The sequence below is a fragment of the Sapajus apella genome, unplaced genomic scaffold (assembly GCF_009761245.1).
Source record: "Sapajus apella isolate SASKATOON/1434 unplaced genomic scaffold, GSC_monkey_1.0 scaffold32, whole genome shotgun sequence".
NCBI classification, from domain to species: Eukaryota; Metazoa; Chordata; class Mammalia; order Primates; family Cebidae; genus Sapajus; species Sapajus apella.
In genome coordinates, this window is record NW_022436972.1 from 19,296,214 (window position 1) to 19,368,302 (window position 72,089).

Genomic DNA, 72,089 nt, shown 5'->3' on the forward strand with positions numbered 1-72,089 from the left:
TTTGAAGGGATGATGAAAAAGAAATATAGCTTTTAGGATTTAAGAATATTAAAAAAAAAAAACGTAATTGAGGCCAGATGTGGCTGGGTGCAGTGGCTCATGCCTGTAATCCTAACACTTTGGGAGGCTAAAGTGGGAGGATCACTTGAGCTCCAGAGTTCAAGACCAGCCTGGACAACATGGCAAGACCCCATTCCTACTAAAAATACAAAAATTAGCTGGGCATGCTAGCACATGCCTGTAGTGCCAACTCCTCAGGAGGCTGCGGCAGTAGGATCACCTAAGCCCAGAAGTTTGAGGTTGTAGTAGCTATTATTGCACCATTTCACTCCAGCTTGGGTGACAGAACAAGACCCTGTCTTAAATAAATAAATAAATAAATAAATAAATAAATAAATAAAATTGAAATACCTGAAATTCAGACATTTGCCAATATGAGTGTGAGACTGAAATGTTTATCATACTTTCTGTATTGCACTCCGCAGTTAGAACTAAGATAACAGAGACAAGATGGAACAGTGCCACAGGGCTGTAAGTTTTTGGTGCTTAGTTCAGTTCCCATGATGCAAAGTCTGGTCCTCAGAGTACACATTCAGAAACTCAATCTTATAAGGTGAATATCATGCTCAGAGGTAGTAAGTCTTTGGGAAAATGTATCATCTCAACTAGACTCACCAGAGACTAAAGCATTATTAGCCTAAGTTCTGATTTATTAAATAACAGTGGAGGCTATTCTTTTCCAAAATGTCACTAGATAGGAACAAAATCAGAATAAAGGGAGTTTTGAGAAGTATTTATCTAAGCCAGTGGTTCTTAACTAGGGGCAATTGTGCTGCCCTCCTCTTCCCCAACCACTCTCTCCATGGACACTTGGCAATGTTTAGAGATGTACTGGGTATCTAAGCTTGTTGGGGGTGCTACCAGCATTTAGCTAATGGAGGCTAGGGATATTCCTAAACCTGCTACAATGCATAGGATAGGTCCCCACAACAAAGAATTATCTGGCCCCAACGTCAATAGTGCCAAGGTTGAGAAACCCTATTCTAGTCTGTGGAAAAGCCACAAGGACACTTCTCAAATAGCATATTGGATGCCCAAGAGATTATATAACTTTCATGTATGGTGCCTTTTCTAGACTCTCTATAAAATCATCTCTGCTATAGACTGAATGTTTTTATCCCCCAATATTCAAACAATGAACCCTATATCCTTAACATGATGGTATGCAGAGGTGGAGACTTTGGGAGATAATTACACCATAATGGTAGAGTCCATGTGAATGGGACTAGTGCCTTTATAATAAGATGAAGGAACCAGAGCTCTCCTCACCCCATCTACCAAGTGAGGCTATACAGCAAGAAGGCATTCCTCTGCAAACCAGGAAAAGTACTCTCCGCAGGAACAGAATTCACCAGCACCTTGATCTCGGACTTCCTAGACTTTTAGAATGGTAAGGATTACGTTTCTGTTAAGCTGGAACTGACTAAAACAATCTCTTTTCTTACAGACTTTAAGTATATTTGACTTTTTCTCAGTTTTGTTGCATCCCTTTATTACCTCCTTAAGATTATATTCCAATTTATTTTAGTTTAACCCAAGAGTGCTAAATCCTCTCAGCCACACATTCACACATAATTTTTGGACTATTTCTTTGGGTACTTAATATTGATCCATTTTTATTGATAGTCCCATTATTTAAAATATCAACCTTAATTTCTGATTTCAGCTTACTTTGCTTCCATGTCCAAATAATAATAATTTTTTTTTTTTTTTTGAGACGGAGTTTCACTCATGTTACCCAGGCTGGAGTGCAATGGCGCGATCTCGGCTCACCGCAACCTCCGCCTCCTGGGTTCAGGCAATTCTCCTGCCTCAGCCTCCTGAGTAGCTGGGATTACAGGCACGTGCCACCATGCCCAGCTAATTTTTTGTATTTTTAGTAGAGACGGGGTTTCACCATGTTGACCAGGATGGTCTCGATCTCTTGACCTTGTGATCCACCCGCCTCGGCCTCCCAAAGTGCTGGGATTACAGGCTTGAGCCACCGCGCCCGGCCTCCAAATAATAATTATTATATACATATTCGTAATATTTTAAAGAAATCAACTTTTGTGGATTGATTAACATTTTATTTATGCTGTGTAAAAGAAATTTTAGTTCTAATTATTTTCATACTGTATTAACACAAGAACCCTTTGGTAAAAGAGCTTCACACTTACAGTTCTTCGGCTAGTCTGCACCTCGACGCAGTGAGGTGAATTTATCATTTAATTATTTATCTTTGTTCAAACATCAGTCCTAAAGAACTTGCAAACAGGTATTCATTTATTCTGTTTCAGTTTTGAAGCTGGAGAAAATCCCCTTTTCAATTATTTATATTTAAAAATGGTAAAAATAAAGTTTAAAACAATTTACTTCAATGCTTTCTCAAAATAAAAACATTATTTTGATGAAACATTATTTTCAGTCTGAATTCCTATTGATCCACAGGTTCAGTCCATAGGTCAATTTAGTCCAAAGATCAATATGGCAAAATGGGCCTGAGCCACACAATAGATTCTGGCAGGTAATCTTCTGTGTGGCAGCTCATCCATACTTACGTCAGTTCCTACCACTACACAACTTGCAGGACCCAGTGCTAAACGTAAATGTGGGGCCCGGGTCCAAAACTTACTGAGAGAAAGTGTAGCGTCCTCCTGTTCTGGGGGCCGGGGTAAGAGCACAGGTTCCAGGCCCATGAGGCCAGCCCCAACTAGCAGATAGTGTATTTACAATGTCAGTCTAACCATTTGTGAAAAATACGTAGCTCTGTTGCAATCAGATTTAATTTCTCAAGAGGCAAAGTATACTCACAGTTTACTTAAATCAGAGAGGCCGAAAGGAAAGATTTGCTGTAAATTATCAACCAGCAAATCTTACTTAGTTCGACTTAATTTTTATTGAGGGAAGAAGGAAGGAAACAGGAAAACCGATGGTAGTCCCACTGCATGTCGGTGACCGGAGATTTCAAAGGATTCTTGTTTAACTGCAGCTACCAAGTAGGTGACGTGGATAGACTTAGGACAGAGGAGTTGGGGGAGTTGAAATTGGGCTCTAGGCCGGGCGCGGTGGCTCAAGCCTGTAATCCCAGCACTTTGGGAGGCCGAGGCGGGTGGATCACAAGGTCAAGAGATCGAGACCATCCTGGTCAACATGGTGAAACCCCGTCTCTACTAAAAATACAAAAAATCAGCTGGGCATGGTGGCGTGTGCCTGTAATCCCAGCTACTCAGGAGGCTGAGGCAGGAGAATTGCCTGAACCCAGGAGGCGGAGGTTGCGGTGAGCCGAGATCGTGCCATTGCACTCCAGCCTGGGTAACAAGAGCGAAACTCCGTCTCAAAAAAAAAAAAAAAAAAGAAATTGGGCTCTAATTTCTACATAAGTGACACGGAAACCCTCCCCACGAGTTAAGTGAAGCTAGACCTCAAATTTATTAATGCCTCGGGTTCTTGCTGCCGGCTCTGGGAAGAGTCTGAGCACGCACAGCGGACTGCTCTCAGGCAAGGTAACAGGGATTAACATCAAACGCCCTCCTCGTTGGTCCTAGTAGCCACGAGGAGTGGAAACGCGGGTGAAAGCAAGAGTCGGAGGGGACGCGACGCCCACGCGGAGGCTGCCGGGAAGTGCAATTTGCAAAGGGGGCGGAGCCATGGGAACAGGACTGGAGAACCAGAGTTAAAAGCGACAGTGAGCGGGACCGGAGGGGCGGGGCATCATATGGGGGGGGGGGGGGGGGGGCCCAGGCGAGGCCCCGGCGGCCATCTTGAGCCCCGCCTTTTACTTCCGGCTGCGTCTGCTGGTAACTCTGCCGCCGGAGGTAAGACTGGGTCCCGGTAGAGGTCTGGAAGTTGTAAGCCCTCTTGCGGCTCTTGCGGCTGCGGCTGCGGCGGCTGCACTGGTAGGCCTGGTCCGGGCGGACGCCGAGGCTTGCGGTGCAGATATCCGCAGGCACGATCGCAGAGATGGCGATCGCGGACGCCTAGCGCCACCAGCCATGACAGGAGGCCGAGGACCTTGTCCCGAGACGCGAAGCGTCGCCCTTAATCCGTTTTCCTTCTCTGAGCCTCCAACCTAGTGTAACCCGGGGCGCTCGGGCTTGCATCGCATCCCAGGCGAAGCGCCTGTTTACCTACTGCCCGCTACATTTGTACAGCCTTTTCCAGTTTACAAAGACTTTTCTAGGCCCGCATCCACCGCGGGAAAATGTGAAGTAGATGTGCAGGCATTTTAAGGAGGGAGCCGGCCTCAACGCGTTAGTAGCGCCCACCGGCGCCTGGTTTAGGGGAGTGTGGATCTGCTGCCTTGGGCAGCGTCCACGTCCGGGCACGACCCAATGGCGCGGTCAGCAGCGTTCACCTGGTGATACCGAGGGGAACCCGCGTCTTTGGAGTTTGGCGAAATCCGTTCGGGTCGGAAACCGCTCTCAGAGCGCTGTGGGGGACTGGAAGTCATTTCTGATGAGGGAAATGGGATTTGAGCCCACTTGAAGGAGGTCATTCCAGGTTGCAGGAAAAATGATAGTTCATGTTTGTTAGTGTGGTAGAGGCAGCGTTCTAAGCACTCTGTGAATTAACTCATTTAACTTCCAGAGCAACCCTATCAAACTGATATTACTGTATTCCCATTTTGCAGATGGGCAAATGAGGCACAGATTAAACAGCTTACCCAGTGTCAAGTAGTAACGAGTGGTGAAGTCAGACTTTGAACCCAGAGGGCCTGGCCCCAGAACCTACACTGAAACTATTGTACTGTGGCATTGAGTAAAGTCACCCGATAGCAACATCCAGGCCATCCTAGAATTACGCATAGTTGGGTTTAACTAACATAATAGGAAGTGAGACCAGAAAAATAATGTGGGACCAAATTATAGACCATATTTAGAGCCAAGTGGAAGTGTTGGGCGTTTATACATGTTATATTTTTTTAGTTTTTTCCCCCACAGTGTAGTGGATATTCTGATGGGCAAGCCATGTGAATTTTTATAAAGGAGAAGAGACCCAGCCTAGGCAACATGGCCAAACCTCCTCTACAAACAAATTAGCCAGGCATGGTGGTGCCCCCTGTGGTCCCAGCTACTCCGGAGGCTGAGGCGGGTGGATTGCAGTGAGCCGAAATCACACCACTACACTCCAGCTTGGGCCACAAAGTTAGATGCTGTCTTTAAAAAAAAAAAAAAAAAAGACAATGCTTGTACACAGGTAGAATGTGACTGAAGTCTATATGGAGTTTTATTCATTCTTACCTTTTTTCAGTCATCCTTCATGATTTTAATTTTATGAAACTTTAATGGCATTAAACTTGAAGAAAATTATAAAATTAGCATGGTCTTCCATTTCAGTGACTTTCAGGTTCTCAGCTACTGGCCTAACAGCGAAGGGGATTAGCAGTCTCCACCTGCAGCAGCCAGGGGGTGGTCAAGCAGTTCTCATCTGCTCATTATTGTGAGCTAGTATCTGTGTTTTTAATTATGACTAATGGATACTTAACACTAGTGAAATACACACTTATTTTATGTATTTGTTTTTATCACAGTTTTAAAAATACTGAGTAAAAATGACTAACAATTACATGTAGGCCATATTAGGCCTGCAGATGAGCTGTTTGTAGAGATCCATTAAACAGTAAATTAACTGGATTCAAAGGTCAGGCTTTAATCCCCAAATATATATAATTAGGATGATGGCAGTGGGAATTCAAAAAGAAGGTGACTTTGAGGCATCTCAAATGTAAGTTAGGCAAGACAGGCATTAGTCTGGAAAAGGGAGGCCATGAAGAGAGGAATGGTTTGAAGGTGAGATGTAGAAGCTTAATTTTAGATGTATTAAGTTTTAATAGCTGGTAACATGTCTTGGTAGAAGGGCTCAGCAATAAATTTCATTATGGGCACTAGTGCTTGAGAAAGATTGGTTATAGAGATGCAGATTTAAATTCTTTCACCCAGAAAATGTAGTTGAAATTTGGGGAATGAGGTTTAGGGAAAGAGAGAGTGAAGAAAGAAGAAAAGGGAGGTGGGAGGAGACAGAGTGAAAGAGAAGAAGCCAGATCCTGAGTTTTCACTGAGAAGAGGATTTGAACAACACCATGGTTGTCAACAGCCAGTTATTGGCACTGTAGTCCATTGGTTTTGGGAACACCTGTCTAGGTTGTTAAGAGCCAGTGGAATAGGACATCCTGAAAATGAAGAAACATCAAAATCCAAGAATCTGAGAGAATGGGAACAAAAACCCAAGTGGAGATACATGGAAAACTTGAGAATCAGGGGAAGAAGGATAAAAATAGAACTCAGATTTCTGCAGGTGTATGTCGTTTAGCTTCAATAAGGGCTCTTTCTCTACAAAAAAATATTTTAAAAAATTATTCAGGTGTGGTATGTGCCTGTAGTCCTAGCTGCTTAGGAGGCTGAGGTAGGAGGATCACTTGAAGCTTGGAGTTCTAGGTTACACTGAGTCATGATTGTGTAACTATACTACAACCTGGGCCACAGGGCCAAGACCCTGCCTCCAAATAAATAAATAAATAAATAAAATATAAAGAGAGGAACAGTAAGGATTGGTCTTTAGGGAAATGGATGTATTATGCACTGAGAGACCCTTTCTTCTCCAAAGAATGTTGATGTTCACTAACTTTTGGGAAAAATTGTGTGACTCCCACTGGCACTGTGAAATTGTTTTTCTGGGCTTTATTTTTATTTTTTATTTTTGGAGGAGAAGTAGGAAGGGTGTTGTTTGGTTTTTTGGTATTCCACCTTACTCTGTCACCCTATTTCTCCCAGAAAATCTGGCCTAGAACATACATACATGTTCGTTCTGGAGCCTAAATGAAATCTATCAGACAAGTGACATGATATATACTATGTAAGTTTTTATATATTTTTTTCTTACTGAATATCAGTCACTTCAGCATCATTCATAAGCCCAATTTTCTTACACATCCTTTCTAGTCACCCTAGTAGTAGTCATTCAGGCCTCATCTCTTCCCTCCTTTTTTCTCCCCATGTTACAAGTTCCACTTACAACTCTGAGCCAGATAGAGACATTTTCCTCTACTTAACTAGTCCACACTCGTTTTCTTCCCTCAGCAGTTGAATACATCTCATACTTCCAAATTACACTTGAAATTCTTTTTGATTTAAAAAGATAAAAACTTTCATAATACTTTTACTTCAACAAATGTTTTTGATCAACTACCACCAACAAGCCTTATGGCAAAATAGGTATTAAGGTGGCCTTGTGGCAAATAATTAGATTATGGGCAATTAAGGTAATTAGATTAAGTGGTGATGTGGTATCCCATCAGGGTAGACAGTCACCTAACTCAAAAGAAGAAAATGTCTCTATTGAGAATGCATATGCATATATAAGCTCCGTATAACCTTTGCTGTGAAAGGTATATCCCATTGTAAACCATTTGGTCTTTTTTTCAGCATCGTCTACCCTTTGGTTCAAGCAAAAAGCAATCAACAATTGGATAGGTAAACTTGTTTTTTTGTTCATATATTACTCTGAACATTGAATGAAAAAAACACTAATAGCTTGTTTTAAAACGTGCTATTTTTCACAGAGAAAAATTCTATTGAAAAATAAAGCTACCCTTTATAACATATCGGATATCATAGTGTGTTACAGTATGTCATATCAGGTTCTTAGTTTATGTCATATTTCTTGTTAAGCCTAACATATTTTTTGATTTGTAATTAAAGATAGTTTCTAAAATGGGTGGGTAGAAAAAATACTTTAAAAATTTTGTTTTTTAAAAAATATTCTACCAACTTTTAAAAAGTGTTTTGACTTTGTTCCTTCTGGCCAAATGAAAAGTATTTGCTTTTGAATTTTGAAAGTAGAGAAAACTGACAACTTGAGATTTATTAAAATAGATGAACAGCAAAGTATATAGACTCCTATGTATCAGATCCATGCTCAGTATACCGTCTTTTACAAAATGGATATAGTCCCTGCTACATTTAAGAAAATCTGGTTTCCTTGTGGAATAATGGAGCAAATAAATTTTATTTATTGGTCTCATATCTATGTGTTAATATATTAAAATTAAACAATGTCTATCTCTGTAAGTTCATTATTTAAGATAGGATTGTGAACAATAGCTAAAGTTAATATTCAATAACTAATAACGTCTCATGGGAGTTTGTTTAAGAATTAATCTTTTATAAATTAAAAGCATAAAACTGAGCAGATGTTAGTTTCTCTATGTACAATTGTAATATAATTCTACAGAATCTGTTATCTTAGAGTGCCTTTTAAAAAAAAAAAGTATTTAAAGAACCTCTAGAGAGTCAGGAGAGCATATTAGCTAAGAGTAGGGACTGATGTCAGACTTCCTGGGTTCAAATCCTAGTCTTCCAAAATAAAACTAAGTATTTGGGTTTATTGAAAAAATTAAAGATAAGATTGAAGCTAAATTTTTTAAGTATTTTACAAGACATTTCCAAATTAGCTTTTTAAGATTATTGTTAAATATCTTTGGAAGAGCAATCCTAAAGCTACAGCTGATAGGCACATAGTAGTGCATTTCACTGAGATCACCAGGGTGGTAATACCTGTTCCAGATATCTAAAGGTTTTTCTTTAGTATGTAGGACTTAACTGCCTTATATTCTAATACAGTGCTTCTAAGAATAGGAAGGGAATCTTTCCTTGAGAGGTACACGTCAGAATCAGTGTGGTTTCCCTTTGCTCAAGAGGCATTTATGATAAAATGGTTTTCTTTTTTCCTGTATTGATCAGTAAAGGCAATAAAATATATGTTATTTTACATGTAAGTTTAAAATTATTTTTACATGAAAATTTAAAATATTTATTGGACAGAAAAGAGTTACGCTTATGTTTTGCTTAACTGGTTTGTTTTAAATAGAGAAGTGTTGATCTTGTTTCATATTGCTTTCTCTTAAAAACTCATGAGATGAGTAATTGGATCTGGTTTAGTATCTAGAAAAATCTGTGTTAGTCTGTAAGTGTTCAGTAATGTTATCTGTTATTATTAGCAAAATCATTATCACATCATCTTTCTTCCATTTTGAAATCAACCATAATTAGTCATACCAATTCCTTGTCTACTTTGTTGCAGTTGATAGGCAGATTGTTAACAATTTTTAATCTTCTAAACTAACGTAATTAGTTGGTAACTTACTTACTTTCTGCCTTTTTTAAAAAAGAATTTGGGGCAGTCCACCATGACAAAGAACTTGTTAATAAATTAGTAATGATATACCAAAGTATGAAATATTTTAAAAGTGAGTAACAAATGTAAATGCATGTACGTGAGTTAATCAGTTTCTTAATATTTACTGGAGAAAAATGTGAAAAGCAGATTCTAGGTAAAAAATAGTTGTATGTTCAGATAATTTATCTGAAGGAAATTGGTTTTGTTTCTAGTTTTTCAGGAACTAATTCTCTGGAAATTAATGAGATTACTCTTTGCTAATAGGAGAAGAATGGCATTGAAGCAGATTTCCAGCAACAAGTGCTTTGGGGGATTGCAGAAAGTTTTTGAACATGACAGGTATCTATTAAGAAGATATAATTTTAGATATCTTTCATTCTGTTGGATTGTTTTGTTCTATTTTAAAACAAATCTTTAGATATTATGGTACCTTATTTTACTTTTAAACTTGCTTACTCTTTCTGTGGTTATCTATTTGACAGTTTTACCAGACTTAATTAGCTGTGGATATGATTGTGTGAGGTACAGCCTTAACAGAGAATTATCTTCAACCAAGAAGTGTTAATATTTCTCTTAACAGAGAGGTATTTAACTTGATGCTTTTCTGAAACTTTGTGAAAATGCTTATGTTGCCAGTAAAAATTCTGAAAACATTTTCTTTGAGGATCTCTAAGTGTAGGAAAAACACCTGGACTTTTTGAGAAAGAGCACATTAAACACATGAATTTGCTTCTGCAGCCTCCAAAACGGCATTAAGTAAAGAGATTAAACACACACACACACATACACACACATACACACACACACACACACACACACCCACCCACCCACCCCTGTAAAGGCAAAAAGAAGCAGGAGACAGGAGCTAAGAGTAACATATTAGAAGCAGGAATACAAATGGACACGTAGTGCCTGACTTATTAAAGCCTAGAAAGCTAAATTCTAAACATCAGCAATAAAAAGCTGAGAAATGACACAATTTATAAAAAGCCATAGTAATTGAAGGCACCAGGTACACCTGAAAATCAGGATAAAAGTTGAGCTCAGAAAAAGGAAGATTAATTGAAAGTCTGTTTTTAAAAGGTGATAGATCTGAGAGTGTCCCAGCTTTACGCACTGCCTCTTACTAACTCTGGAGAAAGAGTGGAGGTATGTTCTCTAGAGACAGTAAACAGAGCATTTGTATTAGGGAATACCAGACATAATTAGTAGGAGTTGTAATACTGCAAATAAATTAAGCAAAAGTTTACACACTGAGTTTCTTTTACTAGCTTTCAAAATTTGGGGAGTTAGTCTTGTATCCTTCAGAAGAATTGTCCTGTGGGAATTTTGAGTAGCCCAAAAGAAGAGATTTCAAGATACTGCAATTTGCCAACAGAGTAATCTAACCAGAGCTTACAGTAAAGCAGTGATTGAAAACTCCACTAGTAGGCACAGTGCTTTCAACTAGATTTTTAGTGTTTCACTCTTAAATAGGAGTGGACGGCTAAAGATCACTAGACATTTATGTAAAGCCTTTAATTTAATGTAAACTGTTCATATCAAAGGCATAAAAGATATTGACCTCTGACTTCGTAGGATGCTATTAAAAATATTCAAGTACATGGACAGGCGTGGTAACTCACACCTGTAATTCCAACACTTTGGGAGGCTGAAGCAGGCAGATCACTTGAGGTCAAGAGTTCAAGACAAGTCTGGCCAACACGGTGAAACCCACCCCGCCTCGTCTCTACTAAAAAAAAAAGAAATACAAAAATTAGCCAGGCATAGTGATGCATACATGTAATCCCAGCTACTCAAGAGGCTGAGGCAGGAGAATTGCTGAACCTGGGAGGGAGAGGTTGCAGTGAGCTGAGATGGCACCACTGCACTCCAGTCTGGGCAACAAGAGTGAAACTCTGTCTCGAAAAATATAAAATAAAATAAAATAAACTTCAAGTACAAAAAAGCCCAGACATTTAAGTTTTGATAGTAGAAATAACAAAACTCATTAAAAAAAAAAAGGCTTAGTTGACATTCTAGAAAGTAAAATAAGACAAAAGTGATAAATCAGAAAGGATAAGAACATTAGAGGACTAGTCCAAAAACCCAACATTAAATATTAGAATTTTGGAAAATAAAGCAAATAGAAGTATAGATACAAAGAATAAAGAAATAATTCAAGAATTCCCAGAACTGAAGGGTTTAAGTTGCCAGATGTAAAAAGTTGTCTAGTACAATGGAGGAAAACAGATCTACACCAACAACATTGTAAAGCTTTGGAGCATTGGAAACAGAAGATTCTCAAACATTGAGAAAAACAGAAAGTAGATTAAGAATTTTCAAAGGTTTAGGTTAGCTCAATGGTATTACTAGAACAAAGAATGCAGAGCAGCAGTGCTTTCAGGATTCTGAAGGATGACTTCTATGTCCAATCATATTGTCAGTTAAGTGAGAGTAGAATGAAGACATTTTTATATATGAAAGGCCTGAAAGTGTATTTCCTATGCGCTTTTGGAAGCAACTGAATAATACACTTCACCAAAATGAGGGACTAAAGCAAGCTAGCTGAAGACGTAAGCCCCAAGGAAACAGATCAGAGGAGAAAGAATTTCCAGAGGAGCGGGGTCATATTAAGGCAGCAGCTAGGAAGCAGCAGGTCAAAAGTTGGAGATATGGTAGCCAGAAATTACATGCAGGCATTTATATCAAATTAGTTAAATAATAAAACTGCAGTCCCACTAGCCACATTTCAGTTGCTCAGTAGTCACAGGTTACTAGAAGCTATTGTACTGGGTAATACATATGTAGAACATTTTTTATTAATATCACTGTAGAAAGTTCTGTTTGGCAGTACTGGTCTGAAGAGATTTTTTTAATGTAGATGAAATTGATAGAATTGACTGTATTGGAGAGGAAATTTATGAAACCAATCAGGGTTGAGGGAGTTTGGTATCGAATTTGTGATACATATAAAGTGACCACACAAATCTTTGTGCATGAGATGGTATTCTTTTGGTAACTGAGCAGCATCTTAATGACATGATAGGGACAGAGGTTTCAGAAGATGGCTTGATAATCCTGTTTTTTTTTTGCTTTTACATAAACGTGAATCATACCACTGTTGAACATACTTTAGACCTGATTTGTTCCACAGCTACCTGAGACAGGTCTTCTTTTAAAAATGTTATTGTGATAAGAACACTTAACATGAGATATGCCCTCTTAACAAATTTTTAAATGTGCAAGAAAGGTCTTAAGGCACCAACCACCCTGTAACAAGATTATGTTCTCTTGATTTTACGTATTGATAACAAATATTCCTGCGTTGGATATGGACGTAATATGATATTATAATGAAAGTAAATGTTTCAGCTTCTCTTACAAAAGTTGAAAACCTAAAAACAGCTGTCAGAAATTTTTTATGCCATCAGTCATCAATAGGAAAAGTTGCTTAGAATAATGTGAATAAAGGAAATCACCAATATGCAGAGAATGGAAGGGAGCATACAGAAAACTTCTCATGATGAGGCCTTTGTGGGAGTCTATTCTTAGCAAGGAAGGACAACCAGTAACAAAAAGAGAGAATTCCTAGCTTAATGAAAATGAAAAACTGAAAGAAAAGGGGAAGTAATTCTAATCTACTACATGGCTCATCTCTGAATAGCATTTATAACTTCTTAATATTGATTAACCAAAATTATATATGATAGGAGAGTAGAAGGAGAAATGTGGGGGAGTGCCGAGAGCAAAGACAAGGAGGTGAAAGTTCACTAAAATCCTTCCATAATGGAAGTCAATAGGTAACTAAAACTGAAGGATCTAGAAGCAGTAATAAAGTCATGTTATTTAGATAGGGACATAAATACCAGAAAAATCAGCTAAAAGAAGTAAATTAATTATCTCTGGAATATGCAAATGAAAAGATTGGGCCAGGGAAAACTAGTTTTTCATAACAAAGTTTGTGGAAGTATTTACTGTTTACAGTTACAGTTCACTTTAAACTGTATGTACTTGTATAACTTTAATAAAAAGATAGGTATTTACTCTGAAGTGGTAAGAGCTTACTTCCAGCTATATGATGTTTTAAATTAAACCCATGAGAGATCATTGTTGCATGAATTACTGTTTACTGGAAGATTGCCTGCGGTTTTAATCAAAATTATCTTTTCTAGTTGCATTAATGGTGATTGTGATGAAATATTAGTTATGAAAGAGCAAATTAAGGATGTGTTGCATTTTAGTGCCCTGAGCAAGTATGTAAGATCTCAAGAATTCTTTTTTTTTTTTTTGAGATGGAGTCTCACTCTGTTGCCCAGGCTGGAGAACAATGGTGCGATCTTGGCTCACTGCAACCTCCGGGTCCTGGGTTCCAGCAATTCTCCTGCCTCAGCCTCCCAAGTAACTGGAATTATAGGCACCCACCACCAGCCCAGCTAATTTTTGTATTTTTAGTAGAGACGGGGTTTCAGTATCTTGGCCAGGTTGGTCTTGAACTCCTGACCTTGTGACCCAACCACCTCTGCCTCCCAAAGTGCTGGGATTACAAGCATGAGCCACCGCACCTGGCAAGAATTCATTTTTTTGATAAAAGATGATTTGTGATTGCATACATTTCTTTAGAAACAGAAACAATTTTTTTTAATAAGTACCACAATAAGGATTACATTTTTTTTCACTTACGCTGCCCAAAATAACAGTGCCATGCAAAGTATAGGCTCAGGTTGGTTTAGATCAATATGCCAGATTGGCCACATTCTTTCTTTAAGCGACAAGTATATTCCTTAAATGTTGATGGAACCACTTATTTTAGACATGAAATCGCTTACTTTGGACCTTTACTATATATCTTTTTATATAGTGCATAATTATTTTGTTTCTATCTTGCCTAATGAGGGACATTAATATTTTGTTGCTAAAATTAGTGTTGAACTGAACTGCAAAATGAAATTTGCTGTCTACTTACCACCAAAGGCAGAAACTGTAAAGTGCCCTGCGCTGTATTGGCTCTCAGGTAAGTATTATGCATTTGAGTTTTGTAAAGTGGTTTCCGTTTTCTTTTTGAGCCTAAAGTCCTTAAGGGCCTGTCATAGTCTACTCTGTTTCTTCGTCCTGAGAACAGTTTCAGACCTACTGAATTACACTTATTTCACATCTTTTTCTAATAGATCAAGTAACTTAGCAGAAAATGTAAAGTTCTGTACTCAATAGCAAGGGCTTAGAAAAGTTATTTACCTAATTTGTACCTATTCAAGCATTTCTGGAGTTTATAGAGACTTTACTAGTCCAATAGAACAATATTAGGTGAAATCAGGACATCAGGACACTCTAATAAGAAACCAGCTATTTGTAAGAAGTCAAGTAACTTCTTACAATGTTCTCTAAAATAATTTAATTAGACTCCATAGAGCTTCTCTGACAACAAACTAGAAAGTCACAAAAGAATGCTAATGCTTCAGGCCGGGCGCGGTGGCTTAAGCCTGTAATCCCAGCACTTTGGGAGGCCGAGGCGGGTGGATCACAAGGTCAAGAGATCGAGACCATCCTGGTCAACACGGTGAAACCCCGTCTCTACTAAAAATACAAAAAAAAATTAGCTGGGCATGGTGGCGTGTGCCTGTAATCCCAGCTACTCAGGAGGCTGAGGCAGGAGAATTGCCTGAACCCAGGAGACGGAGGTTGCGGTGAGCCGAGATCGCGCCATTGCACTCCAGCCTGGGTAACAAGAGCGAAACTCCATCTCAAAAAAAAAAAAAAAAAAAAGAATGCTAATGCTTCTTAATCAGAGGTTCGTATTAAAGACTAGATTGTGAAGAGAGTAACATTTTGACACCTGTCTTTTGAAACTTCTATGCTAACTTTTCTTTCACAAGATGTTGGTACTACTTCATCTTTAGAAACAAACATTATAAAGAGAGAATCATAGCAACTAAATTGTGTCATAGAGTACTATTTTAATTTTTTTCTCCAAATTGGTTCCTGTAACTTTGATTTAACAAATCCTCCCTCATGTTTGTTTCATCAATGACAAGTCCCAAATACCTGTCTTTGAAAATGAGAATAAATATTTTGTCTTAAAGGGTAAAGATTAAGTACATATCTGACTTTAACTCAAGAAAACATTTCCGTGATTGAATGAAGAGCGCTGGTTTTGCTAGAAAAGCATAGATATTGCCAAAAGCAAGAGCAACAAAATTAGTTATTTAATTGTTTCAGAAAACATAATATTGTGTAGCTAAAAATGATCTTAGAAGTCATGTAATCCTTAGAAAGAAAATGAAGCCCAGAGAAGCTAAATATTGGTCAGGGTCACACAGTAATGTGGAGTTAAACAAATTTTCTGACTCACAGCCCAGAGCTGTATTTAGTTTTTTCTCCAGTTGTTTTTGCATTTTGTTTCCGGTGAGGGCTATTGTAGTCATATCTCTTGGTTAAACAATAATAACCAGATCAGAAGGACCAAGGCATTGTGTCATAGGTACTGTAATAATAAGGCCCTAAGTTCTAACCAAAATTGAATATAGCAAGACATCTGAGCTTTACAAGTATAAAACACAGAATTTTTGTTTGTTTACATCAAATGACAGGACAGTTTCCTTAGTGAGATGCTGAAGAACAGATAGACCTTGGAAATTAAGGCTTGATTTTCTGAGTAAAGGTAAGATTGCACCAGTGCACATGAGATGATGACAAAAGAATCTCAGAAGCTTTACTTCCCAGTAAGTCTAAGGAAACCAATGACACAGCTATTACATTGCGAAAATAGAGAAATTTGCTGAAATCAAAACATCCAAACTGAAATCTTAAAAGATAGTTCATGTGTAGTGATTTGTATCTTTCTCCAATGAAGGTGACCATTGAAACAGCCCTTTATTAGCTGTGTACCCAATATAATTGAAAACATGTCCACACAAAAACTTGCACATGAATGTTCATAGCACACTATTATAATAGCCAAAAAGTATAAACTAACCAAACGTCTCTCACCTGGTGAAATGATCAATAAAGTCTATTGGTATTTCATTCCTTGTCATTCTCACATCATTATTATAGTATTAGATACCTAAAGTAAAAGAATTAAGTCATCTTCTCTGTTACATGACTGAAAAGCATAGAGCTGGGAAAAATAACAGAAACTTCTAAAAACTGAGGCTAAAACTCGGGGGATGGCATGTGATCACCATTACTCTCTTTTAAGTTTGGTGAAGAATACAAAGGTAAATTTTGTTGCTGAGAACTACCTGTATATAAAAATATTAAGTTATTTGTATTCTGAATACTATAATATTTGCTTATTTACTGTAACTGTTCATGTTTTGATGCAGAAATAGTGTGAAGTTTAATTAGCATACTTGATAACACTTTACTGGAGTTGTTTAATATTGGGCTTATACACCATATTGCCACTCTATAGTTTGAAAATTTCTGAATTCCCAAACACATCTGGTCCAAAGCATTTTAGTAATTGAAACTTTAGTAAGTGATTTTAAAAGGATAGTTATGGAATCACTTAACACAGTTCTTAGGTTAACACTATTATAAATTTTATTTAAAAAGTGAATTTTAGTGTCTTAATTATTTCTAAAGCAAAAAAAAAAATTTTAATAATACCAAGTAAGCTTGTTTTCCTGTATTATAAAAAGTGTAAAGCTTATAAACCATTCACAATATAGCATGAGATAATTTTTTTAATAATTTCAACTTTTACTTTAGATTAAGGGGGTACATGTGCAGGTTTGTTACATGAGCATATTGCGTGATTTGGAGGTTTGGCGTATGAATGATTCCATCACCCAGGAAGTGAGCATTAGAACTGCTAATTGGTGGTTTTTTAGCCCTTGTTCATCTCCCTCTCTCCCTGGTCTAATGGTCCTCAGTGTTAACGGTACACATCTTTTATGTCCTTGTGTGCCCAGTAACAATATTTTTTATCTTCAGGTTTAACTTGCACAGAACAAAATTTTATATCAAAATCTGGTTATCATCAAGCTGCTTCAGAACATGGTCTTGTTGTCATTGCTCCAGACACCAGCCCTCGTAAGTGTTTGTGGTCCAGATATCCTTTATAAACATCTAAATCTTTAGGACTGTTATAAGTGGTATGATATATACATTATACAATTCATTTTATATTTTTGCTGTTATCTCTATTAACCTTTCAATTGTCATCATGACTCCAAAATACTATGCTATACATTTTCCTCATTGAGTTTTACTCATGACATGGCTCTTAAGAAAGAGGATAGTTTTGCTATTCCCATTGTACAGATTAAGATACTTCAAAGCAGAGTTTGAGCAACTCAATTCATATATCATATTGGAACTACTGTCAAAATACTAATATGTAATGCATAGGAAATTATTTTTTCTATTCCAAAGGTAAACTGTCTTGTTACATGATAATTACGTCTTTTTTTCATCTCTGTTAACATCAATCATACAGTTAAACAAGTATTAGTTTTAATGTAGATGATCTGAATATTTACATTAGAGAAATGAAAATATCAAATATGTGAGAACTCAATGTATCAGACAGTTAAAACTTGTTTTATGACTCTAGAAGTGGCAGGAAATGGAATTTAAATGGCAGTAAAACTAGGGAAGGTATATGGCTGGCCTGGGAAGTACTATATTTCCTTTCACAGGCATGTCTGGTTAGAAATATAACAGATTTAATTCAAATAGCATCAAAAATATGAAATATTAAGGAATAAACTTAGGAAGATGTATAAAAAGGAAACTAAAATTTTGCTGAAGATCATAAATGAAGACTTTAACAAATGAGAAAATGCTGTTTTTCTAGATGGATAAAATGGATCTTATGATAAGGGTATGTCTTCAAATTACTCTATGTGTTACTGTCATTCTATTCAAAATCCCAATAGTTGGCTTTTTAACCACATGCAAGTATATAAAATAAAACGTAATAAATTTAAAAGAAATATAAAAAAATTTCAGTGGAGGATGGATAGACAGGGGAATGTGATGGAATAACTCCATTAATAAAGCATATTAGAAAACATTTTCAGTTCAAGATAGCGAGTTGAGCACAAGCATCTGCTGCCCCACTCCTGTGTAAAAGAGAATTAAAGAGGTGCTGGTAGTGAGAGAGGGTCATCAGGGAAGGGATCACAACATATTTCTGAAAGACAAAAAGAAGATTTAAGTCCTTTTGACAGGTAAACCAGAGTAAGGAAGCATATGTTCAGAGTACAAAAGAAACTTCATCAACAAAGGAAGTTAGTGTGCTTTACCCTGGCAGCTGAATACTCCAGCTTGGAAAGTCATTTTTTACCTCACTGGCCAGAACGAGTCACGTGGCCCCATTCAAGGGCAAGAGGAGCAAGAAGCATAATCCTATCATGTGCTCCAGAAGGCAGAGAGCTCACAACATTTGTGAAGAGTTCCCATGCAAGTGGACTTGCAGATTCATTTGAAAGTGTGGTACTAAACATGGGCCATTACTACAGAGCAGATGAAACCACAAGATTGTTTCTTGATAGGTGGCTGCAATATTGAAGGAGAAGATGAGAGCTGGGACTTTGGCACTGGTGCTGGATTTTATGTTGATGCCACCGAAGATCCTTGGAAAACCAACTACAGAATGTACTCTTATGTCACGGAGGAGGTGATTTAATTTGTACTGTAATTATTAACTGGTGACTGCCAACAGTTTGATTTTGGGACACAAAGTCCTTACAATCTTGAGGATTTTAAACTAGGGTACAAAAGTTATGAGTGAAAATTCCAAAGTTTTCTAGTACTATAGTCCTATTTACTGCAATTTAAATTAACACTAAGTACAATTAAAGAATTTAATCATTATAGTGAGACCTGTTTATACTACCCAGAATAACCAAGAAAATGATACATGAAAAAACCTTTACTTTGCCTGGCAGCTGGTTCATTTGGATATAGATTTGTTTTGTTTTGTTTTTAACCATTAAATTTACATAAGCACATTTGGATATATTTTATAGTGATAAGCCAAGGCTTAGTTAGAAAATATAAGTGGTAAAGCATTACTTCTATTAATAATATTTGTATGCTGCTTATGCTTTTCTAAATTTTATATGATCTTCATTATTAATGTGTATATCATAAAACTTAGAAACAATAATGTAGGTTTTTTATCACCCATATTTCTGTTACCCCAGAAAACACTTACGTTTTGGTATATTCCAGACTCCTTCTATGACTAGTTTTCATGTAACTGTAATCTTTTTATTTTGTTCTTTTTTATGTTATATATAAAAATATTTTCCAGTGTTATTCTAATTTTAATAATTGGATAATATTCTGTCATATGCCATAATTTACTTTTACCTCTTGTAGGATATTTATGGTTTTTTATATATTTTTACCCTAATAAATATTACTGCATTGATTATCTTTGTGCATAATGTTTTCTCCTTAAGGACTGACTTCCTTAGAATATATTCCAAAAAGCAATTACTAGGTCAAAATTTAAGAACATTTGAAGGTTCTTTCTGCATCACCTTCCTAAAATGTTTTCAGAGAAGTCTGTACCATATATTTCCAGGGATATATTAATAACCATAGTTTACCTGAGAATTTTCTTTTGTTTTATTTTCATTGTTACTTGTTCAAACCATTTAAAGACTATGATTTGGCAGCATTGATTTTGTAATTATTTTATATAACTTTGAAAAAGTCTAAACTTATTTTCTTTGACATCTTTTGTCACATGATTAAATTTTTTCTAGCTTCCGCAACTCATAAATGCCAATTTTCCAGTGGATCCCCAAAGGACATCTATTTTTGGCCACTCCATGGGAGGCCATGGAGCTCTGATCTGTGCTTTGAAAAATCCTGGAAAATACAAAGTAAGATTATCTGAACTTCTAGTGATAAATATTTCTCTTGAATAACATAATATTAGGAACCTTCAAAGATTAAAATTACAATATTGTTAGTATTGAAACTAAACGTTTCTAGTGTTGAGAACTTTGGGGTGTTTGGCAGGTGGGTATTTAATTTGACCATAGAGTATATGCTACAGAATCAGAAGCATAGGAATTCATTAAGAGTGCTTTCTTATTGGCCTACCAAAAGTATTATAAAATGTAGCTTCTGCTTTAATTGGTTTTATTCTAACTATGGTTTTGAACACGCTTTTTTCCCCTAAAAGTTATTGATTAATGCTATTGTGGCAGAACCTATCATTTATAGTCTTACCAGGAATGTCTTTGTGAAGTTGACTTTGATTTTCTGAGGTAAAAGATATGATTTGTAGAAGCTTAAGTATTCTGTTCTTAATGCCTCTGATGAAAATTGAAATGCAGCTTGATTAACAAACATCGCTCTCAGCCTTTCCTAGAGTCAGATTTGAATAACTACCATATGTAGTGTGTCATATGTGCGGAACAGCATGTTACAAGAGGTGAAAAGGAAAGTGTCAAAGCAACCATCATCTTAAGATTTCTTCTGCCTTTAAACGTACAGGGCTATTCATACCCTTAAGATTGGTGAACTTCATTATTTTAGGTGTGCTACTGAGATATGAAAATATTTTTCATAGCAATTTCTTGCTATAGCATTAAATATTTTGTTTTTGGTAAGCTTTATTATAATTTTACTAGTTCATGACATGATACTGGGTTTTCTGCTAAGTAAGCATTTTTATTTTTTATTTATTTGGAGACAGTGTTTTGCTCTTGTTGGCCAGGCTGGAATGCAATGGCACAATCTTGGCTCACTGTAACCTCCACCTCCTGGGTTCAAGCAATTCTCCTGCCTCAGCCTCCCAAGTAGCTAGGATTACAGGCATGTGCCACCACACCCAGCTAATTTTGTATTTTTAGTAGAGATGGGATTTCACCATGTTGGCCAGGCTGGTCTTTAACTCCCAACCTCAGGTGATCTGCTGCCTCAGCCTCCCAAAGTGCTGGGATTACAGGCGTGAGCCACTGTGCCCGGCCTACTTCCATTTTTTTAAGGCAGTCCAATTATCATGTCTGAGGTAGAAAAGCAAACTTAGTTGAATTTTTCGTCCTTTAAAAAAGCTAATATATACCACTAAACATGTACATTGATGAGTACTCCGAAGTTGAGAGATCCCATCTCTGCACCATATCCAGTGAAAAAGAACATTTTATAGAACACAGAGTTGTATTAAAAATTCTATCATATTGAAATGCATTGCTCACTGCTTTGTTGGTACTGTTTAAGAGAAATAATGTGTCAGGCTTAGTAACGTTCACTAAGATAAGCATGAACTTTTATATTACTATAGACTAATTTTAGTGCTAAAAAGAGCAGAAACGCTGAACATAAACTTCTGTTTGTATCTTAATTAAATTGCAGTGTACTGTTTTGCATTATTTTAGCAATTATATTTATTAGCTTTCTTAATAGAATATACAAAAGACGTGTTATGGAAAGGCCTACAATCTAAGCCAGTAATGTATCAAAAGGAAAATTGTTCACAGGGTTTTAATGTCAAGTCAGAATTTTTAAGTAAGTTGCCAATAACGTCTATATTTTTAAGCAAGTTGCAAGTATCTATTCATATTTAATTTAGCAAAATATAACTCGTTTTTAAATTTATTTTGTTTCTGAAGTCTGTGTCAGCATTTGCTCCAATTTGCAACCCTGTACTCTGTCCCTGGGGCAAAAAAGCCTTTAGTGGATATTTGGGAGCAGATCAAAGTAAATGGAAGGTAGGTACTGAATGGCTATCTTAATACTCAATCCTAAGTTTTCAAGTTTCTTTAAAAGGCTGGACATACCACAGACATTATATTCCTACCCTGCTCAAGTTAGGGCTCAGAGCTGAGATGAATTAGCAAAAGTTATATATATTTATATCAACAAAAAACCCTACTTTCTAACTGTATTGAATAATGACAGATATTCTAGGGCTACATTTTTTTCTACTAAGGGTTAATTTTTATTTTTATTTCTAAATTAACATGACTTCTAAATTAACATAACAGAAAATACCACATATTACAGGTTGAGCATCTCTAATCTAAAAATACCACATATTTTAGGTTGAACATCCCTAATATAAAAATTCAGAATGCTACAATGAGCATTTCCTTTGAACGTGACCTTTAAGCGTCATTTGAGTATTCAAAATGTTTCAGATTATGGAGCATTTCTGATTTTGGATTTTTGGATTAGGGATTTTCAACCTGTGTTATGAAATTTTGACTTGCCTCTTATTACTATATGTTCATTGTGTAATAGAAACAAAGAACCCTACCTTTTTAAATTATTTTATGTATTTGTTTTCAAAATTCAGTATTTCAGATCTTGATTTTAAATTCTAGACCTAAGAGTGGTCTAGAAAATAGATACTCTGTTATATACATTTATGTGAATATTCCCACAGCAAGATTGCTTTCTTAAGCATGCAAAACAGGTGCTTGCAAGTGAAAATAAAAATGACCCTTTCTCTTGAGAGCCATTTTACTCTTGTGCAGAAATGGGCCATTTGCAAACTCCACCAAGAGTCTCAATACTTTGAACTCATCATCGTGCCTTGTTAACAAGCAGAAAATACTTGAATGGATAAAAAACACAACATCTTTGTCTTAAAGCATTTATAGTTCTGTGTTCAGGGGTCATTCTCACAGGAACCCCTACTTTATTTAAGGGTGATTACTGAAATTCCAACAAATTAGAGGGTTCGTCCATTAGTAACTAGATTACAGTTGTGTTTACGCTTGAATTTTTATATTGGAAGAATGCTAGAACTGATTTAGGATTAGGTCCTTTGAGAACTGACATTGCATGTGCATCAGTGTTTTGAGTCTTCATCAGGTGCAAAGTCTATGCTAAGTTCTGAGCTCCTTTGTTATGAAAATGGTGATCTTTCGTATCTACCGAGGGCTTGTGGTCTAATAGAAGAATTGGGTAAATGACCAACTAATTGGAGGGAGAAGGTGAGAGGTAGAGGCACAAGTAACCTAAAAAGGAATCTAGTTATGTACTTTTCTCCAAGTGACAGTAGATTTTACTGTCTTAATTATGATGTATTTAGGGTATTTATGATTGAAATCAGGAAACCATGTAGAATTATGAAATCATAGGATTTAGAACTAGTCAGACTTCATAGGTCCTCTCTCACTCTTTTAAGATGAAAGGAAATAGAGTCTTCAAAAGCAGGATACTTAGAGGACAAATCTTTTGATGGCTGTTTGTCTTGGTCAACTTACAAAAGTTGTGGTTAGTGAATATATGTGAACAATTAAGAATATTTCAAGATGAATGATAAAATATAAAATTGTAACTAGTGGCAGCTCCTCAGATAATAAATTTGAGATGATGTAGATATGATTCAGATTATTCATACCAGATCTTTCTGAAAACTTACATAGATAGCAGAGGTTTGGTGCTTTTCAACAGCAAAAAAGAAGGCTGAATGTATTTATGTCTGGAATTAGAGCCATGAAGAAGAGACCAAAAAAAAAGATTATCTGAAATAGAGACTATGTAGAAAAAGATCATGGAGTTAGAAGAAACTTCTAATTTCTGATTTGTGGAAGGAGTTACAAAGAAAAAAAATCATGTTCTTACTGGAGTCAAGAGGAGATTAAGAATATGAAAGGTTTAGAAGGAAAAGGGACATTTTGTGAAGAATGCCTGAGATACAGGATTCTTGCCACTAGTCTAGGACTGCCTGAAAGCAGGGAAGAGACTATTATTAGAAAATAGAATTCTGAAGACCTTGTAAATAAAAACCTGGCAAGATTTTTAGCCAACTTAAAAGCATATTTCTGATTTAATCAGCCTTAGAACTTAAATAACTTTACATTTCTATTTGGGACTAGTATAGTATATTCTGAAGAATACCTTTGAATTTATTTTTCAATGTAACTTCTCTTTTTACAGGCATATGATGCTACCCATCTTGTGAAATCCTATCCTGGTTCTCAGCTTGACATACTAATCGATCAAGGAAAAGATGACCAGTTTCTTTTAGATGGACAGTTACTCCCTGACAATTTCATCGCTGCCTGTACAGAAAAGAAAATCCCCGTTGTTTTTCGATTACAAGAGGCAAGTACTAGGAAACCTTAGCTTGATATAAATAATGTAACTATGAAGAATAAGGATTTCATGGCATTTTCTTACCTTTATTTTAGAATATAAAATGCTACTCTAGTAAGTTTTTAATTATATTGACACTTCAATTGAAAGCCTGCCTATAAAATTAATTATATCTAACACTAAATTTGATAGAAATAGGAAAGCTTTTGGCAGTAAAAAATATTATTTTCCATCAAACCAGTAAATAACAAGATGTTTGATGCTTGAATGATAATTAATCTTCAATGTTAGCGGATACATCTTTCTTTACACATATGCCTTTGCTACAGTAGAATAAAAAAGACAAACTTCTACCCCAATTACTCCTTATTTTATAAGCATATTTTAGCCTCAGCAGTTAAGTATTATTTATCACATATACGTGCTTTATGTTATTTGACTTACCTACTCAGTTATTTGTTGTGCTACTTGACATTTCTAGTTGTTTAAGAATAATTACTGAGTCCCAGTTGGCTTGCAAGCTGTTTTAATTAAAATACTTTTGACTCTCCACTACTCACCTAACTCTATATATGCTACTGTAGTCATAATTAAAGAAATTTTGCTTTTATTTTTTTAAAAAATTAAAAAGCTTCAGGATATAATTTAAAATATTTCAAAGTGAAAAAAATGAGCACCGAAAATTATACATGATCATGATTTTTGAAAAAATTTTATTCATGTTTAAGGTTAATGTGTCAGGCACATTGATCTAAGATGTAATTATGATGGTAAAAGTTCAAATAAGTCTAGATCAATGTGTAATGTGGTACATTACAGTTTGTAAAATGCTTTCAAGCATTAACTCATTGTTAATTCTTACACCCACAAGTGAGATGTCATTCCTTTCCTGTCCATCTGTTTTACAAATGAGGAGACAGGCTCAGAGAAGTAACCCGCTTATCTAATATCACATAGCTAGTAAGTGATGGAAGCAAGACTGGAAGCAAGGCCATTTGACTGCAAATACTGTCCTCCTGTCATTTATCAAGCCATTCTCAGGCAGCGTGATGTGCTCCTGAGGAGCGAAGGAATGGAATTCGAGCTAGCACAAGGAGAAATTGTGCGTAGCTTGCTGCCTGTCTAACTTACGCAGAAGATCTGAGCAATTTTCCTGTTTGCAGGGGTATTTTGCACATATGAACTATATATGCACATATATATAGTGAGAAAATGTCATTATATATACCTTGTTGTCTCTTAGTGTCCATCCTTGAGTAATAGAATTTTGTTTTAGATTTATTTGAACATTTACCGTCACAGTTAAATTGTAGGTCAACAACCCGTCTTGAGAAATCCAAATGCCGGTTTGGCTATAAATATAATAGTACATTTAACTTCAGTAACTATAGCTATAAGTGACGTACCAAACCATGTTTTTTCCAAATGACCTTAATTTCTTGGCACTACCCATGATGGATGGATGCCTCATCTGCTTCCCCAAAGACTGTGCCCAAAAATTCTGTTTCTACAACGTTTCTGCCTGCCAACAAAGTCTGAAAATCTCTCAAGTTTGTTATAAAAACAACAGAGTTAGAACATGGCTGACATTCTTGGAGGGAAAAATAAGTCAACTTACTTGTTTCTAAAATGCCTGTATCCCAAGCAACTAGAACACGTAGTTGGCTATACTTAATGAGGAGTCAAGACAAACCACTCAATTCTTCTAAAAAAGTAAGGAAGTTATTCAAAGCACAAGAGTTACAATCTTGAGCTCGGACACAACTTTCTATTCACTTTACTTCCAGCATGGTCAGGATAAGAGTGAACTACACAGCTTGAAGCAGATTTCGTTTAGATATGTTGTAATTGAATCAACAACTGAATGAACATGCCTGAGTAGTGGCCCCAGAGAGTCTACCTTCAGATTTTCTTACCAGCTTTGACCCAAGATTACCTTGGGTCTGAGAGTTCTATCACCTGCTTTATCATATCACCTGCTTAATCATTTGATTATAAGCATATTGTAACTGTATTTCTTTGTGGGATAGAAGCTGTGAAAAATAAGCTGAAAATAATAGGGGATATATATAAATAATATGAGAGGGAAGAAAAATGATTACAATCATGCACATGATACACTCAACTTCATTCCTTTACCTCTTTTTAATGGTGTTAAATGCTCACAATTTATATTCTGTCAAATGTCAAAAAAAAAAAAATTAGAGGGAGGGGTTAGTGCATTGGGGATATTTATTTGCTTATTTATATATTTTTCTTTTTCTATTTTGGCTTCAGGGAATCTAAATTGAAAAAAAATACTAGGTAGCAAACTTCTGATATCTAGTGTACAGAGATCAAATCTTATTCTGAAAAAGAAGGGCTTAGTACGTCTTATCTTTACTTACTGGAGTTACACAGTGAGGAAAAAACTTAGTGACCTAATACTCAAGAAGTTTCCAGAAACTGTATTCTCTTTTTGTGGAATAGAAGGAGAGGCTATACTACCTCCTTAAGCCTCAGGACCTTTTTGAAGATTGAGAGGCTCTTACAGCCTCTGGATCTGCCTTTTAGAGAAGAGTAAGAACATGGCAGAGGATCCCAGAAATGTAGAGCTCTCTCGTTCGTCTCTATATTCCACGCTTATTTAGCATAGTTATCTAGCATAAGGACTCTCAATACTTGTTAAATAAATGAGTACAATGCAAAGTCTTCCTTTTTAAACACTGAAGAGATTTAATAACCTTGGAATTCATATCCAAGCTTTTCTAATTGGGTCTGGAAAATATGTAAGAAAACATTGCCTGTTAGGATAAATATCCACCATAGCTGCTAGAGCACTGCTTCCTTTTGAGTGAAAAGAATGAAAGAATGAAATGTGTTCATTTATTTTTATACTCCAGGAGTCAGAGTTTTGTTACCAAGGATTTTCCATTTAAAGTGTGAGGTAGAGGCAAAAAAGCCCCTTGAGGTGTCACTAAACATAGGCATTTGCACCAGCTGCTTAACTTGTCATATCAACTCGTTCATCAAATAATTAAAGAAGCCATCCTCATTTAATAAGACTGATAGGGGCCGGGCGCGGTGGCTCAAGCCTGTAATCCCAGCACTTTGGGAGGCCGAGGCGGGTGGATCACGAGGTCAAGAGATCGAGACCATCCTGGTCAACATGGTGAAACCCCGTCTCTACTAAAACTACAAAAAATTAGCTGGGCATGGTGGTGCGTGCCTGTAATCCCAGCTACTGAGGAGGTTGAGGCAGGAGAATTGCCTGAACCCAGGAGGCGGAGGTTGCGGTGAGCCGAGATCGCGCCATTGCACTCCAGCCTGGGTAACAAGAGTGAAACTCCGTCTCAAAAAAAAAAAAAAAAAAAGACTGATAAACAGAATCCCTAGTTGGAGATGATACAGTTAGCTCGAATTGTATAGCTCAGCAGGATACCAATAGTTCAAATGTGTTCTACTGCGTTTTTGTTGATATTTTTAAAAATTCTTGATCCCTCATGGCAGGCATTTTCTTCCTTCTCATCTAGGTGAATCTTTATGACTATGGAACTTTTGGTCATTTGTTTTGGGTTTTAGATGTCTTGTCTTGTCTTGCAATATATTCCTGGGTTTACCTTGAGACTTCTCTAATAATAATGATGGCTATTCATGTGTGTCTGATGGCTCTTAACATACAAGAAACTAAGGATAAAATATGGCATACTCAGTCACATTGGGACTTGGTCACACAAGTCTTTTGAGGTGTCTGTTTCTCTGCATCTGTACCCATTATTTATCAAATCCATCTTTTGATCTGTGAAAAATGACAGATAATAAATACTTGGGTACATTTTACAGGTTTCGTGACCTTAACAATTCAAGAATTATATGGATGCAAAATGCTTTTCTTTACATTTCTTTCTTTATATAGGAAACTGTAATTTAGCTCTAAATTTAACTAGCCAGCTGGGACTTAGTCTAATCATTGAGAGACATGACATCAAGTAATTTTGAGGCTCAGCTTTAATCTTGACAACATTCCTGTGACATTCACTTCCATAATAGATGACAAATTGCTTTAAAAGACATAAGTTACTCTGACCTTAACCCAGAACTTTTTATTAACTACTGTTCCCAAGATAAACATTTAATACCTCTCTGGAAGGGAGAGATTGAGAACATTTACTGATTCATCAAAACCTTGGGGATTTGTCTTGTTTTCTGAAGCGTCAGTGATATTTTTATTAGCTCTATTTTTATTTCTTAAGTGCTTAGAAAAATTCTCATTTTTTCCCATCAGTGACCATTTACTAGTCCAAAACTGAAAGAAAAAAAAATCTTTCTTAGACTTTTATTTATTTTAGTTTATTCAACCTTGTATTTTACTTGTGGGTAGGGATAAATTATCTGGTGTTTGAAAGTTCTTAGAAAGTTCTTCCCACCTGGAGTGTAAATTAGTTCAACCATTGTAGAAGATAGTGTGGTGATTCCTCAGACCTAGAGGCAGAAATGCCATTTGACCCAGCAATCCTATTACTAGTTATATATAAAAGGAATATAAATAATTCTATTATAAAGATACATGCACATGTATGTTCACTGCAGCACTATTCACAATAGCAAAGACATGGAATCAACCTAAATGACCATCAATGATAGACTGGGTAAAGAAAATGTAGCACATCTACACCATGGAATACTATACAGCCATAATAAGGAATGAGATCATATCCTTTGCAGGGTCATGGATGGAATCGGAAGGCATTATCCTCAGCAAACTAATGCAGGAATACAAAACCAAACGCCACATGCTCTCACTTATAAGTGGGAGCTGAGTGATGAAAACACCAGGATATATAGGGGCAACAACACACACTGGGGCCTGTCAAAAGGTGATGGGGGAGGGAGAGCATCAGGAAGAATAGCTAACGGATGCTGGGCTTAATACCTGGGTGATGGGGTGATCTGAGCAGCACACCACCATGGCACACAGTTACTTATGTAAACTGCATATCCTGCACATGTACCCCTGAACTTAAAAGTTGAAGAAAAGAAAAAAAAAAAAGGAAGAAATTTTTTACCACCCTAATACCTTATTTTTTTTTCTTTCTTTTGGAAGACTATTTTTTATCTTGTACTCGGAAGAGGTGTCAAAGTCACCAGAAAGAGATTATTTCTCCATTTACCTACAACAATGGTTTTAATTGACTGAATAGATAGAAATATCTTTCAACTCAACTGCTTAGCACATCACATTTCTCTCTGTTTCATGGTAGTTTTTTAACGGTTTACTGACTTTTTACCTAATTTGATGTATTGCTATGGGATATCAAGGTTTAATGAATTAGTCCTTTCTCCTCAAATAAAGATATGATATACTTTTACTGTGCAGGATGAATTCTTAACATGATTTATGATGGCTGTATTTGACTTCCCAACAAGGATAGTGCATTTGGGCATTTTTGTGTTCTTTTTCTATATATTTTTTTTGCTTATTTTGTATTTTTTTTAATAGTCACTCTCTTATTGATGTGCTGCATTTGTAAATTGAAATGTCTTGCCCATGTTTCTAAGCTCTCTAAATCCTGATTCTTTTCATCTTGGTTGATACGACAGTGTCTACTCTGCATATTTAATTAATGTGTTACTTCCTCTCTTTACATATTAATGGCAGCATTTAGAAGCTAGACTATGTTTAGAAGCTAGGCAGAATGTTTAGTTTTCCTTCATATTTTCTCTGCCCTTTTATGTACAGTGAAAATGTTAAAGTATGACAACCTTGATTTTATTATAAACCTTCCTCACACTTCTTTAATGTTATGACTATTTGCAAATTAAATGACCTTAGAGATATATTTAATGTTTCTAATATTGATGTTTCTGAATGGAAGATAAATCTCTTATCATCTCTGTATCTTGTCTTCTAGGGTTATGATCATAGCTACTACTTCATTGCAACCTTTATTACTGATCACATCAGACATCATGCCAAATACCTGAATGCATGAAAAACTCCAAATAAGAGAATCTCTTCAGGATTATAAAAGTTGTAAAATACAACTGTATTGCTGAGCAAAAAAAAATTTCAAAACATTGGATTTTATAATGCTAAATTCATTCTACAGTTGAATCACATCTGAATAAAGATATAAAACCTACTTCTGATTTTAAAAGTTATTTTACAAATGTTCACATAGGACATCTTTAATGCTTTATATCTTTTTCAGTGTCATTTAGAAATTCTTATATTAATCCCAGGTCATAGAATATGAATGTAATCCTATTTGAAGTGTAGAATAGTCACTCTGGAACAGAAGACTTAAAAGTAATTTGGCCCAAACACCTCACCTTTCCAGACTTTAAGCCTCTGAAGGCATGGTCTGTCTTTGTCATGGTGTTTGTTGAATCTCTAGTGTCTAGCAAGTGCTTGATTTCTAGTGGATATTTAATAACTGTTAGCTACAGAAGAAGGATGTAGGTTCAGAAAGGTTAAATGAATTCCCCATCATTACACAGCTATTTGTGGGATATCAAAAGACAGATTTTCCAAATTCCAGTCCAGTGATACTTTTTCTTACGTATTGAGCCTAATATATTTATGAACATTGGTTTTGGGGTATATTAAGGCGCTCAAGAATTAAATAAGATTCATTCTGAAAATGGCTAAATAAGGAACTTACTAGTTTCATATGTTACTGTAAACATGAATATTTTCCCTTGGTCGTAAGCAGAGGTTTAACTTGGTGAGCTCACCAAGAAAACGAATGTCTCTGTAAATACCAAATTGTTTTCCTTTAAGAACTTAATAGACAAACTTTTTGAAACATGATAAAAGCCAGTAAAACATGACAGAAGCCAATAAAGACTGGCTGCTTTAAAAATTTTTTTTTCTGTTAAGAAATACATTTTAAGGGACTCCATGTTTGGATCCCCTTCCACAAACACTCCCTTCGTGGAAGCCATCTTTCTCTATCCTAGATTTTCCCTCTGGAGTCCCCTTCCACACTCTGTCGTGGAAGCCTGTCTTCCTGTCCTAAACTCCATCTCTCTCTATTCCCTTCCACTCAGTGTGGAAGCTGCTTTCCTCTCCTGGATTCCATCTTTCTGGATTCTTTCACTCAGTGTGAGAGTTAGCTGTTTCTTTCTCTCTTTCTCCTGTTTCTGTCTTTAAAATAAATCACTTTCTACAAACACTTTTGAGTCCGGCATTTACTGTACACTGTGCCGTGGTCCCCTCTCTCATTCTTGAGAGGGCAGGAGACCAAGAACCTGGAGAAATGTCCTCCCAGGGGAGCTGAGGGCACCCTGAACCCCAATATTGCCTTTTGGTGAGCCAGCCAGGAGAGGGGTACACCAGAAAGAGGGGGTGCAGCCAGGAAAGGGGTACAGCCAGAGAGGAAGACTTCAAAATTGTGTGGGGACATAGCAGTGAACATAAGGGCCCCAGATGAGATTGGAAGTGTGAGAGAAACGTCTTCAACAAGGCCTTAACCTTTGTTCCTGTCCTTCTGGGGCCTGCATTGCCCGGGATTAGTAAAAATCCTTCTTAGGTGAATCATTTCTTTCTGTGTTGTCAGGATCCACTGATGAAAGCTGACTCCTTTCAATAGCCTGTGACAAGTGAGGCATCCCCCCTCCATATGTGGAGAAAATGATACTGTGCACGCAGCTTTCACCAGGCGTGCTGTGAGTGATGAGCTGCTGCACGACATCATCCTAGAGAGCTTCTTTTCCAGAGTGAAAAGTAAAACTCAGAAGGAGGTCTAAAAAACGACATTTGCGACCTATTCTCTCTGAAGCCTGCTACCTGGAGGACTCATCTACACAGCAACAGCTGTGGCTTTCACAAACCCCCTTAACTCATGCATTTTCTTCTGCTAACTTCAAGTCTTTAACTCTTTCAGCCACTGTCAATATGAAAATCTTCGAATGACTTATGACCTATAAATACCACCCGCAACTTCAAAAAAAAATTTTTTTAAACATCCAGTAGGAATACATATTATGGTAATTTAAGAAAATGACATTAGGTTCTTACAGTTGTAAAATTAGTACTATTTAAACATCAGTAGTCAAGGTTGAGCCCTAGCGTGAGCTATACACAAAATGATTGTTGTCTAAACAGTCTTGTGTCTTCTAATAAGATCATTCATGAACGTTTTACATGCTGGTAATTTATTTGTGAAGAAAAACAATTGTATTGTCCCTAAGATCATTGAGGTTGAGGTTTAAACCAGAGAAACAAAACTAGTAGGAGATACATACATTAAGTTAAAAAAAAAAAAAAAGGAATTGGTATATATGATTATGAGGGCTGGCTAAGCAAGTCCAAAATCCAGCAGTCAGGAAGAGACAGTCACAACCAGATGGACTCTGGGCATGGGCTCAAGCTGTTGTCCACAGGAGGAATTCTCTCCTGCTAAGGCCTCAGTCTTGCTTTTAAGGCCTTATCATCAAGTGAGGTGCAACTGATTGTTTCTACCTATTTAAAGTCAGTTGATTAGGGACTTTAATTGTATCTGCAAAATTCCTTCATAACAACACCTAGATTAGTATTGGAATAACGGGACCGTAACTTAGCTAAGGTAGTGTATCATTTTAAGAAAATAGTTTCTTTGCTTTTCTGCAGAGTAAATGCAAAACATTTAAATATTAATTAATTGCTGATGAATAGCTAATATTGATAAAGACAAAACCTTCCGTTAAGACACAGAAATGACTGTTGAGGATATAGAAGAACCCAATTAACTTTGGCTTGCTTTTTTGTGATGCAAATGCTGGCCTGGGGAGGGATGAGTCCTTATCAATGCCTAAATGTAACATGAGTTTTCCCAACTAGAAAGAATTCAATCTCCATGTCTCTCCTATTGTAAAGAGCCATCTCAATGACCTTATAGTTAACAACAAATAACCTACAAATTAACTCCCAATGCTTGTTTAGGGTGTTTCTAAAAGTCACCTGACAATCAGATATAAAAGAAGGTAAAGGAATCTGACATTTCATGGGTTATGTTCAATGTAAAACCCTTGAGAAGATGATGTTCGTGAAGAAACAATACTGTGAAGCCACCACCATTAAAGGGCAAGCTGCAAAGTAGAGGGAGATGCTTGAAATACATACATCTGACAAATAATTTGTGTCTAAAATACATTAACTCTCACAAATTCTTGAAAACATAAAATTTGGCAAAAAAATTTGTACTTAACAGGATAAACATGGCTAGTGAATGCATGAAAATGTGCTTAACTTAAGACTGGGGAAATACAAATAAAAACTACAATGAAATGGAACTACACACCCACCTGAATGACTAAAGTTCAGACAATGGAAAATCCCACATGTTGGCAAGGATATATGGTGACCTGTATTATATTGCTAATAAGTGCAAACTGGGAGGGTCCACTAAGGTCTGGCTAAACCTTAGCAAACTGCTGAGATCTGGTGAGGCCTCAGACCTTAGTTCAAATAGCCTTTAAATGCATGTTTCTGTATTTAGTAGGAACAGTATGGCTATATGAGAATGTTTACAGCAGCGCCATTTATAATAGCCCAAATCTAGAAATAACCTGAATATCCATCTATAACAGAATTAGCAAAATTTGAGTATATTTATACAATGAAATATTCTACATTGATAAAAATAAACTATAACTAGAAGCAGCAACATAGATGGGATCTCAATCATAATCTGGAGTGAAAGAATCCTGACACCAAATTACTTATTATATAAACAACTTGGTACCATTTTATATAAGGTTCTAGACCAGGCAACATTCATGCATAGTATTGAAGTCAGGAGGTGTTACACACAGCAAGGCAATGGAAGGGGTTGGTGGGGGCATTCTGAGGGAGAGGTGATTGGAGCATGGCAGGGGAGAGTACTGGTGATGCTATCTTTCTTCACGCAGGTGCTCGGCACATGAGCGTGTTCACTGAAAATTCATCAGGCCATACACTTAAGATTTATACCCCTTTTTATATGTGTTACACTTCAATAAAGTTTACATTAAAAATATACTAAGTAGTTATGCTGTGAAGATCATAAATATACTACTGCATGAAGAATAAAAAAATCCTGGTGTTATTACAAAGAATTTCTGCGGGATATAATTTCCAGTGGCTGCATCATTTACCAGTTCAAGTAGTATTGTATCACAAACTACTTAGAAGTGAATGTGATGTGAATAGTTGCTGCAAAAATTTGCTGTAGGCTGGGTGCAGCGGCTCACGCCTGTAATCCCAGCACTTTGGGAGGCCGAGGTAGGTGGATCACCTGAGGTGAGGAGTTCAAGACCAGCCTGGCCAACATGGCAAAACCCTGTCTCTACTAAAAATGCAAACATTAGCCAGGCATGGTGGCAGGCGCCTGTAATTCTAGCTACTAGGGAGACTGAAGCAGGAGAATCGTTTGAACCAGGGAGGCAGAGGTTGCAGTGAGCATAGATCACACCACTGTACTCCAGCCTGGGCAACAGAATCTCTGTCCTCCGCCCCGCAAAAAAAGTGGCTGTAGTGATGTTACTGATATTGACGATGCAAATGAGTTTAGATAAAACCATGTCATAAAATCTTACAACAGATTATTTAATATTTCCAAGCTGACATATCTGAAATATTTTTAAAGTATTTAAAAAACTGTGACAAGTAGGCATGAATTTATATCTAAAAATGTATAAATGTATTTGAGTTTGCCAAACATTTGGATGTTATTACTGGAAAAATGTAGATCCCCTCATGTTCAAGGTTGTCTTATATTTAGGCACACTGGGTATATAGAGTAGGTATCAGATTACATTGTTTTATCAATAATTTTTGTGCAGGCTTTATAATATACATAGCATATTGGTATGCTAATGTATGCAATTATAAATTAAAAGTCATCTATTATGGGTGTGTGTGGCAAATGGGCCTCCCAAATGTCTTCTTAAACTTACTTTTTTCTTTTTTTCTTTTTTTTTAATTGTACTTTAGGTTCTGGGGTACATGTGCAGATCATTCAGGATTGTTACACAGGTACACACATGGCAGTGTGGTTTGCTGCCTCCATCCCCTCATCACCTACATCTGGCATTTCTCCCCATGGTATCCCTCCCCAACCTCCCCATCCCCTCACTGTCCCTCCCTTGGCCCCCTCAACAGACCCCAGTGTGTGATGCTCCCCTCCCTGTGTCCCTGTGTTCTCATTGTTCAACACCCGCCTGTGAGTAAGAACACGCAGTGTTTGATTTTCTGTTCTTGTGTCAGTTTGCTGAGAATGATGGTTTCCAGATTCATCCATGTCCCTACAAAGGACACTAACTCATCATTTTTTATGGCTGCATCATATTCCATGGTGTATATATGCCACATTTTCCTTGTCCAGTCTATCGTCAATGGGCATTTGGGTTGGTTCCAGGTCTTTACTATTGTAAAAAGTACCACTATGAACATACATGTGCATGTGTCTTTATAATAGAACGATTTATAATCCTTTGGATATATACCCAGTAATGGGATTGCTAGGTCAAATGGAATTTCTATTTCTAGGTCCTTGAGGAAGCGTCACACTGTCTTCCACAATGGTTGAACTAGTTTACACTCCCACCAACAGTGTAAAGCATTCCTATTTCTCCACATCTTCTCCAGCATCTGTTGTCTCCAGATATTTTAATGACTACCATTCTAACTGGTGTGAGGTGGTATCTCAATGTGGTTTTGATTTGCATTTCTCTAATAATCAGTGATGATGAGCATATTTTCACGTTTGTTGGCCTCATATTTGTCTTCTTTTGAAAAGTGTCTGTTCATATCCTTCACCCACTTTGGGATGGATTTGTTTTTTTCTTGTAAATCTGTTTTATTTCTTTGTAGATTCTGGATATTAGCCCTTTGTCAGATGGGTAGATTGCAAAAATTGTTTTCCATTCTGTTGGTTGCTGGTTCACTCTAATGATTGTTTCTTTTGCTGTACAGAAGCTCTGGAGTTGAATTAGGTCCCATTTGTCTATTTTGGGTTTTGTTGCCATTGCTTTTGGTGTTTTAGTCATAAAGTCCTTGCCTATGCCTATGTCCTGAATGGTTTTGCCTACGTTTTCTTCTGAGGTTTTTATGGTGTTAGGTCTTATGTTTAAATCTTTAATCCAACTGGAGTTAATTTTAGTGTAAGGTGTCAGGAAGGGGTCGAGTTTTTGCTTTCTGCACATGGCTAGCCAGTTTTCCCAACACCATTTATTAAACAGGGAATCCTTTCCCCGTTGCTGTTTTTGTCATGTTTGTCAAAGATCAGATGATTGTAAATATGTCACATTGCCTACAAGGCCTCTGTTCTGTTCCCTTGGTCTATACCTCTGTTTTGGTACCAGTATCATGCTGTTTTGATTACTGTAGCCTTGTAGTATAGTTTGAAATCAGGTAGTGTGATGCCTCCAGCTTTGTTCTTTTTGCTTAGGATTGTCTTGGCTATGCGGGCTCTCTTTTGGTAAAACATACTTTTTAAACCACAATTTTTTGAGTGAGAGGAGACAATATTGTAAGCACCAACACAGAGAATATCTACTGTGCTATTAGTTTCTACTTTGCTTGTACCAAGAATGGTTGGCTATAGAAATAAAATATTTTCCTTGAGGAAAGAACATAGTTTGTAAACGAAATGGCTTGACATAGTTTGAAATAAAGTGGCTTCTGAAATGAAAGCCACTTTAAAATTAAAAGAGCCAGATTTTTTTTAAGCTTTCATTTTTGAAGCCTAACATCTAAGTAATCTGAAGGATTGGGGGTTCAGACAAAGAAAAAGAAAAGTCACTGGTGGTGTTCCAGTGATGGGGATGGCAGCGGCAGTAACTAAGAAGACATTGGCAGAGGATGGGGGTATGGGGCAAGTAAAGATGCAGCAATGGCCACAGCAGCAGAGGGGATCATGACAAAAGAAGCATCTGCTACAGTCGAGATGGAGGACAAAGTGTTAGAACCAGTAAGAGTTTTGTAAAGTGGCTAGAAACAATATAAATGTCTCAAAATTAATAATTTTTCTGTAAGTCTATGTTTAACAAAAAAAATTATTTTAAAAGGATCCTATTCACAGCAGCAACAAAAAAACAAAACTACCTATGAAGAACTCAAACAAGAATTGTTTAAGACCTCTACTAAGGTAAGTCTTAAGCAGATGGAAAGCAATATCATATTCATGGAATAAACCCCTTAATATTGTAAAGCTACTAACGTACCCTAGATTAATCTACAAATATGATATAATCTTAATCAAAATCTGGAAGTTGTTCACAGAACTTGACAAGCTAATTATAAAATTTTTATGGAAGAATATGCCAAGACAGCTTGAGAGAGAACAAATTTCTCTGCCATTTGTCAAGACAGATTATAAAGCTGTGATCATTAAAATGGGTTTGGATTCAGAAGAGTTCAATCCATCAGAAAAGTCCTGACCCAGACCCACACAGAAATTTAGTGTATGCTAATGGCAATGTCTCAAATCAGTGAGGAAAACACGGGCCTTTCTGTAAATGGTGCTGCAAAATTATTTTTCAGCAGCTTTGTGGAGAAAGATATACAAAAAGAGGCCTGTGTAAAGCCATGCATTGCAGCCTTGTTTGTAAAAAATATGAAAACAACCCCAAATATTTAGGAATAAAAGTAAGTTGCTGAACAATGCACATAATTTGACACTGTTTACATTTTCACAAACCATCAGAACAATATATATTTTACTACAGGTACAAATACATTTCATGGGAAAAGGTTTGAATGGAAATAGTGAGTTAATTCTGGGAAAGAGGAGGAGGGCACCAGAGTTGAGGTTAACAGCCAGAAAGACTTTGTTTTTGGTGGATGATGTCATTTTTACCAAAAAAAATAGTTTTTTGTATATATCTTCAGTTATAAAACATTAATTTAAACACTAACGTTTAATAAATGTTGAAAATCAGAAAGAACAGTGCTTACACTCATCTGTGCCAAGGTCCAGAAACACATTTTCATGCTTCTTACTTTGTTTGTATTCCTGAGAACTTAGGTTCTGATTCAAAAACACATTGGATTTTTAAAAAGTAGAATTAGCATAGCATATTGTGTGAAGAATGAAACTTTCAGGAGAAGAAGCCCTTGTAAGGGTTTTGCCTCCCAAAGGTATTTCAGGCAGGTCATTGCATCTTTCAAAGGCCACTTCCTCATTTGAAAGCAGAGTAAAAAAACAAAAACCCCTACACTAACTCCCAGGGCTGTGTAGCAAGACAAGATGCCCATATGAAATCTCTGTCCTCTCCTCCAGATATTAGTGACTAGATAGATGCATTAGGACCACTGAACGTCAAAGTGAGCCGTGCCTTCCTTTGTGGGTGCATAAGACCATGCAATGGACCAGATTAGAACTTCTGCCTATATTTATTTTTATTTCATCCTCTCCTGCTAAAATTTCTATTTCTGTGCATGCCTTATAATATACATAGCATTTGGTATGCTAATGTATACAATTATAAATTTAAAGTCATATATTATGGGTATGTGTGGCAAATATGCCTCCCAAATTTCTTTTTACTTTTTAAACCACAACTTTTTGAGTGAGAGGAGACAACATTGTGAGCACCAACACAGAGAATATCTACTGTGCTATTAGTTTCTACTCTGCCGGTACCAAGAATGGCTAGCTACAGAAATAAAATCTTTTCCTCGAGGAGAGAACCTAGTTTGTAAAGTTCTCATCCCTTTATAGCCCAGCTAGTTCAAGAGAAAATGCCTTTTGGTCTTTTTTTTTTTTTTTTTTTTAAAGGAATGGATGCCCTTGTTGTATTTGGCCCAACTCTGGGACTCCAATCCATGGCCAGCAAATTTTCTATTTTATTTGTGTCTCTTTGGCACTAGGCGGCAGCCTCCGTCTCTAACCACACTTAATGAGCTTCACTTTCTGATGATAGGACATAAAGAAAATGGAGTCCTCGCACTTTCTCTTTTGGATGATCATGGTACACTCAATTGGCCAAATAAAGTAACATTTTCATCTTAATGGGCTTATTGGAAAAATTCAAATACCTCTAAAAATGAGGCATGGGGCTGGGAAGTGGGTGAGGCAAGAGACTTTTTTTTTTTTTTTCCAATTTATCCTAGATACTATTTCTGGCATTCTGGTTTTAGAGTGTGTGTTTGAGAGAGAGGTAGGGGTGTGTGTGTGTGTGTGTGTGCGTGCGTGCATTTAAACCCTGCATTTAGAATTGTAATATTGATCCCAGGCTGTTCAGGTGGTTGATTGAAAGCAGATTGCCTTATTGGTCATTACTGATTCATTGGGATTAATATTCCTGAAAGAGGAAAGCTTTTTCCTTTTAGGTCTCTTCTGAAAACATTTGAGTAAAAACACTGCCACCCAGTGTTTCTGTTAGGAGAAGCACAATAAATACACCATGCACTCTTGAAAAGTTTTCTAGGATGAACAGCAAATAACTCATTTTCTTAGTTATATTTGTATAAGGCCTGACAGACTATAGAACATTCCTGTTTAAATGTAAATAAGCCAGGCGCGGCGCTAACAGCTGCAATCCCAGCACTTCGGGAGGCTAAGGAAGGAGGGTTGCTTAAACAGGAGTTTGAGACCAGCCTGGGTAACAGTGAGACACTGTCTCTACAAAAAATAGAAAAAAAAACTGGGTATGATGGCATGTGCCTATAGTCCCAGCTGCCTAGGAGATTGAGGTGGGAAGATTGCTAAAGCCCAGGAGGTTGACACTACAGTGAGCCATGACCGCACAACTGCACCCCAGCCTGGGCAACAGAAAAGGACCCTGTCTCAAAAATAAACATATAATATTCCAGCCCCTATCATGCTACGTAATGCAAAGAGGCTATATCCCACGTTAGAATGATTGTTTGATTTTCAAGCATGAATTCTAAGACAATTCTGCAAAGATTCCAGCCTTATTTAGTTATTCTGACCTGGATTATGGCAAAAAGTCCAAGCTAAGGGCTTTGTCGCCATTTGAATCCTTCCTCAGCCTCTCTGCTGCAGTCACAGTTGTTTCCATCCACCCTTCAGGAAGTGCTCTCCAGGCCAGGCACGGTGGCTCACGCCTGTAATCCCAGCACTTTGGGAGGCCGAGGCAGGCAGATCACTTGAAGTCAGGAGTTTGAGACCATCCTGGCTAACATGGTAAGACCCCATTCTCTACTAAAAATACAAAAATTAGCCAGGTGTCATGGCATGTGCCTGTAATCCCAGCTACTCAGGAAGCTGAGACAGGAGAATCACTTGAACCCGGGAGGCAGAGGTTGTAGTGAGCGGAGACTGTAGCACTGCATTCCCGCCTTAGTGACAGAGCAAGACTCCATCTCAAGAAAAAAAGAAATGCTATGCAGCACAGTTCACGGCAGCCTTAGGTAGAAGCTCCCTCTGGCAGGGAGAAACATCTGGAGAAACCTGTGTCCCCCTGCTTGGTCTCTGTGCCCTGCCACCCCACAGGCTGTGCATTTGCCCACCTCTCCTCTTCTGCCCCTCCTATTCCAAGGGGAGGGGAAGGAGGGCAAATGCACAGCATTCCAACATCTTTCACTAAAAGCTTTTGGCCTCCTCACCTCTTCCTGTATTCTTCAGAGAGCCTGTGGGACGGAAGTGGGATTTACAACCTCTTTGCGATGACCTCACACCTCGTTTCGGAAGGTGGTGGAACAGAGCGCCCATTGTTTTGGGACCTCTGCTAGAACTGGGATAGGACCCCCACCATAACATCCTTTTACACACATAAGTAAAAGAGAGATCATGAGAATAGGACCTACATCCTAGGATCATAGAGGATCAAATGAAATAACCCAAATAAAGCCTCTAGCTATTTACTTATCTTTTTATGATTATTAGATGTTTGGCCAGTGACTTGGTAAATAGATCAAGAGGTTATAGCATAATGGTTAAAAATGTGGGTTCCCAACCCAAATGCCCATCAGTGATAGACTGGATAAAGAAATTGTGGCACATTTACACAATGGAATACTATGCAACCATAAAAAAGGATGAGTTCATGTCCTTTGCAGGGACATGGATGAAGCTGGAAACCATCATTCTCAGCAAACTAACACAAGAACAGGAAACCAAACACCACATGTTCTCACTCATAGGTGGGAGTTGAACAATGAGAACACATGGACACAGGGAGGGGAAAATCACACACTGGGGCCTATTGGGGGTGGGGGACTGAGGGAGGGATAGCATTAGGAGAAATACCCAATGTAGATGATGCATTGATGGGTGCAGCCAACCACCATGGCACGTGTATACAATTGATGCCCTTGTTGTATTTGGCCCAATTCTGGGACTCCAATCCATGGCCAGCAAATTTTCTATTTTATTTGTGTCTCTTTGGCACGAGGTGGCAGCCTCTGTCTCTAACCACACTTAATGAGCTTCACTTTCTGATGATAGGACATAAAGAAAATGGAGTCCTCGCACTTTCTCTTTTGGATGATCATGGTACACTCAATTGGCCAAATAAAGTAACATTTTCATCTTAATGGGCTTATTGGAAAAATTCAAATACCTCTATGTACCCCAGAACTTAAAGTATAATTTTAAAAAACGTGTGGGTTCCAGACAAACGACAGGAGTTGAATCCCAGCTATGCCACTTAGTATTCATGGGACCTTGCACAACTGCCCTCCCTGTAAGATGGGGATGATAGTAGATGGTGTCTCACAGGGTTGTTGTAAGATTTACAGGCATTGCTACTTGCAGCCTTCCTGAAGTGTGTCAGTTAGGTAGTAGACACTTGTATTTGTCAGTGTTCTCCAGAGAAACAAGATCAATAGTATATATATAAAATATATATTTATATAATATATATTATATATATGTATGTATGTGTGTGTGTGTGTATATATATATATATATATATATATATATATATATATATATGGAGAGAGAGAGAGAGAGAGAGAGAGAGAGATGGATGATGGGATTTGTTGGAGAAAATGGCTCGTGTGATTACGGAGGCTGAGGAGGTCCACACATGCCATCTGTGAGCTGGAGAACCAGAGGGGCTGATGAACCAGAGGAGCTGGTAGTGTGGCTCAGTCCAAGTCTGCAGGCCTGAGAAGCAGGGGAGCCAATGTTGTCACTGTCAGTCTGAGGCCAGAGAATGGGGACCTGGGGGCCTGCAGGAGCAAGTCTTGGGGTCCAATTGTAATGTAGGTTCTATTGTCATTCTCTCTGTTTTACTTATGTGTGTAAAAGGATGTTATGGTGGGGGTCCTTCTCTCCTAGTTCTAGCAGAGGGCTGGAGAAGCTGGAGTTCTGGAGAATAGGACAAGCAGGCACCCCAGCTTCAGGAGAAACAGAGAATTCACCTTCCCTCTGCCATCCTGTTCTGTCTGAGCCCTCGGCCGATTGGGTGGTGCCGAGGGCACCACCAATCTGGTGAGGGCGGATTTTCTTTATTCACTTCACTAACCCAAATGTCAGTCTCCTTCTGGAAACACCCTCACAGATGCACCCAGAAATCATGCTTTACAAATCATCTGGGCCTCCCTTAATCGAGTCAAGCTGACACCTAAAATCAACCATCACATCACTCGATAAGCATTGGATATTGTCGTTTTCTTCATCACTTCTATCTGTGACTTCCCTTATTTAGATTCCATAAGAAAAATGAACTATTGTGGGTCTTTTCATGCTCTTTCCCCATTGAAATTATTATTTGTTAATATGGGCGTGATAAAAGAGGTTTATTGAGAAATGAACATTAAAACGCAGACAAAAAGATTATTTTTTCAGGGGTGCCAGGGTGGAAGAAATAGACTGGAGAGGATGGGAAAGAAACTCTCCAAAAAGGAGACATTGGCCATAAGTCTTGAAGGCTAGGTAGGACTTCACAAAGCCAAGAAGAGGTGAGTGGGTATTCCAAGCAGCAGTTGTAGCACAGGGAACAGACATGACAGCACCTGGCGAGAGGAGACTGGAGTGGCTGCACCACAGGGTGTTAGCAGTAGGACAGTGACAGTCTGGGAAGGGCAAGCATGGCACTGAAATCCATTGTGTAATATGTTTCCAGTAGAGAAGAGACATGATAAGACTTGCTTTTCCCAAACATTATTGTAGCAGTAGAGAAAGAAGAAAGAAGAGGAGGGAGACCTGGTGACAGATGGGCCATTAACGACTTAGCTGGGGTGAGCCGATGAAGGCAGGCACTAAGGTAGCAGGGAGAAAGAGGAGATGCTGGGGCTGAGAGATGTTTCTGAGGGAGGATCTGCGGGGTTTAGTGACGGACTGAAAAGAACAGAAACACATCAGTGATCATCCTACAGTGTCCAGCTTGGGAGGCTGGGAAGATGATGAAATCATTGAACCGGGAAATGTATATAAAGAAGTAGTTTGGGGAGGTACATAAGGAGGTCAATTTTAAACGTATTTGAAGGACCTATAGGACATCCAAGTGAAGATACCCAGAATGACAGCATTCTATATCCCAGAGAAGCAGGACCCAGCATTGTGAAGATATGCAGATTTACGAGTTACCTAGGCTGGTGGACACCGCTAGAGATCTTCAGCCTGGATGGAAAAGTGGCAAGCATTTCTCTTTTAGGAGGACAGGGGTTGGGCACAGAGAAAGAAGCTTATGAAGAAGGTGGAAAAATAAAAACATTAAGAGATAAAAAATGCACCAAGAGAGAACTGGCTTTCAAGAAGCAAGTTTTCAATGATCTCCTATGCTACAGGAAGGCCAAATAGAACAAGGACTCAAAAGAGGCCATTGGATCTGGCAACTGAGATGGGACCCATGACTAAAAAGCATTTTCAATGAAGTGGTATGGACAGAAGAACCAAGGCATTTGTTCATTCATTTATTCAAGAAATATTCATCAAGCACCTATTATACATCAGGCCATGTTCTAGGCCTTGAGGATATGGTAGTAAACAAAACCAAGACCTCCATTCTTATGAAATCTACACTCCAGCACTGTTTATAGAATATTCTTTAAAGAACTTAATAAGGAGAGGAGAAACTAGACAGTATTTTGAGGGAAAAGATGAAGTCAAGAGAAGCATTTTTCTTATAGCCTGGTAATGTTTGGATTTGTGGCTGAATAATTAAGCTATAGGCAGAGAGGAGAGGGTGGAGGAGGAGATCAAGAGAAAAAGAGAGAGAGAGAGAACAAATAACATAAAATCTCCCAAGGCTATGGAGTGGGCGTCTAACCTTGGGAGGGAGAAGGGCCATCTACTCCTCTAAGACAGGAAGTAAGTAGACCCCTCACTTCTGAGGCCCCCATTTTCTTTATAAATTAAGAGGCAAGCTGGGGACAGATTGAATGAGACAACACTTTGGAAGAGCTGAAGCAGGAAGCAGGAAAAGAAGCCAAGTGGCACAGAGTCAATATTCAAGTGGAGTTGTGCCCAGTGAAGCAATAAAAGTATGTGGCAAGGAGTCCTCTTACCTCACCACCTACACATTCAGTCTAACTAGAGCCTGTGTGCAGTGTTTCAAGGCAGTAAGCATGTCTTCTCCTCTTTCCCATCCTCTGGCTTTTGTGACTATAGCAGATATCTATGTGGAAATCAACTTAGAGGACAGCAATTTTTTTTTTTTTTGAGACAGAATCTTGCTCTGTACCCAGGATGGAGTGGAGTGTCACAATCTCAACTCACTGCAGCCTCCACCTACTGGTCACAGGTGATCCTCCCACTTCAGCCTCCCAGGTAGCTGGGACTACAGACATGTGCCACCATGCCCCTGCTAATTTGTTTTTTTTCTGTAGAGGAGGGGTTTTTGCCATGTTGCTCATGCTGGTCTCAAACACCTAGGCTCAAGTGATCCACCACCCTCAGTATCCCAAAGTGCTGGGATCATAAGTGTGAGAAGCTGCCTGGCCTTTTTTTTATTTCTCTGAGAAAAACGATAGTCGTGTCTATCTTAGTGTGTTCACATTGTTATAAAGGAATACCTGAGGCTGGGTGACTTATAAAGAAGAGAGGTTTATTTGGCTCAGGGTTCTACATGAAGCATGATGCCAGCATCTGCTGCTGGTGAGGGCTTCCAGCTGCTTCCACTTGGGTGGAAGGTGAGGGGGAGCCAGTGTGCAGAGATCACATGCCGAGAGTGAAAGCAAGAGAGAGGGGGAAGGTGCCAGCCTCTTTTCAACAACCAGCTGTGACAGGAACTGAGAGTGAGAACTCAATCCTGGAAGAATGGCACCAAGCCACGCCCATGAGCCAAACACCGCCCACTACGCTCCACCTCCGACACTGGGATGACATTTCAGCATGAAATTTAGAGCCAAACAAACCATATCTCAACCATAGAAAGTTAGGAGAGTTTATTGGCCAATTACTCCATTTGATCTACTTTGGCATTGCTAGTCACACTGGAAAGTGGTGGCCTACCTGCTTTTCCTCCCCAGACTCATCCCCACCTTGCCCCATTTTATGACTCACAAGTACCAACATCTTCCTCACTCCCTTCTATAAATGCTCAGTGACTTTTTATCGTGGGTGTTGCCAATCCAATCTATCTTTGCATCCAGCATTCGAAAAGCACAGAGAATGATGGTCAGATGGTCAAAGGCCTGCCATGCCTTTGGTCTCATCACCTCTCTGACCTTGTCAGAAAAAGTCACTTTACCTTCATCCTGAAGACGTCTGTCCTGCATTCTCGATGACACTGTGCTTCAGGCAGCAATCCTCAGCTCCAGACCTGCCTGACAGCATCCTCTGCCCATAAAGACTCATACTTCTGAAAAGAAAGATCTGTAGGTAGAACACAACTGTCTTAGCCCTCGGTTTGTACTGACACAGATTTCCTATTTATTTAGACAGCCCTCCTCAAGTGCTTTGCTGGGCTTTCTTATAATTCATATTGATGGTATATAAAAAGAAATTAGTGTGTGGCATCACTTTATCTTGTTACATCAGTCTATGCCCTTATTTCTAGTTGTGCCTGTAAATAGCACATAGTTGGATTTCCTGGAAATCCAACCTGCCTTTCAGCTATCTAGTTTTTTGTTATTTATTGTGCTTGCTGATCTATTTGAGTTTATTTCTACTCTGTTATTTGGGTCCCTCTCTTTACTCTGTTTCTTCTGCTTCTTCTCCCCAGTACCTCCTTCCTTACTTTTTTGGAAGGGACTTTCTAACTTCTTATTTTTCTCTTTACTGATCTGAAAGTGATAGACTTTCTTGTCTTTCCGTTAAAGTTTTAACATCTACATTTAACATGATTGAAAATGCATCAATATATCCACCTGCCTCCAAGAAACTGAAATATTTTAACCTGGGTCAGGTCTTTTCATCTTATATGTACTACTGGCCAGCATTTTCTACTTTTGTTTTGTTTTGCTTTTTAGCAACCCCTACCCTAAATTTAGCCATTAATATCATTAACATACAGCCAATGTTTGTCTGGAAATGCACACATAGTAACATGTTTATCTTTTGGCTATTGTTTTTGGAGTGGGGTTTAGACCTTCCTTCTCCCTGAAATACATCATTCAGTGAAAGTGTGTTAATAGTGAATTAAGTTTTCATTTGTCTCAAAATATTACACTATTTTGTCTCAGTACTTTTTTTATTTTTATTTTGAGACTGAGTCTGGCTGTATCACCCAGGCTGCAGTGCAGTGGCCTGAATCGGCTCGCTGCAACCTCCACCTCCTGGGTTCGAGCGATTCTCTTTCCTCAGCCTCCCAGTAGCTGGGATTGCAGGTGCACGCCACCATGCTGAAACTGGAGGCTTTGTCAGTAAATTCCTTTTTTCCTGCTCTATTTTTAGTAGAGATGGGGTTTTACCATGTTGGCCAGGCTGATGTCAAACTCCTGACCTCAAGTGATTTACCCGCCTTGGCCTCCCAAGTGTTGAGATTACAGGTGTGAGCCACGGATCTGGCGTCTCTCCGCACTTTAAACAGATTATCATTGATTGGCTTCTGATTGTACTGCTGAGAGGTCTGCTGCAAATCTATTTGGCTTCCCTCCCACCCCAGCCCTGTAGGTAAACTGTCTTTGCTTTTAGAATTGTCTTTATCTGCAGTTTCAGCTCCCTCTTTAGAGACTATAGGGAGTTCCCCAATTTTCTTATGACAACCAAAGCATTACAATAAGTATGTGTTTATTTTATTATGTATTTCTAGGCGTGTCATTGAGGGAGGTTCTCTCTCTCTCTCTCTCTCTCTCTCTCTCTCTGTGTGTGTGTGTGTGTGTGTGTGTATAAATACTTTAGTTCTCTCTTGTGAGCTCGGCTGGGTTACCTCCGCGGTATGAGACGTTCTGTGCCATTTCCCAGAGCTTTCTGCAGGACGGGGCTTCAGTCGATCCCTGTGGAGCTGCTTTAGGAACACACTCCCTATTGGCCACCTTCTCTTTCCTGCAGTACTTCCTCACCCCGCTGCTGGCTCCCAGTGCCCCTCAAGGACCTCAGGGCTCATGTCTTTACTTAAGGTCTGTATACTTGTAGAGGAAGCCTCTAAAACATTCTGTCAGTGCCTGTCCAGGGAACTCCACCTTTCCCTAAACAATACTACCCAGTGGGAGGTTGAGGGGGGTGCAGGGAATGCATATAATCGAATATTAACAAGGAAAAAATTGATATGTAAAGTTGCAGTATGTACAACGTATAAGAATGTCTCAAAGAAATTATCTCAAACTTTTAATCGTTCCCTTTAAGGTGGAGTGCTGGGTAATTGTCCCCAACTTCTACCTGCCAAAGTTTCTATGTTAAACATGTATCACTTTGATAAACAGGGAGAAAAATTCCAGAATAAACCAACAACAACATAGTAATACTTAATTAAATTCAAGGACAGAAATGGCAATGAAACTAGAGGCCTCCTCAGTAAATCCCTTTTTTCCTGCTCTTTGTGGTTTGGCCTCGCTGTGTCTTAGGTTCAAACTAGCCCAGGCAGACTCAGCTGATCAGGTTCTAGTGTGTGAATATGCTTGCTTTTCTATGTTGAAACATTCTAATAATTGCCCAGGATTTTTTTTTTTAACTTTAGAAACTTCAATTGAGTCAACTCTGCTATGAAGCCCTTCTGTACGGTGAGGGTCCACCATCTGACCTGCTCTTTCTTACCTGCTGTGACCTTCAACAACTTACCTGAACAACTGAGTCTCGGCTTCTCCTCATTCGCTTGCATTCTGAATTAGAGACGATAGAAGCCCAGCTGAAATTGATTTTATGCAAAAGTTGTAGCCTCCTGGAAGTCCTTGTGGAAGAGTTACCTACCCGGGCTTCAGAGATATGGGCTTCCTTTCCTACTGGACCCAGTAATGCAAACATCAGCATTTTGTTCGCTGTCTCTTGTCCCTTTGTCTTTCTGTAGGCCAGTTCATCCCTAGGTCTTTTCTAGGTTTTATGTCTTCTGCCTTCAGTCACCAGGAAAATAATTACAATCCCAAGGAAGTTGTGAGGAAGGTGAAGCTCCCGAACGGATGAGCCATAGCCAGGTGGCCAGCGCTATGTAAGAGGCACAAACCCTTGTGGTATATGAGGCAGGTGTAGTTCCTACTCTTTAGGAGTATGTGGTGTGAGGTGGACAGTCCCTTGGTGTCCACTACAAAGCTCTTCGTTACAGGGTTACCTAAGTTTCTGAGCTAATGTAAGTAAAGTTTAATTCGCCTCTTCAGTAGACACTACTGCACTGTTGTAGGCACTGGAGTCAGCAAAGAACAAAACAGACAAGCAGGCTTGTTCTAATGGAGCACACAATTGAGATGTGACACTGGACCCCAGTAACTACTCAATAAATTACACATTTCCAGTTGCTCCAGCAAGTTTAAGATGGAAAGTGTCTGTGAGGAGCTGGAGTTCTGTAATTCACAGAGACAACTAAGGCTTTGGGATTTGGCACAGTTGCAGCACCTCACAAGGAAACACCATGGGCTGTGCATAGAGTGACTTGACTCAGTAAATGACGATCTTAAATGCAGAGGCCCTGACACTGCTCCCTGCAGCCCTGCTCGGGCTAGCGGTATTAGGTCTGTGTGTATTTTATGTGGGGTGGGGTGAGAAGGTGGAAATGATCTGTTACTATTTTCACGTGACTTTCTCAAAGCAGCTGCTCTCCACCAAAGGGAGGCTAGCCATCTGGGAGAAACAAGACTGACCCAGATCCAGTGGTGTCATCGAGGCAACCACTTCGTTCTCTGGGTGTCAGATATCGTAGCTGAGGAGGGAGGCCCAGATCCTGTGGTTTTCACAATATGGGCCAAGGAATCTTAAGTGTTCTCAAAGACGCCCAAAAAACTGGTCGGAGTCCTGAATCCATGCCTCCCCCTGAACCCCAAACCCACCATAGCAAATTTGCTTTTTCTCTTATGTTATGCTACAAGTTTTAGTCTGGGAGAAAAATAAGAGTATCCTGAGGGGTGTGTGTGTGTGTGTCTCGACAGATAAATGGATAGTCATTCTCCTGATAGCTATACGTGAATATACAGTCACGCATCACATAACAACATATCGGTCAATGATGAACTAAATATGCTACAGTGGTCTCCTAGGAATATATACTGTATTTTTACTGTACCTTTCCTATGCTTAACTATGTTTAGATAACACAAATACTTACCATTGTGTTACAACAGCCTACATTATTCAGTATACTATTGTGCTGGGCAGGCTTGTGTCCTGGGAGCAATAGGTCACACAGCCTAGGTGTGTAGTAGGCTATGCTACTAAGTGTATCAGTACACTATATGATGTTTGCACAATGATGAAATCACCTAATGACACATTTCTCAGATATATCTCTGTTGTTATGTGATGTATTACTATATATTCTTTCTACAAATTTTATACACACACATACATATAATATACACATATTATGTGCACATATACATATATACACATTACATGGTTGCTACAATCTGTTTCAGCAATGACACCTTATGATGTGTGTGTGTATGTGAGACCAGAGTCAACCTTTTTGCTGGGTAAGTCAATCACAAGGCGGTTTGTACATCCAAAGTTTTAATGGCTGCAAAATAATAAAATGGATATTTGCACTATATACATTCTGTCCACTTACGGTACTGTCAGCTGGCCATGCATTTTATTGCACATATAAACAGTGTACAAGGATCTTGAAGACATCTTAGCCATACAAGGACTGCATTTAAAGGGAAAAAAAAAAACAATTTTACAAAAGACTGAAGCCATTTACATTACACAGCCAACTTCAAGAAAATAATAAAAATTAATATCAAAAGAAATACTTTAATTTTGAAAAAAACCTCAACAATGATTACAGAGCTTCATGCTTCCATATATACATGTAAAAAAATATTTCAGGACCCCGCATTCTGAATGCCTGTGAAGGCGCAGCAGGCTAAATTCCCACTTATATAGTCAACCTTTGAATGTTGCTTAAATTGTATACACTCTTTGTCCAAAATGTCTTTCTTCTTTACATCATTACGCTATTTGACAAAACAGGTATTTGTGCAGTACAGAAAAATATTAAAATATATTTTAAGTTAGGTTAAAGTGCACAGTACATCTGATAGGAAATAACTGCTAGCTGCCAATCCAAATTTCCATTTTCAGAAAGCCCCCCATCTTCCCAAGAGCGGAGGGCAGCTGTTGCCTTGGTTGATGTTGGTCTGTGCTGAATGCACGCCCAATCTTCCTGGTGTCTTTTCTTTTGCGTCCCCCTCTACATTTGTTTTACAAACTGTGGCTGCTGCTGCTCTAAAAACTTTCTAATGGCTTTTCAAGAGGTAAAAGTGCAGTCAGCATTCACAAGACTTAGAAAGGTTAATTACTGGGACATCTGTGACTGCAGCACGGGTGCACATGCACGGAAGTGCCCGCAGAAGGCTGCCATGTTCCGTGAAGCCCTCTGTGAATCTCTGACTCCAGCACGGCCCCATTCCTTGGCTGGTTCTCCTCTAGCCCCATCTTTTGGCGCTTGCTCACTCCTCAGCCGCTCAGCCTCACAAACTCCACTTACTGCACCCTCCCCTTAGCCTGCCTGGATGGTGCATGTAGCTGCCCACAGGCTCACAATGACTCACTTCTGAGATTTCACACCAGACACCGTGAATCCTGCAGGATTTTATGGATCACTTGGAAAACCACCAACTAAATTAAAATGAGCACATCTCAGAATCATTTCCTCTTTCAAAACTGGCAGTTGTAAGAAGTGCTGGTTTCCTGATTCGGGTCCTACGTGGCTTACGTCATTTCTGATACTCAGTCGAAGCTTCCCTTCAAACCCTTTTTGGTTCAACAATCCACTTTTTATCGTCTTCACTTTCCTATACCACTTCCTCATTATCTTCCTTTGGTGCTAGGCTCTCTTTAACGTAACCCCAGTTACAGTGCAAAAGTATACTTCAAGACACATGATGCTAACACTCATTATTTCTTTGTGTTAAAATGTGAATGTTTTGTGCATAGCAAAAGAAGTATGAATCCAAAAAATAATTGTTCACATTTTATCTTCAAGTTTAATATGTCTTTTTTTTTTCCATCACAGCTATTTACAAAGAACTTTGGGGTGCTCTCTTGATTTTAGTCAGTTCATTATAGTGGGGGACAGAAGGGCTGCTGGAATGTAGGAGACTGGATGGAATGCAGAAATATAAATAAGACCAACGTTCCACAAACCAAAGTGTCAATAATGCCTCCCCAGAAAAGTTGTATCCCAAAAGCACCTGTGTTTTGCTTTTTTTTTTTTTTTTTGGAATCATATACACCAGAAACGTGATGACTGAGACCTAACCTACCGCACACCAAAGAGGATAGAAAATAACTCAATATTTATAATATTAAAATAAAGTGTTTAACCACAAAAAAGCAGTAATAAAATAGTTTCCTAATTTACAATTTGCATCCAAAGGATGAATAACAACTCACTAATAAATAATATTTATATAAATATTTTGTATGTTGAAAATAGTTTTTTTAAAAGGCAATGGTCTCAAGAAACTTCTTGAAAAATTTGGTGGTGAAAAACCTGATTGTGACCCCCCTCCCCGCCCACTAAAACGAGTTTGGTTTTAATCCAATGAACGTGTCTTGCTATGAAACGGTTGTGCTTGGCGTTTGGTAATGGCAGTCGGTGAGTGTGGGAAGGATGAAGGAGGGTGGAAAAGGCATTGATGTGCTGTTCAGTTTTTTTTCTCCAGCTCCCTCTCTGGTTTCAAGATAAATACCTGTCAAGTCTTAATGTCGGAGGTCAGCTCTGAAAGGTAGAAAATCCTCCCTTAGACTGAAAATCATTTCAAGGTAACTGGAGTCAGTGAAGTGACAGGCAGTGAGTGGGAGAGAGGGTTGAACAGGTGCCTGGAGCAGAGTTCAGGATCCTGAATGAGAGCAGAGTCTGAGCCCCCAATGGAGAAGGGGTAGTTTCATGTGAATAGAGCCTTTGTTACGGTGATGTCTAGTAATGCTTGAATGGTAATGCCCACTTTGACCAGGCCTTTCTCTTCAAGGATGTGGTGGGGTAGACATAGCTTTTCCTAAAAGGAAAAAGAATAAAACATCAATTTTTAGATGATCGTACTCTCGAGTAAAATCATGCTGCATCACTGATGAAAATTAAGTTGAACACACTGTAGTATGCCTGTTTGATCACCTCTGCCTGGCTCTTTCCTTTGCTTTCAACCCACTGCAAAGACCTTTTCTGTGTTTGCAGAGAAAATATTGATTTTTCATACATGCAGGTTGTTTCAAAAAGGCTCCTCTTCATCATGAAGTCTGCAGATCTAAATATTTAAGAAAGTATTACATGAAATAACTGAGCTACAGAGAATCAGAGAGCACACACCAAGAATAGAATAGCTTCTAATAAAGCAAAATTGCAAATAGCCCTTCACACATTTAAAGGCACTCAGATATTCATTTGTACCGACCAAACATCATCCTACTGACCATAGACCTTCATTTAGTTCATTTTACTTCCTGTGATCTCTGGAACGTAGGCAAGTTGGTAGACTGGCAGCCTTTCTTCATGGTTTATGAACAGTCTTTATCAATGCGTAATTATAACTACGGTCCTCAATAGCCTCTCTTTTAAGACTCTTTCATAAAACTGTCAAAGACACAAATGCCCTGCTACTCTCTCATGTTGCATTTTTGCTGTTGGAAATGTCCAGGACATACTATTTAAGAAAAACAATAAAGGTGAGTCACTTCTTGTATGTAGAACCTTTCATGGTCCACAAACCAGTTTACAGAATAACACAATGAAATAATTTTCCACCTTTGTTATTTCACCCTGGTCTGATATCATTCAAGGGAATTGGTCTTCTTCCAGGGTGTGTCTCCTTGGCTGGGAAAAGACTCCACAGCAAATATTCTCTTATCTACTTGATGACAGTGTGTTTTCCACAGCCCAGTGTTCACTTTCTCTGTTCTCCAATTGACAGGTTAAAATATATCTATCTATATATATAGATAGATATATATTTATGGTGTCCAACATGATGTTTTGATAAAAGTATACATTGTGGAATGGCTCGGTCAAGTTAATTATCATATCTATTACCTCAGATATTTTTTGGTAGTAAGAACACTTAAAATCTAGTCTTTTATCAATTTCCAAGTATAAAACACATTATGATTAACTATAATCACCACTTTGTATCCTTTGAGCAATATCTTCCTATTCCCCCACCTCCCCACCCAACCCCTGGTCTCCACCATTCTACTCTCTGCTTTTGTGAATTCAACTTTTTTAGATTCCACATATGAGTGGGGTCAGGCAGGAATTGTCCTTCAGTGTCTGGCTTATTTTACTTAGTATAATATCCTCTAGGTGCACCATGTTGCAAATGACAGGATTTCCTTCTTTTTAAGGTTGAATAGCGTTTTTAAGGAGAATTTAAGCAGGATCTGCATCCAGCCCTAGGTGATGGAGTCACTGTTCAACAGGAAGCTATTTGGTGTACCCTGCATGGAAGGGCTTCTTTCCATGTGACCCTTGTTTGAGGAACTAGATCTTCTTGCTGCTTCTCCAAAAGTTACCAGAGACACAGGCGCTCAGCTTAAAAGGCTTTCAAAGGATATGCCATGACATCTCCAATAACTTGCTCCACTGTCTCAAATGTCAGTGGCTCTTACTCTCTCACCATCTTACTGTATCTACTTTTTACCCTTTCCTACCTTGTGGCAAATTCAGAAAACCTCAGACTTTGATGTAGGCCTTAGGAGATGGCCCCATGTCAACAGAAGACAGTTGATTCTTCAAGGAACAATTTTAACCATGACTTCATGTCACTGCTGTGTATCAAACTAGGATTATCTATGTCGTATCAAGTGAGCATGCAAGTTTATGCTGCCTGCCAATTTATTACCCAAGTGCCAACCTAAGAAAGTATGGGGAAGTTCTGTCTGAGTTGTGAATAGTGAGCCAGGCTGTTAATGATGGTGCCTCCTTCTGTGGCATGGTGAGGGATATCTGTGGCCAGATGACAGTGTCCAGTCTTCCCTGGCATCATCTGCCACGGGCTTGTGAAATTATGTGAATCTGGCATTTCATTGTTAAGGCAGGTTCCACAAGGGCGAAGACGTGTGTCATCCCCATTCTGTTGGCTCTGATAGCACCCAAGTGGACATCTGGCTTTGCCGGAAACTGTAAATGGCTGCTCAGTACGGGTAAGTTCCTGGTGCCAGGTATCACTTGGGGAAGATAAGTCTTCACTTCATACCATATGTTAAAATCAATTTGAAATGAAGAGTTGGATGTTTTAAAAAAATCGAATACTCCCCTCTCAATAACATAAAGGTGAATACTTAATACTTTTTTTCTGATAAATGGATGGGGAAGGATTTTCTAAACTAAAAAAGGATTATTAAAAAGTCACAAAGGAAAAGAGCAAAACAATTGATTACCTAAATATTTAAGGTTTCCATATGTTAAAAAAAGAAAAATCTGATTAATGAGAAGATAAACAAGACTGAGCAAAAAAAGCATTTGCATCAAATTACAAAGGGGACAATGTGTGTGACCTGGTCACCATAGTGAGATCCCCATTTCTCCAAAAAAAAAAAAAAATGAAAGAAAATTAGCTGGGCATGGTGGTGTGCATCTGTAGTCCCAGCTACCTGAGAGGCTGAGGTGGGAGGATCACTTGAGCCCAGGAATTTGAGGCTGTAGTGAGCTATGATTGTGCCACTGCACCCCAGCCTGGGCAATAGAGCGATACCCATCTCAAAAAAAAATTACAAAGCGTTTTATAGGATACATAAGCTCAACAATTCAGTAGGAAGAACACTAAGAAATCAATAGAACACTGAGCAAGGAATGTGAATAGAAATTTTTAAATGAGGGATTTGCACAAGGCAGTGCAGCAAGACATTTTGCTTTCAACCTCACTGTTTAGTTATGTGTAGTCTAGAATGTGCCTGAATTCTAGCACTGGTATTTCTATAGAGCCTAATCTCTGTGAACAATGCAGCTTATATGGAGCAAGGGGTCCTATCCTATGTCCTGAAAGGAGAGTGGCATGTGTCCTCCAATGAGGGACTGACCCCAGTGCCTGAAGAGCAGTGGCTCCAGTGACCTGCAGGGTTCTAAGCTGAAAAGCATGCGAGGGAAAGGCTGGGGGCTCCAGAGAAATAGGGAGAGGAAGGTATTGAAGCTTAGCCTCCTGCTAACAGGACATCTGGACACTTCACAGACAGTTAGGTGAAGGGCACCCTCTTTCCCAGGCCTGTTTTTTCAAGCAGCATTTCTTGCCTTCCCAGTCTCCACACTCCAAGCCAGGTACAGAGTCTGAGATCCTCCCTCCTGCTTGTATGGCTAGTGATGAGGAGTAAACAGAAGACATAAAAAGGTATGCCTTGAATTCTTCCTGCCTCTTTTCAGACCCCCAGCGGAAGCCCAGAGGTGCCCTCGGATTATGTTGCTGAGGTTGGAGGGATGTAAGAACACTTGCACAGGAAAACAGAAGACTTACATAAGCGTGGGTTTTCTGGCTATTTGATCACAGGACTGGAATGAAGATTCCGGTAGGAATTACACCTTGAGGTGCTGGTTGGACAGATGGCCAAGGGGAGGCCTCCAAAGAGGAGGCGTCCCAAGAAAGGGGTCTGGGCCATTTGCCATCACACCAGTCAGGACACTGCATCTCCCACAGAGCGGGGGATCCTTGAAGTGTGCATAGAAGCCGGAATTAGGAAGGAATCATGGTAGATTTACAGCCGGATGAGGAATGATCCAGAAGAGAAGGGCCCTCTAAGGATCAGGCAGATAAAGTGGCCCTTCCAGCAGGCCCCTTGTTCATAATGGACTTACGGCAGAGACAGCTGTACCTTTACATGGACTTGAAATGAATTTAAGTTGCACTGTTATAGGATCCCAGAGATTTTTTTTTGAGAAGGTGACAGCAGACTCTTGGTTTGTCCATGGGCTTTTTCTGTTGTTTCTTTTTAAAATACCAAGTGGAGTCATGAAGTAGTCTCCTGCATAAAAACAATGCTTCTGACTCCCTTTGAAGAACTCATGCTTCAAGTTACTTCTCCAATGGTAGAATCTATTAGCTTCAACCACATCCCCTCATCCATCCTTCTGAGCCACAGCAAATGAGGCTGGAAAAGACGGCAAGCCATAAAGACTACATGCTAACTTTGAAAAACTTCTGGGCTACCTTCTGCATGCCGGGCACCCACACTACAGCTTTGCACTAGTGATTTCTTTATGATAACCCTGCAAGACAGACACTAGTATCTCCATTTCACAGATGAGAAAACTGAGACAGAGAGAGAGCTCAAGTAACTTTGTACATTAAACGGCTGGTAAGTCCTGAAACTGAGCTTTGAACCACATGTGTCTTAGAGCCAGGGCTCTTTCCACAACACTATGCCTCTTCCCATAAATCCCTTACTTAATGGGTGAATATGTTAGGTCTGTGGTCATGATATAGGAAGAAGTCCCTTGGCTCCTGGAGTTTTTTGATGGCAAGTCTCATCAATTTCAATGTCAGGTGGGACCAGCAAACCCTCAACTCAGTGTCAGGGTTGGCTCTGCCACTTAGCTCATCTTGTCCTGGCAGAAAACACCTGGTGGGAACAGGATGAGCTGGCACTGCCTGGCTCTCCCTTCTATAGTTTCTTATGCTCCCAAAGAGACACACACTTACTTCCAAGCCATTCACTAGCCTAAAATGGCATCATCCACACCAGCGTGTTTCATTTTATTCAGGTTGCTGCTTATATGACGTCCTGGCACCACATTGTTTGAGCCTTAAAACTATCTGCACATTATTTTAATGTATGAGAGCTTTAATTTCTGCATCAGTTTCTTCAGTGTGAAATGGAGACCATTCAACATTTTACAGAGATTTCTTTTCGCTCCTCCCTGGATTATTCACTTTGCAACCATGCTAACTTCTAGTCCTTCCTCTCTCTAGGACATTTCATTCTCTACACACACATATGCCTCAACCCTATTCCCTCTCCTCCCCACTTCACCTGGTTATTCCTGCACATTTACTGTCTCAGTGGAAACACCACCATCCCAGGGTGTGTTCGTGGTCACTATTCCCCATCAGGGTCAGGCTTCTTTTCCAGAATCCTGTACCCGTTCTACCACAGGTACTTATCAGTTGAATTACTCTGTACTTGTCTAAGGACCCACGAGATCAAGAGTTGGCAAATGATGGCCTGCAGCTGGTTTTGGTAAATAAAGTTTTCCAGGCACACAGCCACACCCATTTTTTATGTATCATCTATGGTTGCATTTATGCTACACAAGCAGAATTGGGTAGTTCCAACAGAATCTGCATAGCCCAAGACGCCTAAAATGTTTACTTTGAGGTCCTTTACAAAAAAAGCTTGCCGACTCCTGGTATAGAGGGTAAACTTTTTGAGGACCAGGCCATGTGTCACACTGATCTTTTTATCCCCAGGGCCTTGCAGAGATTGCTCATTCAATATTTATGGAATGAATGAATGAACACAAAAATGAACAAGTTGCAGTGAAAAGCCAGGAAACTAGACTCTGATCATTTTAAAGAAGAAAGAAAATGGCACATTCTATATACCAAATTGTTTATTGAGAACTAATTTTGAAATCTTAAGCCTAAGTTTTAAAAACCAAGTCTCCTGAAATAAAATCATATTAAAGTATTTTTCACCTAATCCAAAACAACTTTCAGTTTCCTAAAACTGTAAAATGTCATCCCTACTTTTTCCCCATAGGTAAAGGCGAAACACCCTTTTTCCCTGTGACTCAATCAGGGATCTACATGAATTTTCAAGAGAGAACCCAACCCACCACACACTAGTTTTAATTTCATACAAATAGCAGCATGATATCAAGTGTCTTTATTTATCTGCTCTCATTGATGAAATTTCTACTCAGTTGTCATACATTTTAGTTCTGCGGGGCCCTTTCCCACCAGCCCCATTTCGTAAGTGTCTCTCCCTAAAAATTACAAACCAGAAAACCATAAATAGAAAAAGCATTTAGAAATTAGGTGTTGCAAATTTTGGAAATCCTGACACTGAGCGGAGAGTTGACCCCAGTTGGAGAAACTGGAGAAAGAGAATACAAATGGCTATTTCTAAAGGGAAACGTGAATAGATACTTGGCTCCTTTTGTCTGACATTGGAAGGGAGTACTGAAAAAATGGTCTTTCTTGTGAGAAGGAGGAGATTTAGTAAGCACAATAAACCACTCAGTTACATCCCCAACTACTTCTCAGACTCTAAGGAGGTCAGCTAGGTATCCCCAGTCAAGCTGCAAGGGCAGGCACCAGCAGGCATCCAGTTAGCATATGGGCTAGTACACGGGTATCTTAGAGAAAAACCACAGAGAAGCTTAACATTCTGATTAGAAATTAATGGCTTGGCAATGGGCAGAACAGTTCATTCAAACTTTTGTCTAAAGGGCTAAATTAATTGTGTTCTGCTAGTTACCGAACTACTAATGAAAAAATATCATCCAATAAATCCCAAGAAGGGCAGTACATTAGAGTACAGATAAATTAATGACACAAAAAAATCAAAGTGCGTCCAAAGAATACTTTGGATGCCAGAATTAAAATATAAATGTCTTTTGTCTTTAGCATGTTTTAATTGAACACTATGTCAACACTGAAAATTAAATCTATTCTTACATGAGCGTCCTACTCAGTTTTTATTGATATTATTGTCTTTAAGGTGGCAACCCAATACGTTTTCTCTTTTTTTCCCATTTTCTTCCCAGAAAGAAGGGAAAAACCACCAGAGTGGTGATCTCTAATGCAGTGCTCTCAATGCACTGCAGAGCCGGATGGGAATGCTGAGAGCCCATGAATACAGGTATCAATGGGCATATAGAAACTTGGAATAATCACCCAAAATGTGTTTATTAAGTAATTTATGGCTCAGGGTGCTCATCAGACATTGTACAAAGGGATTTTATTGTGTTACAGATTGAAGAGTACAAGATAGCACCAAAAGTAATTCAGTACATCTGTGGGTTATTCATACACAGCTGAGGTTAATTAGATAACTTCCGCATATCCTGTATTTTACCAATCAACACAAAGTCAGGAAGAAAAAGCTCACATAACTCAAGATATTATCATGTGAAGAATGTTTCCCATTAACAAATCTGATCTGACTTAGCAGCAAGGAATCTTTATAAATATATTCTTCTAACTATGTGGTCTTTCATATTTTCAAGTCCCCTGGATTCATGAAAATGTTCAGAAAAATAAGATTTTCTTCTTAGTAGCCATCTTTGGGGGCTGTTTGCATCTTAATAAACTAGAAATTTATCTTGAGGAAACCAGCTCCATCATCTCCCCAAGCTAAGAAACAGGATTTGGCAAACAGCATGTAAAATAAGGAGGCTGTCTTGACTTTGGAACAATGCCTTCTCATATTATACAAAGACACCCCTGAATCCAGGGATGTTTTGGCTAAGATAAAATTCTTTTTTTTCCTTTTCAATGCAAACTGATCACATTGCTCCAAATGCAGATATAGTTACTATATAATCCTTTGAGCTGACTTAAAAATAAAGCAGTTTGCTAGATAATGTCACTGAAAATCAAAGGCTAAATGAACATTTCAAATAATTAGAGAAACTACATTCTTCTAAAATGAGAGTAATCTTCTTATTGATTCCTGCCATTGTAACCCAAGTCCCAGGACCAAGAATGTTCCATGACTCGTGGCTTTATTTGAAAATGAATACAGTCAAATCCATCACATTCTGGACCTGCAGTTATTAGGTGATATGGCAAAAAAGCAACGATCTGTTCCACTGTTCAAAAATAGAAATCCTTCTGGAAAATGCTTTTCTAAGAGCCTCAAGAGTAGACCTAACAAGGAGTTAAGCAGAAAAAAATTGGTGCTTAAGTGATTCCTCCACGTCAGGCTCTAATAGGAATGATACTTCCTTCCCTGGAGCGCTCTTCTGCATAAGGTAGAGCGGTCTTCCGGGGTGGAAGTGGGCAGAAACATTGCCCAGTATCCTTCGTGGCTCCCTTTTCAGGAAACCGGGAGGAATCCAATCAAATGGCCATCAAGGCAGTACAAGTACGTGTACACCTCCAGACAGTATATTCAACTTGGTCCATAGTGGTATTATTAAACCTCTGTATAGATTAAATTGGGCCAAAATGTTGGTTTTCTGTCCCCCCTGCAAGGTGGCCCCTATACAGCTCAATTGCCCAGTCCAGAATCAGAATTCTAGTTCAACACTGACCCAGATGAAAGACGTCCATATGCTAAATCCCTGTGCTGGACACTCCTGTCCTGGAATCCTCCTCCCCTCTGCCCAGGGCAGCAGCTCACCAGGAGGGAGAGGAGGACCTGCGTGGCACTGCTGCTGGCACTATGTGGATGAGGACACATGCGGTGCGCATACACTTTGCAGTTGTTGTTTTTCAGTGAGAGAAATGATACTAAACTGTATCTACAAAGTTTGTGCTTCTGGAAAATCTGATTTGGTAATGTTCAGCTTCAAAACTCGAGAGATTACTGAAGATGTGACAGGGATGGGAGTTTGCAAGGCAAAGGCTTAAAGGGAGGAAGGACCCTGCAAAGGTTGAGGGTGACAGAGAACAGCGTTTGGATGCACGTGCAGACGTTAGGCGGACAGAGCGTTCCAGTGGTAAGTGATATAGACCAGCACTATAAAGAGAATATGGACAAGACAGAAGCCTATAAGGTCCCTGGAGCGGAGGGCAGAAGTTGGTGGTGGGGCTTTCTCCCCGAGTGCCAGCAGAGTGTCAACAGTCTTTCGAATGTGACGAAAATCCAACTGCAGGATGTCATACGGAGAGCAGAGGTCAGCCTATTCCGAGGGCAGCCGTTAGAACAGAAAGAGACAGTGCATACAATTAAAAATACACGGAGGAACAGCTAGAAAGAAGCACACATTTTTGGTTACTAGCAATGGCAGGAGTAACCCCTTATTTCAAGCAGTTAAGACCCTTTCATCATCAAAGATTTTTTTAATCCATCATAACAGCAGAATAGTGGAACACTTATTTTGTGCCAATGGGTCAAAGAAATCCTTCACCCGCAGTCTCACCATGAAGGAATGACGTGATCTGCAATTTATACATCATTCTGCCATTCACACAGTTCGAATACTCAAGGCATCACGTGCTCACCAGCGGCATAAAAAAAAGAGATTTTCACTTGGGACAGCTAGAACTTAACCTTACTAACCGAAAAACTATAAAGTTTAAAATTTAATCCCCACCCCTCCTCTCCATTCTCTTCGTGTATCTTTTACCCTGGTCTTGTAGACTTGGATATAAAGTAGTTCTCTCTGAAAGTTAACACACGCATCTAATATTTTTTCGTTTTAGGCTTGTTGATGAACTCTGGGGAATGCTAGTTCTAAGTATGTACCTACATGTGTCAAAGTATATTACATTTCATATTTTTGCAACATTAACCAAAAGTGTAGAGAAGGTTTCTGGGATGCATGATGAGAGTAGAGAGTAAGGCACACCCCACAGGGAGTTCTTATGTAAATTCCTTCACTACCAAACAGGTATATTGGGGTGGGGGAAAAGACGTCTGTGTTTTATGTACTCAATAGTTGCCATGTAAGGAAGCAGAACACCTGTTTTTCAGCTAAATGCAAACTAAGAGGTTCAGTTTTCTGAGCTGACTTCCAGCAGCCTATTGCTGTCAGAAAGCAAACGACTGTCTCCTATGCTGAATTTCTTAACTGGAAATGGCCACAGTTTAAAATTAACACAGTTTAAAATCATACTTGATATGTTAGCAAGCAAGAAAAGCTGTGGTTTTGCTTCCAGATTAAACAAAGATTGAAAATATTTGTGATCTATTTCATAAATGCAGTTTTATTTCCAAATTAGGTGAGGCGTTCAAGATATATGTTATATATATTTTACATACTTCGCTACAATTTTGTCTTTTATTTTAGCCTCATTGTTAAGCAGATAAATCATGGAGCTACTGGAAGATAATTCCAAGTGAGAAGTTTGCCTCACTTGTGTCCTCTGAAGTTAGCATGACACCCTCAGTTAAGTAGGAATACTACAAAATTAGGTTGGTTGAATAAGATCAAAAACATGCTAATTTTATTAATGCAGTTAGAGATACTCTTAACAACATATTTTTAAGATTGATAAATCATGTTGTATGTATTCAGATGTTGCATCTTTTCCCAGTGGATCTGCAGAAATCAAGCTACCACTGTTAAGAGTTCTCCCAAGAATTAAAACAGCTACACATAAATTGGAATTCACTGGGCGACAGATGCTGCTCATGGATTCATAGATGAGGAAACATCTAAGAAAAGTTTCCATTGCAATAAGAATTTTCTATTGCAATGTTGTGCTTGACCAGTGAAATCTGGGCAAAGTAGCGGTAAGACAGAAGACTGATACGCAAACTGAAATGTGATTTTCACAAAACTGCTATTTTCATGTTAAAAGCAAATGATTCTATCTTCAGCAAGTATTTCAATACATTTCCCAGAACCCTAAGGAACATGACTGGTCTGCTGTCCGGCAGCACCATCAGAGAACTAGAGTCAGATCAGCTTTGCAGTTTTCAGTAGTACACTCCTCACGGGGCAGCCAGCACAGACCGTTCTTCTCATCCAGGAAACAATTTCATGATGCCATGGGCTCTGGGCTTAATTAAAGTGGGTGAGACCTAGAGTCACGGCCTATGGTGGTTAATTTAAATTAAATTGTGATCTCTAACAAAAAAGAAATGGATCTAAGACTGTCTGGTAGCAAAAATCTGGGCCACTGTGATGAATGTGTGGAGTGCGAGCTGCTGTGGCCATCTGAGAACTGCTCTCTGGCTCAACCCGATGTCATACAGCCAGCGGTCACATTCAGCCCTTCAAATGGGGCCATGAAGCAAACGAGGGCTGAGTTCCTAATTTCTGACTAGGATATTCTGCCCTTTGTGGTTTCCAAAATTTATCCTTACTGAGAGGGACATAAAAATTATACTTTATTTCTTTATGAAAATTAAAATTGGAAAATGCTAAAAAGGAAGGAAATTTAAAGAGGCAAAATTTCACCGTGTATTTACAGAGCACTTGTAATCACAGCAAGGTGTTTGTCAACACAGTTAATTCGAGTCCCCAGAGGCAAGTGCAGATGCTGATTCCCATTATAGTGAACACAAATCACAATCACCAGAATTTAAGAGGTTCACTTAGGTTGCACACCGCCAGAGCGTGTAACCGAGATTACTACTGGATCAGCTTCCCCAAATACTATGGAAACAAAGAGAAATGCAGACAGATCAGGCAGTTCAGGGTGTACTACAGTCTAAATTCTAAGGGCTAAACATACCTAGGAAAAAGTTTTATTTAAAACTTTGGAATATATTTACTTTATTAAAATATATAATTTTAATGTAAAAAGTCAATATGCTTACAAAGTATTTTGTAATCTAAAATATCATAACACAAGAATGTTCATGGTCATGCTGCAAAATTTAAAGCCATAATTCAGGGATGAGGTATAATTTGGCAGGGAGAGCAGAGAGGCGGGGAAGGATTTCCAGTCCTCTCCAAATATATGACAGCTCATTGCCAATTTTATGGCCTTAGAGAAAGCTAGAAATAGCTTGGAAATTAGTTGCAACTTTTATAGCTAAAAGAGTTAGATTGGCTCTTTTTAATAAATTATGATTTTAAAAATTGATGTTAATAAAGCAATAAACCTGTCTTTATTCACCCTTAGAATTAACGAATATACATGGAAAATTAAAATAAATCTTGTAACAAGAATCTCATCCTTCCACAAAGTGTTAGTCATGATTTAAGTTAACACTAATGTCATCGACTTGGGGAAGAAAGAGAAGTATAAGGCTCAGAGAAGATAAGAAACTTATTTCTCCTATTCTCAAGATTAAAACAAAAAAAATGTAGCTTCAATTTGTAGATTGTCTTTCAAAAAACAAAAACTTCAATCATCAGTTACATACATATAATTTCCTAAACCCTGACAACAAGTATAAAGTGAAAACACTATTATGACTTTCATATATACAACCTTTAACACAAAAAATGCAAATATGAAATTTATTAAAGTTAAGGAAAACTCAGCCATAATTCCACTTACATTAACACAATTATCATTAACATCTGAATGTACTTTAGGGTTTTATTTGTAACTCCCTTTGGCTGACGCAGAAGCTCAAGGATGCCAAGTGACCTGCCCTTGCGCATGTGGAATGAAAACTTTCTGCCCCCTCCAGCACTCTGAGCTGCCCAGATAGGCAGGAAGGCGCCCTCAGCTTTCAAGGAGTCTACCACTGTCAACTGAGCTGCCACCTTTAACCTTCTCCTCTATCTTTTCTCTGGAAACAGTAAGGAAGATGAAGGACTGAGCATTTAGACAACAGAGTACATTTCTATTCTAATTTCCCTCATCTAAAGAGGGCAGGTCTGCTAAACTAAGGACCTCATGCCTTACAGAAGTTTGAGATCAAAGTTACCTATTTAAAATTCAGTAGAAAAATTTCCCTGGTGAACCAAATGCCTATTTTTTAGTATTTTTGATGCTTTAAAAATTAGATTTCTCTCAACCTGAGAGAATACTAAGAAGAGCCCTAAATTAGCCCTAAAATTGGATCCATTTGAAAACCCCAATAGTCAACCATGAACTGTACCAACTGTGAACATGTAGCCAATCTGCTATGTAGACGTCAGAGGTCAGGAATCTCCAAGAGCACTCAGAAAAGTCAAAGGAAGCCCCAATGTATCCATTAAAAGTCTCATGGGATCAAGGCCTAATTGGAGTCAGACTCTCAGGTGATGGTAAAAATATACCCCAAAGAATTTGGAAGCCCACCAAGGCCTGTCTTCAAGACCAAGTTGATGCTTGCACTAGACGTTGAAGACAGCTGCAGTCTGACCACTAAGCATCAACACCACAAAGGGATGTGGGATAGTACCTTATGCTGCTTATAATTCTGAATGTGGCCAATATGCATTTATGAATAAGCCACACCAGAACTTCTGTCTTTCTTCCCTATTGTAAAAAGTGGGCTTAAAATGCCACCAAGGGCTGGGCACAGTGGCTCATGTCCATAATCCCAACACTTTGGGAGGCCAAGGCGGGAGGGTGTCTTGAGCCTAGGAATTCAAGACCAGCTTGAGTAAGATAGTGAGACCCTGATCTTAAAATATCATAATAAATTTTTTAAATGTCATGGAGGGAAAGCCTTACCCACTAACCTTTACTATTTATTCAGCCAGTTTAGGTAGTATACTGCCACAACCTGCATAGACACATTGCCTGGATATCAGAGAAACCCCTGGTTCTAGATGCTGAAGCACACACAAGCGCGTCATGAACCTTGACCAACCCTGGAGCAAATGCCTGGGACTGCGTTTATGCGGACTTCTAAAGAAAATAATTTATTATTATTATTTCCATCCCATTTTATTACTTTACGTGTAATAATTTAACTAAATCTGCTCAGCTACTGTATCCCATCTATATGAATGTGAAAAAATTATACAAACTGCTGACTCTGACTTTGGTTTGTAGTTTCAAACTGTGTTTCTATTACAAAGGACAATATCTTTTAGGTTTAAGAACACAGCTGTGAGTTTTCAGTATCTACAGGATGTTTTCTCATTGTCCATTAGATATTTAGCTTATAAAATGCAGAACTCAAGATCTCTGTGGCTTGTGTATGTGTGTAGATAAGTTATAGATGAAGAAGTAAAAAAAAGCTTGCAAATTAGGGGGAAGTTACTATGCTGACTACTAGGAAATCGATGACTAATTTGTTACTCAAATATTAAACTTGGTGCAATAAGAAAAGGTAATGATATAGGGTCTCTTTTTTTTTAGGTCTTTAAAAATGCCTTTTAAAATGTCTAATTGTAGACGAATTTCTGCAAGTGGTCTCATGATATGATGATATTTTTAGTGTAAATCATTGATTGCACTGTGCCACATATACACTCAGGCATCAACCCTCCTAGGTAGTGAAGAAGAATAAATATCTAAGGGGGTGTGGGGAAGTCGTCTGGTCCCTCAGCTTAGTGTCATATTCCTAGACAAGAACACTTCCTCATGTACTCTGCGAGATGAAAACATGTTGTTTTGAGTATACAGGAAGATGCCAATTGCCTTCCAATGGGAATTTCTGATTTGTCACTAAATATTCTTTACTTACTTTAACATTCTCATTGAAGAAGTTCAACTGTTAACATACTTTTTTTTTTTTTCTAGCAGCGGTGAATTTAAACTCTAGTCACCAGTAAAATGCTATTGGATTATCCATCAGGATAGATACATATGTGTATACACAGACAAACACACACACATACACACATAAGGGCAAACTTGAAAATCACCTCAGCCAGGCAGGGTGGCTCACGCCTGTAATCCTAGCACTTTGAGAGGCCAAGGTGGACAGATCACCTGAGGTCTGGAGTTTCATGATCAGCCTGGCCAACATGGTGAAACCTGGTCTCTACTAAAAATACAAAAATTAGCTGGACGTGGTAGCCCGCGCCTGGTAATCCCATCTACTTGGGAGGCTGAGGCAGGAGAATTGCTTGAACCTGGGAGGCGGAAGGTTGCAGTGAGCCAAGATTGTGTCATTGCACTCCAGCCTGGCCAGGCAACAGAGCCAGACTCCATCTCAAAAAAAAAAAAAAAAAAAAAAATTGCCTCAAACCTTTAAAATAATTCCAAAAATATACTAAGTGATACTAAACATAGTTAAATGGGACATTGGCAGAAAAAGATCATTCACTGCCTGTATTTTAACCTTCTCGGGAATTATAAATTGTACATTAGTGCCAGGGGCATCTTCAGAAGTTATGACAAATTTTGCTCTGCATTTTAATGGTAATTTGATTTCCTTTTCTTCACTTTAAAAGGAAATCTTAATTACCAATCTTTACTCACAATAATTGGTTAAGGGCATTTCCATTTTATTTTGTATCACTGTAAGCCAAAAAGCATTGACGAGTTTTAAAAATCACAGGGAGTTAGGTCATAACCTAATGACCCAAAGTACTGATGAAGTGCTTTCTAGCACAGACACGAATAATTTATCATCGGAAGGTTGGCATGAGAGTTCTGATTCGCACATGGGAAATCTTAGCAGCGCATGACAGAAGCAAATCATTAGAAAAGGGATGTAAAGTACATTGACATATATATTCAAAGCCAAGAAAGGTATATGCAATATTAAAATGTACACACACAATAGACACGCAGGTTATAACACTGCTGAAGCAGAATAGACCATGAAGACAATCCATTATATACAATTTACACTCTTTAAAATATAAATTTGTAAGCATCCTTGTATTGCTACAGCTCTGACTTAAAGATGTTTTAAATAATGCTCTCCTTTTCCTCAAATAAGATGGGAAGGCTACCACTCTCTCCCACCCCTGAATCCCACCAAGCTGAATAAAGAAGGGAAGAAAGTAAGAAAGAAAAAAAAAGGGAATTATGGAGAGAGAAAGGGAAAGGGTTGAAAAAGCCTTTGTCAATTTCAGCAATTAATTCCTATCACTGAGTGGAATTATATTGAAATATAATTCATATACTCAAAAACAGTATCTCAGGTATTTTAAAAATTATTTTCTCCGTGGGGCATTAAGATAGAAGAAATCATAAGAAACATAACTTCTGTCAATTTCTGTTTATCACAATGATGATAAACTTCTCAACTTATACAGCTACTCCATATTCTGAGTGGATTGCCTTATGTCTGCCTAAGAAATCAGTTTATGTTATAAAAGCTTTGGGCCCAAAGCAAACTGAAGGAGAAAATGAAATGCAAATATTTAACAAGCTGTAAAGCAACATACAAACACTGCTGTTATTAATGATAATCATTAGTGATAATAACAATATAATATTTCCAATGTTTATTATTTTTATCCACATATGGAAAATACAACTACAGAGAATGATAATCAATCAGTAGGTCTTTGTTTAAGAGCCTGGGATAAGAAAACCATCAGCTCCAAGATTCTACTCTACGAAACCTGAGAGAAGGCTCACTTGCGGCCTCAGCGGTTTCTGCTCTTAGAGAATCAAGTGGATTAAGTTTTTTTCAAGTTTGAAACTTCACACTTACTTCAAAATCTTAAATTATTTCCCTTTTTCCTCAGAATTGCGTACATAGTCACTTTGATTTCACTGCAATAGAGCAATTTAGATTAAAAGTTCATTTATTTACATAATTTATTCAATATTATTCCTCAATAAACGCTGAGATGAAAAAACATGTACAAAGCTTTGCATCAATTCAGTGCTTCAAATTCAGATAGTAAATAACATTTTTACTAAAACACAGTTATATGAAGTAAGTTGGATGTTACCTCTGGCACTCCTAATTTTCGGCATGCTTCCAGAAAGTTTTCCACATTTCTTCTGCATTTGGCCATGCTGAGTTTGGGCTATAAATGCAAATATACAGAAATCATGTATTATTAAAAGAGAAACCATTTTAACAGCAGGTTAAATTCTAAACTTTCTAAATGGCACAAGCAATATGTGTTTATTGGAGGAAAAGAAAAAACACATAAGCAAATAGAAGAATACAAAATATCACCCCAGAAATATCCATCTTAGATAAAAACTGTTAATATTTTGGACTTCATTCTTCCAGCTATTGTGTTTGTGTATGCATACACAGATATACATATATGAGTACATATGTATATAGATGTATGTATATGACATATATACACTGATGTATATGTTGCAAAATTTTCTGCATATATGTGTATATATGTGTATGTTCATATATATGCACACACACATACACGTATATATAGTTTTTATGGGATCATACTGTTGTATAACCTGTTTTAGTTCACCTAGAGTACACCATAAACATCACCTTTCCCGTCACATATATACTATACTTTTTTTACATGAGACGTTTTGAGCACTTTGCTGCTAAATTGTAATATTCCTCTGCTATTTTCCTTAGGAAAGAAGGTAAAGAGACATGACTGATTCCAACCATGTAGGTGGAGGAGCCACTGTGACAAAGACTGGCCTTGTCCTGCTAATAGGGAGAATGATGTGATTCCATCTTACAGTGGCACAAAGCAACGATCACCAAAATCTAATTTGTACAGCATTTATTAAATACGAAAAGAAAAACCCTGCCCAAAACAGAAAGAAGCCTGTTGCCCTGTGAAACAATTTAGGTTGAAGGCTAAACAAATATTCTCTATGTTAATTAGGGAGGAAGTCACACCCCTCACAGGGGCCCTACAAAAACGTCACCAGCAGCCACTTGGATAGTTCTGCCCACCCCCTGGCATGTTTTAGGGCAAGATCACTGCATTAATCCTTGTGCAAATAGAAGGAACAGACCTGAGGAACATAACATGAAGATAACAGAAGAATAGGTCACGGACCTGGCAGGCTCATATATGAAGGTGCCAAGAGGCATTTCATCACGCTGAGACCCTAGCGTTTGTCTCTGATCCTCTAGGCCCATTGTCTTCCTTCACTTACTTACGACTCAGCTGAGTCTTTTCCGAAACTCCAAAGATGTCCAACATCATCCCAAATATGTAGGGCAGCCCCAAGAAGTTAATGGAGAGTGTGTTTCAAGGTACAGAAAGATAATTCTCCCTTTTTGGGAGTGAGGGAGGGCATCTTCTAAGATTGTTACTTAGCTTCAGGTAGAAAAGTACTTGTGACAAACAAAATGGTTAAAGCTTCAACCTCACCACTGGTCCAATAGTTAAAAATTATACCCATTATACCAATTGGGATGCCAATATTTTGCTTATCAAATTGTCAGAGACTGAAGAAATTCATTTTTCTAAGGAACAGTCTCTAAGCATATTGACAATGATAGTGATTTTGTTCACTACTGTATTCCCTCAGCTTGGCATAAAAAATGGACAATATTAGCTTCATGAATGAAGAATTAGAATGCTTTTGCTGGTGATAATACTGGTAGAAAAGGTGCACTCATCCTTTGCTGCTGGCAGATACGATTGCATTTATTGCTTTACTACAGGTCAGATACTAAACTTGGTGCTAAAGATACATCTGTGGAGACAAAGACAAAATCCCCAGGCTCACTTAGCTCTACTGGAGCTGGAAATATTAGCAAGCTAAAGGAAAGTACAGTATAATACAGGAAGTTCTTAGTTGTGATGGGGTTGGTGTGAGGGAAAATGAACAAAGGAAGAAACCCAGTTCTAAGAGGTTGAGAGGTTGAGCCTTCTGAATGCTGAAACAGAGAAGGAAAGGGAGCTAGTGGTGCTGAAGGGTCAAGATTTTGGGGGGTAGGTGAAGCACGGCTTTCTAAGCAAAGGGAGATGCCTGTGCCGAGCCTGGGGAAGAGAGCAACGGCAGAGAAGAGAGAAGGAAAGCAGGTTTTATGGCTACGGCGTGGCTGGGCCTGGCCCAAAAGGGCTTCAAGACGCTTGTTGAAGAATTTTTGATAATTGGACATTTAGATAGAAGTGGACATTTAGAAACAAATTGCATTTCTAAAAAGGAAAACTGCAATATAATAAAACAGGCTAAAATATGTTATAGTTAATCAAATAGGTATTTATGAAGTTTTAGGCTGGGCGTGGTGGCTCCCACCTATAATCCTAGCACTTTGGGAGGCCAAGATAGGCAGATCACTTGAGGTCAGGAGTTTGAGACCAGCCTGGCCAACATGGTAAAATCCCATCTCTACTAAAAATACAAAAATTAGCTGGGCGTGGTGGCGGGCACACGTAATCCCAGCTACTTGGGAGGTTGAGGCACGCTTGAACCCTGGAGGCAGAGGTTGTAGTGAGCCAAGATTGTGCCACTGCACTCCAGCCTGGGTGACAGAGGAGACTCTGCCTCCAAAAAAACAAACAAACAAAAAAAAAATAAGAGAATTTTAATGACATGGGGAAATATTTAGGTTTCAATAATACATTTAAAAATTACTAGTCTATAGGAGAAGCTCATAATTAAAAACCAACTTAATTTTACAAAAACTGATTATAGTAAAGAAGACATGATGGTAAGAGCAGCAGTGACTGTTTTGGGGTAGGAGAATAAAGTGATTTGTTTTTCTTTTGCTTTCCTTTATTTTCTCTTTTTTACCAGTCATTCACTGTTTCCTATTGTTTATTTTTTAAATTTTTATTTAAAAAAAGAAAAAAGGTGAAAACCAAAAGATTTCTAAAACAATGTAGCATTTTTCCTGAAGATAAACATAAATGGGTACACAATTCCAAATGTCCTCTTGCATCTTGTAAAATGATCATTGTACACTGAAATTGAGGGCTACGGCATCTGTGGTGTCTCTTTCATCATTTGGGAAAAATTATTAAATGACAATCTGGTACAAGGCTCAAATGACTTTATGGCAGTTTGGACCTCATTCGTAAAAGATACTGGAGAGGTTCATATTGGATTATGGAACAGAATTTACTGTCCTACATTAAGGCTGCCGGAGGTAGATTTGAAAAAGAAGACAAATTGGTCTTGTTGTCCCCACTATGTTTCTGAGGCTAAAAAAGTGCTTGAACCTTTGAAAGAAAAAAGTATG

General features: G+C 38.5%; 2 protein-coding genes across 13 annotated transcripts in view; one reads left to right on the top strand and one right to left on the bottom strand.

Moving 5' to 3' along the window:
• The first annotated feature begins 2,944 nt into the window (after positions 1-2,944).
• Positions 2,945-30,338, top strand: ESD (esterase D). 6 transcript variants are annotated; one of them, XM_032294681.1, is made up of 10 exons: positions 2,945-3,038; positions 7,464-7,511; positions 9,430-9,555; positions 14,121-14,209; positions 17,134-17,232; positions 18,699-18,823; positions 19,923-20,042; positions 21,780-21,878; positions 24,058-24,225; positions 30,108-30,338. In XM_032294681.1, the coding sequence occupies exons 3-10, from the start codon at positions 9,458-9,460 to the stop codon at positions 30,186-30,188; spliced, it is 879 nt and encodes a 292-aa protein (XP_032150572.1). In that variant the 5' UTR covers positions 2,945-3,038; positions 7,464-7,511; positions 9,430-9,457; the 3' UTR covers positions 30,189-30,338. The 6 variants fall into 6 exon arrangements, with proteins under 6 accessions (XP_032150572.1, XP_032150575.1, XP_032150573.1 ...); XM_032294684.1 differs by having other exon boundaries at positions 2,951-3,038; positions 9,481-9,555; XM_032294682.1 differs by lacking the exon at positions 2,945-3,038 and adding an exon at positions 3,462-3,545.
• A 19,753-nt stretch (positions 30,339-50,091) lies between these two features.
• The window catches only part of LRCH1 (leucine rich repeats and calponin homology domain containing 1), a 210,684-nt gene continuing 188,686 nt past the window's right edge, over positions 50,092-72,089 (bottom strand). For 4 of the 7 annotated variants that reach the window (XM_032294686.1, XM_032294691.1, XM_032294687.1 and 1 more), the window contains 2 exons: positions 68,899-68,976; positions 56,453-61,377 (listed from right to left, as the gene is read on the bottom strand). In XM_032294686.1, coding sequence (XP_032150577.1) covers positions 61,171-61,377; positions 68,899-68,976 — 285 coding nt within the window. In that variant the 3' untranslated portion in view covers positions 56,453-61,170. Of the gene's footprint in view, positions 52,604-56,452; positions 61,378-68,898; positions 68,977-72,089 lie in introns of those variants that run through there. The other 3 variants (XM_032294688.1, XM_032294692.1, XM_032294693.1) reach the window with 1 other exon arrangement.

Bases quoted from the DNA above. Each gene is read 5' to 3' on its own strand.
- ESD (XM_032294681.1), top strand. From the start codon at position 9,458: ATGAGATTACTCTTTGCTAATAGGAGAAGAATGGCATTGAAGCAGATT. The intron at 20,043-21,779 runs GTAAGATTATCT...TTGTTTCTGAAG, and splicing joins AAAATCCTGGAAAATACAAA to TCTGTGTCAGCATTTGCTCC. The intron at 21,879-24,057 runs GTAGGTACTGAA...CTCTTTTTACAG, and splicing joins CAGATCAAAGTAAATGGAAG to GCATATGATGCTACCCATCT.